Genomic DNA, 72,089 nt, shown 5'->3' on the forward strand with positions numbered 1-72,089 from the left:
ATGCATAACAGTTTCATTAGGGGTGACAACATCTAGTACAGTCAACAACATTCATAGGCATTATGGTATTGAGAACAGTCCTGGTAGGTATAGCATTCTTAGTAGTTTTCCAGGTAAAAATCTGAATTCTATGAGGAACTCTAAGTTTCCAAATTTGCTTCCAAAGATTACTACAAAGGAAGGACCTAAATCCTCTAGTTCCCAAGTAGGAAAATTTAGAGGTAAATTTGTTATTCTTTGAAAGATCTCAAGCCCTCCTGTCAGTAGTGCAAACTGTCTTAAGAGAATAATTATGATCTTCTCAACATAAGCATCATCAAAATGGGTATTGAGTCTATTAATATCCCAAGACCTAGAAGTAGGATTAATAAAATAAGAAACTTTAATGCTAGGGTCAGGAGGAACAAGAGGGTTAGGTGTGGCCAAGGTAGTTAATATCGTGTATCAGTATCGTATCGGTCGGGTCCTATATACCTATAGAAATGATAATATCTGTTTTATAGGCGATAAATCATTAGGATTTTTTTTTAATATTTATTATTTATCAAACAAAAAAATATATTGGTATAACCATAATAGAAAATAATAATTGTACTAAACATACTTCAACCTTACAAAATAAGAGGTGATTGATTAGAGCATTATACTATCAACAACGAAACCAAGCATTGAATGTCTGTTAGCCCATCGACATCACATTTACGGTAATTACATCCACCATAATCATATATGAAGCTAGCAAAATTAGTGGAGTTACTTTCTTGAACTAAAAGTTCAAGAAATCATAAGCAAAAGACAAAATACATTAGTGATATATCAGTGTACAAGTGAAACCTATATTATCAGTGTACAAGTGAAACCGATATATCGGTCCGTACAGGACGATACACGCGTTTTTATCGTTTCTCCTTCGTATCGCCGATATTTTCAGTATCGTAAAGGTTTTTTCCGATATCCTATAAAAACCTTTAGTATCGTCATGTACAACCGATATTGACTACCTCGGGTGTGGCAGAACCTAAGGTAGGAATCCATTTGTCACACCAAGGGTCTATAAATTTACCATCTCCAACAATCCAGGAAATAAAAGGTTTAATGATTTCTTTAATAGCATGTAAACATTTCCAGGCCCAAGAACAAATAGCAGGACACTTACCATTCAGAAAATCAGTCATAGGGAAGTACTTAGCTTTAAGAATCTGAGCTAGAAGGAAATCAGGATTTTTAATAATTTTCCAAGCATTTCTAGCAAGCATAACCAAGTTGTTCAACTCAGCCTTCCTAAACTCTAAACCTCCCTCAGACTTAGGGGAGCAGAGGATATCCCATCCTATCAGATGCAATTTTCTATCCTTTGGGTCTAGCGTTTCTCCCCACCAAAACTTACATAAATGTGAATCAATTTTCCTACAAAGATATTTAGGGATAAGGAAGACACCTATCTGATAAAGAGGGATAGCCAGGCCAACATGCTTAATGAAAGTGGATCTAGCAGGCTGAGATAAAAGTTTATGAAACCAAATAGAGATTCTAGCATCAACAGCCTGTAAAATACTCATATGAGTTTGAATCTTAGAGGATTGAAAAACAGTAGGAGTTCCCAAATACTTTTCGCCTGTCTCTAGTATTCAAAAGGCGAGGATACCCAAATATACCTCAAGCTAAAACTTTTCCTACATATAAGTCCTTTCTCCGAAAGTGATTGTCTATGGACTGAGTCGAGACAATACAACTAATCGGTTCACACTTCGTGTGATCGTCTATGGATACGAGATCGAGACAATACAACAACGAAGTATGTTACTTGATAAAAAGGTTCGGTCTTAACCAAACACAATATGATTCACTTATCAAGTAAATATGAATTAACGTTTGTGTAATTTACTTTAATTATAATAAAAAAATTATAATGCGGAAATATAAAGTAAATGACACGGCAAGATTTTGTTAACGAGGAAACCGCAAATGTAGAAAAACCCCGGGACCTTGTCCAGAATTGAATACTCTCAGGATTAAGTCGCTACACAAAATTACACCTAACTTCGTATAGTTGAGACCAAGCAACTAAACCTATAGTTCACCTAGTTTCGTCTGTATTCCCACGCCTCCGACCTATGAATAAGTCACGTACTTGGAACAATTCCTTTGGTTCGTATTCCAAACAGTAAAGGAACAACAAATCTGTTTGGTATCAACTCTCTTCAACCAAGTGATATGAGTCGGACAAAGGCTTTTCTGTTTATCTTAACATAAACTCTTTCGTCAGGTTCTTAGATCTATCTTATATTCAATTACCGAAGTAATCGTTTAAGATTAATCCAACAACACTATTAATCCAAAGAATTGTGTTGATGCCGATCTACTCAATTAATCAATCCAATTTATCACAAGGATAAGCCGATTATTAATTGGATCCTCTTTTACCGAAACAAGTATTGTGCACACCAAAGATTATGAACCCACAAATCAGAAATCTTCAATATCTTCTTCGTCTTCAAATATTCTTAGATCTTCAATAATAACCTGCACACAATCACTTGAATCTCTTGTGATCAATCACGAACAGAACGGAGTTTGTTAACAATGGATTATCACAAGATCGTCTTTAGAACTAAAAACAGTCTAAAGATCCCTGTTGAAACTCTGAACTAGTTTGAGTGAATCTTATATCAGAAGAGAAGATTCTCAAGCATAAACAAACTAGGTGCAATCAAAGTTCAACCACCGTTAGTCAATCAAATCAATGAAAACAAAAGATAAACCGCAATTATCTAGTTTCCCACCAACGGTACACGTTAGAGATTCTCAATCCCAAAGAAGACTTTAAACTGAGCGGCCATAAGAGATTTCGCCTAATTAGGTTACCCTCCTCTCCGAATAGGCGGCTACACCAGTAACAACACAACAAAGAGGAAGCTTGTTGTTACGAAGGATTAGTTTGCTAGAAAGGCAAACTTCAAGTATTTATAGACAAGGAAGTTTGAACACCAAGGAATTTCCAAAACCTAAAATATTCTCAAGATATTCATTCAAGCACAAATTCGGTTTTTCATAATTCCTGGAAATGTTCTGTCCAAAAATAATGATTGAAATCTCTCGGAACATCTCTAATTAGTAAATGCACATTACTAATTCTTATTTCCCTACAAAATGAAGTTAAATAACTTAATTAAAATATTCTTAACTTATTTATGTTTTGATTCTGGGATTCTCTTCCCTTAGCTATAAAGGAATAACTTTGAACAATTAAATAATGAACATTCATAGCATGTGTTCAAAGTATGTCGACATCCTTACTTTGTAAGTTCTCTTTCACACTTCCAACCTTGAAACCGATTTTCCACACTTCCAAACAAGTTTAGAATTGGTTCATCTGACTTTCAAGAACTATGCGATTGATCAAATAACATTCAATCACAATCATAGGTTTATCGGTTCTACCTTCAATGTGATTACTGTGCATAGTCACACTAGCTTTCCAAAATTCGGTTGACTAGGTACTAGGATCGGTTCCCCACATACATATGGTATCTAACTTATATGTGTTGCACATGTCCATAGGATCGGTTCCCCTTTGACTAAAAACGTGTTGCACATGTTCATAGGATTGGTTCCCCTTTCTGCTATAAACCTTGTTGCACCTCTTACAAGGATCGGTTCCCCTTTGTGATATACTGTACCTCTTACTAGGATCAGTTCCCCTTTCCCATATTTGGTCAGACATAAAATCACAAACCCGATCATACCATCTCAGGTGATTACTTAAGATCGGTTTCACTAATAAAATTCATACCAATACATAAGTCAGGCTTTTGTGAATAGTTCTACCAAGAACACAACAAGTCGTGAACGGTTATACTCAATCACACATATTGGTTGTTCATAAGATATGCAATGAATAACAAAATCAATAACGCCTGGCAATTTCCTTTTCGGTTCACAGACAAGTTTATGAACTTACTTCCTTAGAACATATGTATAATGTTGTTCCCTAGGATGAAATCCTCACCTGATACCCATACATAATCACAATAACATTCAAATGATTATGGCGATGTCTTATATACAAAGTTTAATGGTTAAGCAATAAACCTTGTATTGTATTCCTTAATACCATGTCTATCTAGAGTTCAAATATGCTTCGCAGTCTTGTTTTCAATATGCACGACTTGAAAGATATGTTAGGGAATGAAACAGTTCAAGTCAAATATCACTAACCTCAAGTGGCAGGATGATTGTTGTTGTTGTAGCTCCTTGCTTCTTCACATCTTTAAGACTTCACAATACTTGTAATGTCTCATATCCTAATACTTTCAAGCTAACCTATACGAAATTGACTCTAGTACATAATCAAGCGACTCTTAACATGAGTTTTGATTCACTAAATATGACAACCAAACTTGACATACCAACGCTTGGGGAGTTCAACCGAGCAATGCTCTAACAATCTCCCCCTTAGTCAATTTTAGTGACAAAACTCTTACATCATATGGATAAACAAATTACAAGAATTCATTACACATACACTTGATTCCCGATTCAACAGCACAGTAAACTGCTTACATTTAATCATTGAAAATGTCATTGTTGACATTATAATAACAAAGAAAAAGAGTATTATCTTTGTTAAACCGCACGTCTTTGTTATACCACTTCATATGACATCTTACTCCCCCTTAGTATGTGTTTTCACTCTTTCGTTTAGATAAAACGTTTAAGCACCAATGTTCTTTTCCTTAGCGATACCAATCAATATAAAATCAATGCCAGTATCACTTGTTTACTCCATATATTTCTCCCCCCTTTGTCACAAAATGACAAAGAAACGGAAAGGACAACACGAAAAGAATCTTACAAATCTCAAAATAGACTTACAACCTGTAGAGTTAGGCACGAGGGTTCCACACATCATGTTCTGATAACCAATATCAAAACCGAAACTACAAGTAGTCTTATTTTGATATGTTACCAAGGAAACAATTGTCCGAAACAATTTTCCCAATTTAGTTTAGAAAAACCAAAATCAACTAAGTACCTTAGTCCCTTTGCTAAACCGAATGTTCAAAAACAACCGCTTAATTCGATAAGACGAAAATAAAGATAACTCTATTTTTCTCATCAGGTTCTACTTATCCATAAACTTAGACCTTTCAATTTTAAACAAGACAAGTACTAGGTTAGTTAACTAGCATTTCTTGTTAAGGCATTCGATTAGACTTGAATAACCGAAACCTCACTTCGATAAGTCTAACTAAGATCAGGATTAACTTAGTTTCTCTTATCCGGAATCGAATTGGACTAAACAACTCATCCCGTACACCTTTTATTTTGTTAAGCCATAAATAATTCATACAAACAAAATAAATCAACTTGCATAATTATTCACCTCAACCGGAAGCAATTGAAATAACATAAGCATTAAAACACCGCAATTGCACCGAAATTTTGTAAGCCTAAACGATTGATACCACATAATAAAGCAAGATAACAATAGTTTTTCTTAACCAGAACCAATTGAATCACACACATCCACACACACATCATGAAATAAACATCAATTGAACCGAAATTTTGTTAAGCAAAAGCAATAAATATATATGATATAAACTCAGGCTTTTCTTAAACAGGAAAACAATTAACTAACAAGATCGTTACCTCACATTTCACATCCACTTCTCCAATATGATTGCATCTTCGTCCAGGGAGAATTGATATCGAAATATCATCATGTTGTCATCCTTATGCAAAAATAAAAGAATAACAACAACCAACCTTTACCAGAGAAAGGTAAAGCGAACATGCTTCAATTTGGAGATATTCAAGCCAATATCAAAACTCTATCTACCACCCTGAAATATTTTCTAGACAATCCTTTGAATCTGATGACCCTCTCCTTATCAGTACTAAAGCGAACCTAAAAAAATTCTATGAGTATGAAGAAGCGATGCTAAAAATTAAGGGCAAGGAAAAATTTATAGCATTAGGTGACAGGAATACTAAGTTTTTTCATCAGAAAGTTGTCATTAGAAATAGAAGAAATAACATTGATGGGATTTATTCCTTCAACAAGATCTGGATGAAGGGTAGAACCCAAATCAGCCGTTGCCTAAACTCTCATTTAAGTGAGTTGCTCACTACTTCTTCTCCGGTCATTGATTATGACATTGTTCACATGGTTCTCTCTGTGATCACCGTTGAGGATAACGTGAGACTCATGAACACCCCTGTAGTTGCTGAAATCAAATATGCTATGTTCGGTATCTCCCCCAAGGGACCCAACGCCAGTCCAGGTCCTGACGGCTTTCTGACATGTTTTTCCCCAAAACAATTGGAGTCTGGTAGGTGTTGATATCATCAAGACAGTTCAAGCTTTCTTTGCTAGTGGTCATATGCTCAAGCAATTGAATCAGACTTTCATCTCCCTGATTCCTAAAGCTCCCCACCCAACAAACCCGAGTGACTATAGACTTGTTATTCTCTGTAACATTTTTTACAAAGTCATATCCAAATTCATAGCCAACAAACTCAAACTTCACCTTGAAAACTTTATTTCCCCATACCAGAGTGCTTTTGTCAGGCAAAGACAAATTTCTGATAATTTCCTCATTGCCCATGAGATTATCCACGCCATGCGAAATAAGAAAGGAAAACAAGGATTCATGGGTTTAAAGATAGACATGGAAAAAGCTTTCGATAGAGTCAAATCTAATTTTTCAGTGTGTTAGTACTAGTTCCTCTAGAATCCTTATTAATGGTATTCCCAGTATTTTTTTCAAGCCTTCTAGAGGGCTTAGGCAAGGAGATCCTATCTCTCCTTACCTTTTCATTATCGTCATGGAATCTTTCTCGAGGTACATATCTCATGCCGAGAACAAGGTATGTTTACTTCTAAACATCTCTATCAGGTGTTGGACAAAAAGGCCCAACGGCCTATTGACAAAACAACCGTTAAGATTTGAAACCTGAAGGTGATCCCTAGAATACAACATTTTGCCTGGAAATTATATTCAAACATCATCCCCTTTAATGGTCATCTTTCTAGATACATATCTCAGATCGACCTCATTTGCACTTTGTGCAACAATGATATAGAAACAACTGATCATGTCTTTACCAGGTGCCCTTTAACTAGAGTTGTGTGGGCTAGTTGCAGTCTTAATCTAGAAAACATAACCAACTCTCATCAGAGTTGTATCAGTTGGTGTAAGTCTTGGTTTGATACCAATCAAAATGATACCCCTCTAGGAAGTTGGCCTGAACTCTGCGCGACTATCTCTTGGTTTGTTTGGAAATCCAGATGTGTCTGGATTTTCCAAGCAACAACTCCTAACCCTTTCACAACAGGAACCAAAATATTGAACCACTTGCAGATGACTACTAACAACAACCCCATCTAACCTCAGGCAGTCATTCCTTCTCATTTCCATAGACAACCTTTGTTAAACCCCAACTGGGCATCGTTTGCTTATACCGCTTACCATGACAACATCACTGATCTCATTGGAATTGGCTCCATCATCATACGACCATACAGGAAAAATTATTGGAAGACGAAGCAACTCTATCAGAGTTCATAGCAAGGAGGAAGGGGACTGGATAGCTACTATCCAGACTCTATAGTGGACCGCTCACCTCAACTACAAGGAGCTTAATTTACTAGGAAACAATGTTAAAGTCAAGAGAGCAATACAAGGGAACAAAAGAACTACGAACTGGAGGTCCAATCAGGATATGAACAAGCTTTTACTTTTATTTGCTACTTTTAGTAATATTATATTTTAGAATTTTAAATCCAAAAACCAAAAAAACTTGAATCTTTTGGCTAATAGAGGAAGACCTCTTAGTTATCCGATTGTTTGGGTCATGGAAGGTTGCTTCCATATCTAGTGTGTGTCTGTAGTTTTCTTCTCTTATCAAAAAAAATAAAAAATAAAAAAAATTTATATTGAAAAGAATTTTTTTTTTCTATTTTTGATGTATTTATGAAAAATATTTGTTATGATAAAATTACCCTTGCTAGAAAATAATTTCGGGCGCCCAAATACGTGGTACCTTATTTTCTACATAGATTATGTTTTCTAGCATTGCAAAAATGTTCGTTAATATTCACTACTGGGATATTCAGTAGTGTCGAAGTACTCAATTGAAAAACGGTGAGCTCTACATCTATATAAGAGATGTTTATTGATAGGCGAGCCGCGTGAACCAAATTCAGGATTTTAATACCATGGACTCCAAAAGGATAAGCACAACACATATTACACTTCACATAAGACACGCCGCGCTAGCCAATACAATATATAACAACATTGCTAATAGAGGATACCAATTTTCTTGGTGGTGTACCATTTGTAGGTAAGGATGTTCAATCTAATATGAATTATGATACACCCCCAATGAACTTCAAATTTATACCATTATAAACTTATGCTACTAAACTTATGTCCCTTTATGCTAATAAGTTTATACCAATAGACATTAGCCTTATATGTCAATGAACTTATGTCCCTTTCTGAATTGAGAGTTATTCAATTTTTTACCCGAAATTCATCTAAACAACATGATGGACACCCAGAACACATTTAATTTTTTACCTGAAATTTATCTAAACAACCTTATGGACAATCACACCACGTTATTAAAGGTACAAAAGTATCTTTCCAACTCATGAGCTTATCTTAATTTTGTGTGAACTGTGAAGGTGATGGTAGGCGGATAAAATAGGATCGAGGGATACATTTTAACATGAGTTTTTCTACGCGGATTAGTAAAAGTGGATATTTGTAAATACGTCACTCACAACATAAAGTTGGTAAGCCCCACCTATGCCCATATGAACTAGCAGAGGTCCATGTTTTGTGTGGGTCTGTTTTTATAATGTCCATTTTTATCGGTTTGTGTTTTTATAAAGACACCGAAATTGTGGGCCCCGCCTCATGAAAAAAACACGGGTCCCGTTTTACTATTTGTCTGTGTCGCTACGGTTTTTAAGGAGTTCAAAATAGGGGTCTACCAAGAATTTTTGTGTTTCTATTCCTTTTACACACCAGATGGACCCAATTCATTTAGTTCTCCTATAGTGGGTGTTACACCTTACTTTCAATTTTTCTGTTTTAGGGAAGAGGAATCTGGTGATTCATAAAGCTTAAACGAAGAGAGCAATTTTGGTTGCCTGTCAACATCCTGGACGAAGATAACAATGAGGTACTGGGTTCTAGAAGAGTGTGAGTATTGTCATACTATGTAGGCATAATAATAATCATGCATATAATGAATTCCACAGTGATAAGATTAAGGATCTAAAACACTGGTCATAAATTTTGTTCAAGCTTCAGTTGAGAGATCTAGCGACCATTAGAATACCATTGTTTAGAAACAAATTTAACCCATGGAGATCATCACATTTAGTATGGTGTTGGTTTCTCTTTTACTATGTTTTTTCATCGGTGGTTATGTTGTTGAGAGCGAGAAGGTTTATTATACAAATCACCAGGAAACCAAAATTGAATAACCTCACACGCATTTAAACAACCTCATCTGATAGACCATCTTCTTTGATTCATCGATCTACAAAGCTTGCATGAATTCCTCATACAAAAGAAACTAAGATCTCTGAGATTGAAATCAACTGAGGGAAAGAGAGGAAAAACATAGATAAAGAAATAGAAAATGAAAAGAAGAATGAATTTCTCTTCGACACGAATTTGGTGATAAAGCCAAATTAAAATTACTACCACACCCGATCAAAAGGATAAGGGCAACCAAGACGGTTTAAAAGCAAAAGATAACTTTACCCTTCATGCTAATCTGATACTATCTTGTTCGCCTGGTATCCGAATGACACGTTCGAGCAGTCTATTTCCCATAACTTTTCGAGATCTATCTAGTGATATTAGTTTCGTATCTAGATCGTTGTATATTAATTAATGTTCATCTCTAATTAATCGAGTCATTAGCGGCGAAATCGTCTCTTGACTGGTCAAATATCGTTGACGAGCTTGAGGGTCCTTACAGCCTTAGCCTAGGTAGGTTGCTTGAACTAGTAAATGGAGGAATATAGTCACCTAATTAATTTTAAAAGTAAATAAAATTAAGAGAAAATGAAAAGACAACTAAAAGAAATAAAGAAAATAACTACATATTAATAGGAATTATTATTAATTTTATTGCTAATATAGGTTTTCATAATAAAATGGGAGAACGAATTTAAAGGTTAGAAAACTAAAAGCTAGAGACCAAGAGAAGAAGATTGATCTAGGTTTTAAGAGAAGAAGTCTATGGAGAATCTAGAGGAGATTGTAGCTAATAAAAGATAGAATTTTAGATCCCTTTCTCTTGGGGTGATTTCTTTGTTTTTATTTTGGTATGACTTTGTGTCGTTAGATTTTAGTTTTTTTTGTATATAAATATATATCTCAAATCGATGATCAGCTTTCTTGTGTTAAGTTGTAATACCTTAGATATCCCAGGTTAAAATTTGGGGATAATTCACTACGTATTCACCGTTGAATGTATGTTTGAACTAGGATATTGATTTCTGAACAACTCCATTTTGTTTGTTCTTGACTTTGTTTTGGCAATCACAATGATATTACAATTATTTGAGGTCTTGACAAAAGTAGTCGGATTATATCTTATCCTTTTACTGTGCTTTGCAATTGCAATTTGATTATCTTGAAATTTTAGATACTTATGAATTTTATCTAATTATTTTGGTAACATAATGTAATATGACAAGTTTTTATTATGATACTATAAAATCAATATCTTAAGCAATTATTTTGAAATGCAAAGAATGCAAGGATTTTTAATTTGTTTTGATGTGCGGTTTGTTTCACAACATAAACAATTTGCGCATAAAACAGATGAAAATTGTGGTATTTGGTGTTAAAATTTAACTAATTATTTCAACTGTCTGCAAAAACGTGGCCAGTTCATGGCCTTTTGATATGATTTTGGTCTTCACATCGAGTTAGGAACCCTGACACTAGAAGAAGCGCCTCTGGGTGTTACGTTTTTCTAGGATCTTCTTTGATTTCTTGGAATTCTAAACAAAGACAACAGTTTCAAAATTTTAGCAGAAGCTGAATATAAAGCGGAAGTTGCTTCCCATCTACCGGTTTCATACACCATCTTAATACACCCATATGTGTCATGGATTGCTGCCGTAAATGGGAAATGGTGGATCTGGGAGATCTTTCGGGGGACCAATAGGGGGTGGGCACATAGGCGGGGTATTTTTTTTAGGGTATAAAACCGGTAGATGGAAAGCATTTTAGATATAAATCCTAGTCAATACTTCTGTTAAGCTGCGATAACTTTCATACTTACTCAAGAAGAACTTCATATGTGTACGCATATGTGCTGGGAGATTTCAAAACCAATTAAGACATACCATTAATAAGAACCAGATGACATTCTTTCTCCTCAAAAACATTTCATAAAAGATTAGGGGTTTGGAAGAGGAGATAGCTTTCTAAAGGACAAAGAGTGATTATGATCCAAAGTGTGCTAGCCAGTTTGACTGTGTATTACCTCTCTTTGTTTCAAATGCCAGTAAGTGTAGTCAAGGAGTTGGAAAAAATCATGAGAAACTTCTTATGGGGTTCCTCTTCATCAGTTAAAAAAGGAATTGGGTTTTTTAGTCCAATGTGAATCTCCCTAAAGCTAGAGGAGGAGTAGGGATACAAAAGGCTTAAATTGGTGAACAAAGCACTACATTTTAAGTGGATTTGGAGATATGGAAGTGAAAAGAATGCCTTGTGGAGAAGAATCATTTAATCAGAATTTTGGAGGAGTCATTGAAGCTTTGTTTCCAATTCACTCAAATAAGTCTGTCTGTTTTAGCTTGTGGGCTGGAATTTTGAACATAAGAGATTTTGTAAAAACAGGTTCAACTGTGGCGGTTGGGGATGGGAGAAGCATTTACTTTTGGGATGATGTCTGGTGGGAGAGCAGGCTCTAAAAAATCTTTTTCCCACTTTAAGCTTTCTAAGAAGAAAAATGCAGTTATCAAAAATTTAATCTCAACTGAAGGAGTTTGGAATCTGGATTTTGCAAGAAGTTTGACAGAGACTGAGATGCTGGAGGTAATTAATTTGTTGGAGGTGATTGGTGATCCAAGGGACATAGTTAATACTATCGCAGTTGCAGAAGACAACATGCACTGGATTTATAATCAAGGAAAAGGTTTCTCTGTGGCCAGTGCTTATGAGGCTCTAGAGACTGAAGGTTTTCTTGCCTTCCCAGACAAGCATTTGTGGAATCCCAAAGTCCCTTTGAAAGTGGAATTCCTGGTTTGGACTCTTTGTTATGATGGTGCTCCAACTATGAAATTTTTGTCTAATACAGGTTTGGTGCAAGGTGCAGCTTGTTTGCTCTGTAGAGGACATATTGAGACTAACTCTAATTTGTTTCTTCAATGTGACTTTACTTCTGCTGTGTGGATGTATTTTTTTGAAAAGCTTTGGAATTTCTTGGCTGCATTGTAGTGATGTTAGAAGAACTTTATGGGAATGGCGCAACAAAAAGAGCAAGAACAGAATTAAAAGATTGTGGAGTTACTTTCCATTTGCAATTTGGTGGAGCATTTGGAAGGAGTGCAACAACAGGTTTTACAATAACCAAGTGAAAAACACGGAGCAGATCATCAATGAAGTCAAGTGCTTGTTTTTCAATTGGACAATAAACACAGACATTTTTGAAAATTATGGTTTGTCTTCATTATTATGTAATTGGGAAGCTTTGATATAATATAATATCATGTAATTCTTTGTAACTTTGCTTCTTGGTCACTCCCTTGTGACTGAGTTGTTTGTCCTTAATATAATATGCCTTTTAGTCAAAAAAAAATTTCATTCAGTTCAGTTGTTTTTATTCCTTTTACACACCAGATGGACCGAATTCATTTAGTTCTCCTATAGTGGGTGTTACACCTTACTTTCATTTTTCCTGTTTTAGGGAAGATGAAGCTAGTGATTCATAAAGCTTAAACGAAGAGAGCAATTTTGGTTGCCTGTCAACATCCTAAACGGAGATAACAATGGGGTACTGGGTCCTAGAAGAGTGTGAGTATTGTCATACTATGTGGGCATAATAATAATATTGGACGTGTATATGTAAACTACAGTCCACCAACAGCTGCACCGTCAACACACACCTACGACTAACCAACAAGAACAAGTATTCCGGAGTCAAGCAACTGAATCTATATAAAGTCCGAGTCCTTAGTTTTACTTCCTGTTGTATTCAACCTATATTATCTGAGTCTTCCTGTATTATCTCTGAATTAGAATAACAACTTTGTACATCGAGTATTATAAATTGAATGAGAAAACAAAGAGTCTACACAGTTGTGTAAACTTAAAAATATATATAGATTCTTAATTTTAAGATGGAATCCTTGTAGATCCTAGGAACCCTAAATTTATCTCTTCCGCTTCATCTCTGATACACAATCATATTTTTTTATCTAGATTCTTCATCATCATCAATCCTTGTTTTATCATCATGCCTGGAACAGATCAGTCCACGCCTCCTTCCCCAACTCATCACTCTGAATCATCCAATAACTCTAGGATTCTTGAACCTTATGTCATACATCCCTCAGATAACCCTAGAATAATTCTCTTTTCCCCTTTACTGCAAGGAGAAAATTATGGCGTCTGGGTTAGAGGAATAACTAAGGCTTTGAATGCTAAGGGAAAACTAGGTTTTGTCGATGGATCTTTACCACCTCCGGAGGATGATCTCACACATCGCTGTTGGAAGCACTGTGACGACTTGGTGGGAAGTTGGATGCTGAATTTCGTCCACCCAGATATCCGTGCAAGTTGCTTATACGCAGCTTCTTCACATGCGATTTGGAAAGACTTGCAGGTAAGGTTCTGTATCTCAAACGCTCCAATACTATTTTGTTTGAAGTCCGCCATAGCATCAATTAAGCAAGAGTCAATGCCGGTGTCCCTTTACTATACCAAAATTAAAATTTTATGGGACCAATATGATTCACTTGTGGCTTCTACTGAGGCCTGCATATGTGGCGCTGGGAAACATATGACGGAACGTCTCGAGAGAGATCGAGCAATGAAATTCTTGCAGGGCTTACATGACAGGTTCTCCAATCTGCGAAGTCAGATTCTCACAATGGAACCTTTTCCAACGGCTTTACGCATCTTCAATCTTGTGCAACAAGAGGAGGAGCAGCAGCATATCACAGCCTCTCCACTGCCAGTCGTTGATTCAGCTGCCCTTAATACGTCTCGAAATCTTCCACCATCATCTCGTGCTCCAGCTAGTCACAACAAGCGTCCAAGGCCTCACTGTGACTATTGTAACATGCACGAACATGTTAGAGAAAAGTGCTACCGACTCCATGGTTTCCCAGCTCAAAACAACACTCTGCCAATTGTTGCTGCTGCTACAGCCATGCCGAGTGTTGCTGCTGCTGATCAGGCCATTCAACCAGCGATTCCAGGTCTCTCTGCTGATCAGTATGCACGCCTACTGACCCTAATCAATCCTCCCGAACCTGCACAGCTGGAACCGCGTGCAAATTTTGCAGGTACAATTCTTACTACCTCTTTTATTACTCCATGGTTTATTGATAGTGGCGCTACGCACCACATCTACAATTCTTTGCAATTTTTTACCTCGTATTCTCCTGTTCAGTCGTTGATTCAAATGCAACTACCAGATAGTTCTTTTTCTGTGGTTAAGCACATTGGCGAAGTCGTTTTCTCGCCCACTCTTAAACTGTCGAATGTGCATCACATTCCTAATTTCAAGTTTAATCTAATTTCAGTGAGTCAGTTAACTCGCCAATCAAATTGTATTGCTTATTTTTTTTGATAATATTTGTTTCTTTCAGGACCGTGTCATGAATCAAGTGATTGGTCAGGCCAATTTTCACTCCGGCTTGTATCACCTCCAAGTCCATCTGCAAATGCCAGAGACGCACAAAGCCTTATGTAATAAAGTGTCTTTAGATGTTTGGCATTGCCGACTAGGACATCCTAGTTTAGATCGCTTCAAATTATTATGTCGTACTTTCAATTACATTACTTCTAGTTGATCTACGTTTTGTGATGTTTGTCCTCTTGCAAAACAAAGTCGCTTATCATTCAATAAAAATAAAATTTCTTCTACACGTTGTTCTGAATTAATACATTGTGGTATCTGGGGTCCATTCTCGACTCCCTATACCACAGGTGCTCGATATTTTTTAACAATAGTTGATGACTTTTTTCGGTGCACCTAGATTTATTTTATTCATGCAAAAATGAAACTTTTAAGTTCCTCAAATTTTTTACTTCTTTCGTTGCAACACAGTATTCACACAATATTTTTTGTGTCCCCACAAATAATTCTGTTCCCTTTTTGACAATATTACAGCGAGTGCAATCAGACAATGGAACTAATTTTTCTTTTCTCGTGACATCCAAGCTTGGTTTGCTGACAACGACATCCACCATCAACGTAGTTGTGTCTCTACTCCTCAACAAAATGAAGTGGTAGAACGTAAGCATCGTCATTTACTCAACATAGCTAGAGCTTTACGTTTTCAAGCACATCTGCCCATTACTTATTGGGGCGAATGTATTTTAACTGCAGCTTACTTAATTAATAAGATGCCAACTCCGATTCTTTCCCATAAAACACCCCATGAAATTCTATTGGGAAGATCACCTAACTATCGTCATTTACGAGTATTTGGTTGTTTATGTTTTGCTCGCAATGCTAATATATCTTCCAAATTTGATCCCAGGGCAATTCCTGGAGTATTCCTTGGTTATCCATTTAATCACTAAGGCTATAATATTTTAAACCTTGAAACAAAAACTACTTTTATTTCAAGAGATGTTGTTTTCCATGAGCATTGTTTCCCATTTAAAGATGCTAATGTCACTAACAAGGATTTCTTGTTTTCCCCTCCATAGGAAGAGGAATATTATGATGACAATGCAGCTTTATCACCTGCTTTACATCCTCTCATCCGTGTGTCCAATTCTCATCCACACTGTTCCGTCCACTTCAATATCTGACAACACTTTGTCAACAGGTGACTCTTCACCTTCCACTTCAGGTGACTCTTCACCTTCCACTGCTAAGCAGTCATCCATAGCGCTCTCTCCTGCTGCTGTGTCTCTGCCAATGACGTCTGCAGGTGACTCTTCAGCTTCCAATGCCGATCAGTTATCACCAGCAATCCCACCTGGTGCCAACCTGCCACTGATACCGACAGTTTCACCTGAAATTTCTCAGTCTGCCAATGAACAAATTGTCAAGAGGTCTTCTCGGTAAAGCCATCCTCCACCTCACCTAAAGGATTATATTTGCACAGTGAGCCAAAGTAAGTCCAATTCTCCTTATCCTCTCACCAATTATATTTCTTTTGATAATTGTACTCCACAACATCGTGCATTTCTTTCTTCCGTTATAACTACTGATGAACCTCGCAATTTTACGGAAGCTATTAAAATACCTGAATGGCGTGACGCTATCGTAAAAGAACATTCCGCTTTACAAGCCAATGATACTTTCACTCCTACTAATATACCTCCTGGAAAAACAACCATTGGTTGTAAGTGGGTGTTTAAAATAAAATATCGACCGGATGGCACGATTGAGCGTCGTAAGGCACGTCTTGTTGCCAAAGGCTATACTCAACAGGAAGGAATTGATTATCATGATACATTTACCCCTGTTGCGAAGTTAGTATCTGTCCGTGTTCTCCTATCTGTTGATGCAATTAATAATTGGCCTTTACATCAATTAGATGTTAACAATGCCTTTTTACAATGCGATATCAATGAAGAAATCTACATGAAACTTCCTCCAGGCTTTCAGAAAAAGGGTGAAACTCATGTTTACAGGCTTAACAAATCCTTATATGGCCTCAAGCAAGCTTCTCTACAATGGTTTGCAAAATTCTCTTCTGCTTTACTTAATGAGGGATTTGTTCAATCTCATGCTGATTATTCTCTTTTTATTTATCACTCTGGTACTATATCTATTTATGTTTTAGTATATGTTGATGACATTGTTATTACAGGTAACAGTGAATTGGCAATTCAGGATCTAAAACATAAGCTTGAATCCAAGTTTTCTCTCAAAAATCTTGGCCGCTTACAGTATTTCTTGGTTATTGAAGTTTCTCGGTCTCTCAAAGGTATTTTTCTATGTCAACGTAAATATATTCTTGACATTGTCCGTGATTCTGGACTTCCAGGTGCTAAGGTTGCTCCTTCTCCAATGGAACCACATCTTAAGCTTCTCCCAACTTCAGGTGATTCTCTTCCTGATCCTAGCATTTATCGACGTTTAATTGGTCGACTTCTTTATCTTCAGGTAACACGACCTGACATTACCTACTCGGTCAATTATTTAAGTCAATTTATGCAACAACCATGTTCTGGTCACTTGGATGCTGCACACCGTGTAGTTCGTTATCTCAAAGGAATTGTTAGTCATGGCATTTTCCTTTCTGCAACTAGCTCTCTATCTCTTGCTGGTTATACTGATTCTGATTGGGCAGGTTGTCCCACTACTCGACGTTCTACTACAGGATATTTCACCATGCTAGGAAATAGTCATATCTCTTGGAAATCTAAGAAACAACCCACAATCTCTTTATCTTCTGCTGAAGCAGAATATCATGCTCTGGCCAAATTAACTTCTGAACTTCAGTGGTTACATTATTTATTCACTGATCTTCGTGTTGCTATTCCAAAGCCTATTCGAGTTTATTGCCATAACCAGGCTGCTATTCACATCTCAGAAAATCCTGTATTTCACGAAAGGACTAAACATATCGAAATCGATTGCTATTTCGTTCGTGAAAAGCTTTTATCTGGTCTCATCAAACCAACTCACATTCCTTCAACAGAACAACTAGCAGATCTCTTCACCAAACCACTGGGAGTAGATCATTTTCGACGTATTACAAGCAAGTTGGGCGTTCAACCTCATTCGTCAACCGCTCCAACTTGAGGGGGGGGGGGGGGGGGGGGGGGGGTATTGGACGTGTATATGTAAACTACAGTCCACCACCAACTGCACCGTCAACACACACCTACGGCTAACATACAAGAACAAGTATTCCGGAGTCAAGCAGTTGAATCTGTATAAAGTCCGAGTCCTTAGTTTTACTTCCTGTTATATTCAACCTATATTATCTGAGTCTTCCTGTATTATCTCTGAATTAGAATAACAACTCTGTACATCGGGTATTATAAATTGAATGAGAAAACAAAGAGTCTACACAGTTGTGTAAACTTACCGGTATATCTAGATTCTTAATTTTAAGAAATAATCATGCATGTAATGAATTCCACAGTGATAAGATTAAGGATCTAAAACACTGGTAAAATTTTGTTCAAGCTTCAGTTGAGAGATCTAGCGACCATTAGAATACCATTGTTTAGAAACAAATTTAATCCATGGAGATCATCACATTTAGTATGGTGTTGGTTTCTCTTTTATTATGTTTTTCATCGGTGGTTATGTTGTTGAGAGCGAGAAGGTTTATTATACAAATCATCAGGAAATGATGGGTGTACAACTCCTTTCAAAGATTTCTATGCATGAAATTGAACTAGAAGTTCATGCAGAAGCCTCAGTTAACACAACTCCTCGTCTTCTCGGATTAAATGTATGTAAATCTGAGACCTGATTAGTTCCTTGGAATATTTTGGTTTGGGAAGATTTTTTTTCTTTCTTTTTGAAGCATATTTAAGCCTTTTAATTAAGTTTGGCCAGCCTAGTCTGGTTTATTTTTCCACCCTAGTATATATTCTGTATCTTCTCCTCTCCCTCTTTAGAATCAAAACTTCTCCAGCTCATATTCTGTTCTCCAAGATATGATTTCATCGTTTGATGCTTGCTTGTTGGCATGTCGTTTTCTTGTCCGACTTAAATTGTTTGAGTGTTTTTTTGGTGGCTCCATTACTGTCCAACTAGTCTACCCATTTTCAAATATCTAAACATTTCTTACCATCTGATGAGCGAGATTAGATTTTTTCCGGATCGTTTCCGGGGGAAAATATTTTTAATTCGCAGCTAAGTGACCATCAAATTTTAGAGATATGACGTGTGACTTAACCACAACTAGCTACCGGTCTTTTACTGACTACCGTATCTTTCCCAAATAGTTCGGATGTCTACTTTTCCGGATGCCATATTTTTTCCATATTCTAGATGCATCATATTTCTTCCTTTAATCAATCCAAAATAAGACTCGTGCTTGCGGAATAAAATCACAAAAGCAAAACATCTCAGAAATCAAGACATCCGGGAGATCTAGGCTAGTACAATCTACTTCCTGATTTGTTATTTGTTTTGATTTAGAAATGACTGCTTTTGTTTTATGAAAACCTAATTTTGCTTCATGGTTCTTATTTATTTTATTTTTTTGATCAGTCAAGAGGAAATCATGGTGTTCTTATCAAAATCCACTCTTTTCCCAAAGCCATATTCGTTCACATACTTGAAAAGTTATCAAGGCCATATTCGTTCACATACTTGCAAAGTTACACACTAGAACCTCCACAAACCATATTGTTGTTACAATTGCTTATATTCCCGTGGTGGATCCATCATTTGTCACTTTAACTGCACTGAAAACTATATACAAAGAAAAGAAAAAAGAAAAAAAAATGTATCAACTACAATTAATTAATTAGACAATGTGGTTTTTTATGAGAATGTGGCAATGAAGATGATGCTAACAATTCGTCATTGATCGACTATTAAAGCAGTGTATATGGAAGAGTTAATATACCGAGGCTAGCTGAGAAAATTAGCAGCTGATAATGTAACATACTAACATGTTATATGTATTCTTTCCCTTGGTGGTGATTATGTGACTCACCTGTTGATCGTGATCCTGGTAATGATGGTCTTTCTGTGATAAAGGCTTTCGTCAGAAATAAAGGAGTACATGAATTCGTGTATTTGGAATTTTGGAAAAATACGGTAGTTTACTAGTTAAATCAGGTTGCTAATTGTGGTTAAGTCTAAGGTTTGCTGAGGTCATACCTCTTTCATCCGACAGTTGTTATAGTTGCGAGTTCTTTTTTGATCTCGCGCTGCGACTTCAAAATCTTTTCCGTTTCTGGGTCTAGTAAACGTGATGCGTTCATGAACTCCAAACTTGCTAGATAATTGACATGACAAAAAAGTTACCTGCTTAATTTCTCCGAATTCACAGGGACAAAGCAGTGAATGGATAACCGTGACATTTAAACACCCCCATCCCACTGCAGATGACTGGGTCGCAGTTTTCTCTCCTGCTACATTCAAGTAAGATTTCATCTGCTAGTTCTGCATTGTCCTACTTACATATTTTCTTGAGAATTGTCTAATGATGATTTTGATATGTGCAGTGCCTCAACTTACAAGCTTAATTACAAGCCTACTTACGATCCAAAGTACTTAAGTCCATTGTTGGTTACTGCCCCAATTAAGGTTCCTATTTTCCACCTTTATTACTTTACTTTATGAGCCTAATATATTGCTGGTCGAGCTGTTAAAGAAAAATTTGTGCCTGAAAGAGTGTTACTTAATCCATTTTATTCAGTACAAATTCGCGAATGAGTCGAATCCTGATTACATAAATACGGGATCTGGATCGTTGAAATTCCGTCTAATCAATCAAAGATATGACTTTGCATTTGGGTTATTTTCCGGGGGACTTGACAAGGTAAACTTTTGGGATTAATAGCTCAATCGAATTTATAATTTGGATGACATTTTAAATCGTATTATAGTTACTTACTCTGATTTTCTTTTACTGTTGTAGCCCAAGTTGATAGCTACTTCAAACAAAATCTCTTTTGCTAACCCAAAGGCACCTCTTTATCCTCGTCTTGCACTTAGAAAGGCTTGGGACGAAGTAAGTTTACGTTTTCTTTTTCAATTTTTTGTTCTCAAAATTATACGACTGTAATTTACATAGTAAAGTTGGTATTGTGTTTACATAGATGACTGTTACTTGGACAAGTGATTACGACATAAACGAGGCAATTCCTTTCGTTCAATGGTGCCTTGCGGGTGAATCGCAGGCTCGTTCACCAGCTGGGACATTAACGTTCACTCGAACCAGCATGTGTGGTATGACTTTAACATAGTGTTTCCAATTCGTATATCGTGTATAATTGTGAATTTCCTTTGCCTGACATGAAAACATCGTTTGGACCAGGTCCACCTGCAAGAACTGTTGGCTGGAGAGAACCTGGCTTCTTCCACACAAGTTTCTTAAAGAACTTGTGGCCAAATCAGAAGTAAGTTCATCATCCATTAAGAGCTCGTACAGTTTGTTGCTTAGGATCGATAAAGTTTCAGATATGTAATCCAAACAAATGCCCGTGTCACAGGTATACATACGAATTGGGGCATAAATTGACGGATGGTATATATGTTTGGAGTAAACTCTACTCATTCACTGCACCACCATATCCTGGACAGAATTCTTTACAGCGTGTTATTATCTTTGGAGACACTGGAAAACCAGAACGAGATGGTTCAAATGAGTATATGAATTTCCAGCCAGGAGCTCTTAATACAACAGATACACTTGCCAAGGATTTGGCAAACTATGATATAGTCTTTCACATAGGTGACTTGTCTTACGCAGACGGTTTCCTCTCTCAATGGGATCAATTCACGGAAATGGTTGAACCCATTGCGCCTCTGCTGTACCTTACATGGTTGCTAGGTATGTTAAAGGCCTCAATTCACAACTATATATGGTTTATTTTTCGATCGATGAGTCTTAATATGCTCCTTTTGTTTCTAAAAATTTCTATTTTAGTGGAAACCACGAGCCAGATTGGCCAAATTCAGGATCCTTTTATGCCACACAAGACTGGTGGAGAATGTGGTGTACCCGCCGAAACAATGTTTTACGAACCAGCCGAAAATCGTGCAAATTACTGGTATTCTTTTTTAATGTCTATCTCAATATGTTAACGTTGTAGGTTCTGCTAACTAAAAATGCTTATATGTATCTTAGGTACTCTGTCGACTATGGTATGTTCCGCTTTTGCATTGGTGACTCTGAACATGACTGGAGAGAGGGGACTGAGCAGTACAAATTCATCGAGAAATGTTTTGCAACAGCAGATAGGAAAAAACAACCATGGCTTATTTTCGCCACTCATCGAGTTCTTGGCTATTCATCCAATGACTGGTATGCTCAACAAGGTTCATTCGAAGAACCCATGGGAAGAAGTAGTCTACAGAAACTATGGCAGAAATACAGAGTTGATATTGCTTTCTATGGCCATGTTCACAGTTATGAGAGAACTTGCCCAATGTACGAGGTAGACCTTCAATTTTCTTAAGATGTTACCCTTCACACTCACAGTTACATCAACTCGATCAAAATAATACGTGAACTGATACTAACCTTGTCCAAAATGTGGTAATGCAGAATATTTGTGTGAACTCAGCTATGACGCACTTCTCAGGACCATGGAACGGAACCATTCGCGTAGTTGTTGGAGGAGGTGGAAGCCAGTTAGCAAAATTCACAAACCTAAAGATGAGTTGGAGTTTACACAAAGATTTCGATTTTGGGTTCGTGAAAATGACTGCATTCAACCACACAGCTCTCCTTTTTGAATACAAGAAGAGCAGCGATGGGAATGTCTACGACTCGTTCACAATCACAAGAGAATACAAGGACGTTCTTGCTTGCACAATTGACAGTTGTGCACCTGTTACTTTAGCTACCTAGTTGCATAGCATAGTGTTGGGAATTGGTCGAAAAATGTAGCCTAGTTGATGTTTTCAATTCTTACCAAAACCCAATATTCAATTGCATAGATGTTAATAATATCAAAACCGGGTTAGAGAGTGTGTGTACCTTTGCTTGCTTAATCCAATTACCAACTTAGAAACTTCACAAACTAATTTTTTCCTTGCAGCTTTGTCTTCAAACACCAAGGGCTGTTGCTTGGCTTGAAAGAAAAAAATAAAGCTCCTGTATCTTTGTTTCCGGATGCCCAAACTTTGCTATAAACACCAGCAATTGTTGATTAACTGGAAGGAAATATTAGTTCGTTTAGCTTCTTGATTAGTAATACCCTTTCCTGGATCAAGAAGAGGCTACGACTTCTTGAAGAGAAACTCTTGTAGCTTTTTCAAAGAAACAAAGACAAGCCAACTTTATCGCAATGAAAAGTTTGCGTGGGTTTTAGACAAGGATGGGATAATAAGGTGGACTTAGTTTCTCCTCCCTATTTACCTCCCTACAATCTAAAATCCTATTTACCTCCCTACAATCTAAACCCCACATTTGAGTTTAGATTCACATTCAGGTTCAGGTGGGGTTCACCATTTCCCAGATGTGGGGTTTAGATTGTAGGGAGGTGGAAAAGAGGGAGCTGAATAGCACTGCCGTTACTAATTTACTGCAATAGTTATATTACTACTCATCCACTATAGGCTCTGTACATGATACATACCCTTCTCCCTTCATGTTTGCGTAAAGATCATGTAACAAACAGTAAATCCACTCTGTTTCGGCATGAGATTTATCACGAACGACAAACACATTAACCATGTTTCCAACTTCAATCCAACTACAACCAGGTTGTTTTTTCAATCCACTATCCTTCATCTTTAACCTAACTTCTGCAGCGTCTTTCCAGTTCCCATTCGCTGCATATATATTTGACAACAACAGATGAGTTCCTGCATTATCATGTTCCAACTCTGAAAGCCGTTTTGCTACAAATTCCCCTATTTTTATGTTCCCATAATAACTACAACCAGCAAGAAGAGCATTCCAAACACATTTCGATGTCCTAGCTCCAAGTCCTTCGATGAACTCAAATGCCTCCTCCAACTTCCCTGATCTTCCACAGAGATCAACTAAACATGCATAATGATCTTCTTTCAAATCAATCGAACCATCTTTTACCAATTCGTCAAAGAATTTCATACCTTCATCAACTAAACCCGAATGACTACAAGCAGTTAGAATCCCAACGTAGGTAACATCGTTGGGTCGGAATCCTAGGTTGCGCATTTCATCCATCATCTGGATTGCTTCTTTACCACACCCATGGTGGGAATAAGCAGCAATCATACAGTTCCAAGAGACCAAGTCCTTTTGCTTTGATCTACAAAACATTTCTCTAGAAATACTTAATTCGCCACATTTTGAGTACATACTGATGAGTGCAGATTCCACAAATGCATTGTTTTGAAAATTTGATTTACTAATGACCTGATGAATCTGTCTACCCTCGCTAAGACCAGCTAAATTACTACAAGCACTTAAAACACTAAGAAAAGTACCTTGATTAGGCCAAATTCCATCAGCCTGCATTCTTGAGAAAATTCTGAGTGCTTCCTCACTCTGCTCAGATTGTACAAAACCCTCAATCATTGTTGTCCAAGTAACTACATTTCTTTCTTGCATCTCATTGAACAATTTCCTTGCTCGTTTTAGATCTCCATTCTGAATAAACCCGGTGATCATAGCATTCCAAGATGGGAGATCTCTCTCGGGCATCTTTTCAAAAATCTCAAGAGCTTCTTTTAACCTAAAATTCTGAGCATAACCAGTAACCATAGCATTCCAAGAAATCACATTCCTATTGGGCATTCTTTCGAAAAGTTCCGTTGCTTCATCGATTCTCCCACATTTTGACAAACCTGTAACCATTGCCGTCCAAGAAACCACATCTCTCTCTGGCATTATATCAAAAAGCTTCCTCGCTTCATCTACTCTTCGAGCGTGAGCTAAAGCCGTTATAATCGTGTTCCAAGAAACCACATTTCTTTCAGGCATTTGATTAAACAAATTTAGAGCAGAATCAACAAAACAGACAGCAGCATACCCAGATATCATAGTGTTCCAAGTAACAATATTTTTACAAGGCGTTTCAACAAACAGCCTTTCCGCTTCAGCAATTTGATGCGATCGAACGTACCCAGATAACAACGCAGTCCAAGTAAAAACGTCTTTTTTCGAACTCGGATCGTCGAAAAGAATTCTCGCCTCTTTAAGACATCCACATTTGATATACCCAGTAATCATAGTAGTCCAGGTAACAACGTCTAAATCAGGCATTTTATCAAACAACTTACGAGCTTCAACAATTTTTCCTTCTCTACTTAATTTCGTAATCAACCGATTTGAATGAGAAATATTTGAGTTTAGGGTCTGATCTCTTAGTGATGATCTGATCTTTGTAGGGCTGATTTGAGAATGGTAATGGCTCCATGAAGTACTGAGTTTTAGAGGTGACACAGAGGAAACAAATGTTCTAGTAGGAAATATTCGGTTTAGTTTAATAACAAAAATTGGGATTTGAAATCTAAACAACATTTATATTTTAAGAGTTAGTGATGATAGCCAAATTTAGACGCTCGTTATGAGAAGGGTGCTGCTAAATACACAACAATCACGTCAGCACGGGAAAAGTGATTCGACAGCTCAGCTGTGTAGGAAAAGGTTAAAACTCGAGACTGTCCCTCACAAATCAGAATTACAAACATAGCATTAACCAATAGAGTTGACCTACTTTGAAGAACCTCCTGACGGATAGAAACTGATGATCATGTCTTCACAGAGGAATTCACCAATTCCAAAGAGAGAATATCTAATCAGAAAAATGCATGCTACCAGAAGGGCTAATCGTAAAGAACATAGGAATTAATGGAATTGCGCATGGTAGAATGAGATAGACAGAAAGAAAGCCCAAAAGGGTTTGCCATTTTCTCAAGATTGATAAAAACATCAACAAACGAACAGATGGATACAAGTCATTATCCTCTTAAAAAGAATAGTACAAACACACTAAAATTATCCTCTTAAAAAGAATAGTACAAACACACTAAAACACGCTGCAAGAAACCAAAATAGGATACAAACACGAAAAGAATGCGCCAAGAGTCTTTGGTATCAGTTGCACATATAAAGGCCACTTGCGAACCTGTGATTAACCTCATAAAAGTCTGTCTTACCCTCGGTAGCTGGTCGCAGTGAAACCCCAGACAACGATCTAGTTCCCTGCACTGAAAATTTGACATACCCAACAACCTCAATTTCTTCAAGAGAATCTTGTTCATTTATATCAACAGGCATTTGAGCCCGTAACATACCAGGAGGACCCTTCAAAGGAATCTCCTGAATGTGCCAACTCAACTCCTTCTCGGATCTGTTCAAACCAGCTTTCGGGGACACATTCAACAATGTTGGGTCAACTGGTAGCTTCAAAACAAACGTAACATCATTCAAGGGTGCTGGCAAATCCGGATTTGACACATACTGAATCATCACAGAAAGTAGAGTTCCACTGTGACGTGTAACCATACGAACCCTTAAAGGTAATGGTGTCAATCGAGGCAGAAGACTATACTTCAGAACTGGAAGAGGTTCCTCAGAAGATTTCGTCCTTAAATGAAATAACCCGTTTCGAAGACTACTGACAAGAGAATTTTGCATAACAAACCTTTTGACTCCTGAAGTACCCTCAACTCGGAAGGAGAATTCAGTTTCTTTGTCGCCAACCATTTTTGATGGCAAAGTTTTCAAATAAACAGTACCCATTAAACTCACCCTAGCAAGGATAGACTCTCTGAATTCAACACTGATTTCTTCAGATATATACATCTCAGGTCCCTGCATTTCAGTTTTCTTCACCAAAAGGTTTTCAAGAGTTCCCCCTGTTCCACCTGGAGCAGTAGTTGCCACAACATCACCACCTGAGTTTAAAAATTCCAAACCTCCCAAACCCTCATTCTTTGGAAATTTCTTTGGTCCAACAAATTCAGATGCATCCAATCCTCCACCCCAAGCATCATCAAGCCCTTCAAAAGCTTGATTCAAACTCTCCTCTTCTTTACCAAACTCAACACCACCATAGTTCCCTTCAAATCCTTCAACACCAATATGTGTAGATTGTGTGGCCTCTGCTGGTGGTAGAGTAGTTACATCTAACCCAGAAAGTGCACTTAGATCAGTAGCCGAAGACGAATCCTTATTTTTCTTAAAGCCACCCACTAATTCCTCTGGCTTATTAATCGCATCACTAGCAGCAAAAGGATCTTTCTCTGTTTCAGAAGTTCCCTCAGGTTTCTTTTCTTGCAACAACTCTTCTTTATCTGCTTGCGAGGAAGTAGTTATCAAAGTCGATGCTACTTCATCGCCAGCAGCCAAAGTCTCCGAAGGCAATTCAAAAGTAGCATTTGAAAACAGTTCAACATTTGCTTGATGTTCTAACGAAAGAAACTCAACATTACTCCAATTATCAGCTCCTCTAATACGGTTCTCAGTATCAATACCAGAATGTACCATCTTAGCAATACTATCACCATGCATTGAAGATAACATAGCGACAAGCCTAATAGAACTAACACCTTTCAAAACAATATCTAGCGCCATATAAATTTCTGCATACTTTCTATTGAGTTTCTCAGGAGTAACATCAACACCACGACAAGCAGCAACAATAACACTAACAGCTTGATTAACAATACCAATACATTCAAATACATTATTAACACATTCATCTTGATCAACAGTGGTAATACCTAAAACATAAATCCCATTAACAAGACGATAAACAACACGATATTTACTTTCTACACCAACAATTACTTGTCCACTTGATGCAGCTAATGGATCATCACCTAATGATATATCCCCATCTTCTGTTAAGATCTGTTTACCTGTTGCGAAAGCCATACGTGTTTGTCTAAAGGCTGATAGAGCTACTAATGCTCTTGCTGGTGGAAACCATTCACGTGTTTGTAATAGGATATCAGATCCATTTGCTGGTTGTAGAGACAAAGCTAAACACGCCATTGATTAACTCTTCTTAATTTATTAAACTTCCTTTTACAAGATCATTGAATTAGCTTGTTTCAGATCTCTGTATCTAGGGTTTGTAAATGTTTGCTGAAATTTGTGATCTAAAGAGGGAAATGAATCAAAAGAAATGATAGAAAAAAATTACACTTACAGAGAAATTGGAAGTTAGATTTTCCAATTACTGGGGTTTGAATCTGAAATGTGGAGAGAATCAAGAGAGACTGGGGGAATATAGGTTTGGTATTTTTCTCGTCTTCGCTGTACAGGAAAAAAGAACAAGAAGGCGTTTATGGTGGTTGCCCCTTTTTCTTTGTTTCCATTTTTCTTTGGGACGGATGGGATATAGCCATCCAAAGCAGATAGATAAGGGATGTCCAGTGGTTAGCTAATTACTAAGTTGCCCTTAAATACATAAAAATGTACCGAGATAAGCTTTTTTTTGGGGAAATTATTGTTTGGTCCTTTTTAGGTCCAAGACTATTTGGTCCAGCGGGAAAATGCGTTTCCTATTTGGTCTGTAATTATTTAAAAATATAAAATTGACAAAAATACCTTTTTGTAATATTTTAGCATTAATTTTCATAACTTTTCTATTTTCATAATTATCTGAGTTCATGTTGTCTGATGAAGCCTGAACTTCCTACTTATTTTCTTGTAGGAGTTCATTCTGTTTAATGAGCTATCAAGTGTTTGGTAATGCCTTTTATAGATTCGAGTTCATTCTTAATTAAAAAATGAACACACAACAAAAAATTCATTATTATGAACAAAAAAAACAAAGTTCATTCTTTCGAATGAACACCTAATAATTCAACATCTAAAACAGAGTTCATTCTTTAACATGAACACATAACAAAAATTTATAAAAAAACAAAGTTCATTCTTTCGAATGAAACCTAATAATTCAAGATCTAAAACGGAGTTCATTCTTTAACATGAACACACAACGAAAATCAGAGTTCATTTTTTCGAATGAACACCTAATAAAAAGATCTAAAAATATAGTTCATTCTTTAAATCTTCATCATCTTCAACAATAACAACAGTAGCAGAGAAGAAAAACACAAAAAATCTCCATCGTTCATCATCATCTTCATCGTCAAAAACCTAGAAAAGACGGAAGAATAAGAATTATTTTCATCATCATCATCAGCGGCATCGTCGTCGTCTTCATCATCATCCTCGTCTTCATCATCTTTATAAGAAAAAAGAAGAAGAAGAAAAAAGAGAGAAAGTAGACCTGAAAAGAAAAGAGAGAGAAAAAAAATCTGAAAATGATTCCCTTCTCTCTTAATAATTGAGTATATATATATATGGTCCCAAAAGGGTACTTCTGTCACTACAAAAAGACAATTACATCATCCATGACGTCGTCCTGCGTGGATATTGTCCACCCTATGATCAAACTATAATTTCTAGGACCAAACAGTAATGTATATTTTTAAAAAGGACCAACAGACAGTTGACTAGGTTTATATGGTAGTTTTTACCTTCGTTTTTTGGTTAAGCTAAAGGTAATATTAAAAGAAAACGAAATGTACAGAGAATTTATAGAAGATGGAGAGCAATGAAAGAAGTCGAAGTAGCCCCAAAAACTTAGAGCAATTCTTATGGTGGAAGAATTCCATATTCCATGTCACCTCAGCATTTGGAGTCGTTCATGGAAGCTCAAGTCTTATGGTGGAATCATAGTAACGCTAAAAAGAATAGTGTTTAACGCTAAAAAGAATAGCGTTTAACTTGGTCAATGGTATTTGACTATAATTGAAAAGGCGAGAGTACCCAAATAAACCTCAAGCTAAAACTTTTCCTACCTATAAGTCCTTTCTCCGAAAGTGATTGTCTATGGACTGAGTCGAGACAATACAACTAATCGGTTCACACTTCGTGTGATCGTCTATGGATACGAGATCGAGACAATACAACAACGAAGTATGTTTACTTGATAAAAAGGTTCGGACTAAACCAAACACAATAGGATTGCTTATCAAGTAAATAGGAACTAACGTTTGTGTAATTTACTTTAATTATAATAAAACAATTATAAAGCGGAAAATAAAAGTAAATGACACAACAAGATTTTGTTAACGAGGAAACCGCAAATGCAGAAAACCCCGGTACCTTGTCCAGAATTGAATACTCTCAGGATTAAGCCGCTACACAAAATTAAACCAACTTCTTATAATTGAGACCAAGCAACTAAACCTATAACTCACCTAGTTCCGTCTGTATTCCCACGCCTCCAACTTATGAATAAGTCACGTACTTGGAACAATTCTTTTGGTTCGTATTCCAAACAGTAAAGGAACAACAAATCTGTTTGGTATCAACTCTCTTCAACCAAGTGATGTGAGTTCGACAAAGGCTCTTCTGTTTATCTTAACTAGTATACACGCACGTGCGATGCGCCTGCCGTTCCATTTATAAACCCGCAACGTGCGATGCGAGTGTCATTTCGTTTATAAACCCGTAACGTATTTCATTTCTTGATTTTCTTTTATATAAGATGAACAATACACACTAATATAAGATTGTCTTTTACGACACTATTTTAGTACGTGGACTCATGAAGATATTGTAATTTTGGCCGACAAATTTCAGTTCAACTGCATATAAACTATACTATACTACCATTATACTTGCATATCTGAAGCAAGTAGGAATAAAGATATCTTTTCAGATAAATCAAGAAAAATAGTTGGATTGAAGTTTTAATCAACCCCCATAATTGTACATGACGATAGATAACTGCTTGCATATTTTAAACCCACCGGTAATTCTTTGTGCTTCTTTCTTATCACTGTTTTTAGCTCTATGTCTAAAGGTCCTATGATTAAGTTCGCACAGGGGCTTTCGGCTCTGCATTTCTCTTGCTAGATGTGCTTCTTGTTGTTTCTCTTGCTAGATGTGCTTCTTTTTGTGTTACTATCATTGAATTATGCATTGTTGTGGCCAAAGTTCGATGTATCAGTAGTTGAAAATTTATTTGATGGACATCATAACCATGACATTTCCTTGGTAAGGAGACTACATACGGTTTGTTCCATGTCGCCTAAATCTACAATGAAATAAACAACCAACACCATTTAAATGTTCACCTTAAATGACATTTTGTTACTTCGAAATTGAGGTCCTCCGTCCGAAAATTTCGAAGAAAATTGCTTGTCAGAGAGTGTGTGCATGTGTGAAAAACAAATCATATCCAAATGTGGCGTGGGAGCCAACGTTGTCACGTGTTTACTTTTCCGATATTTGGAAAATGTCAACTTTTCAACTGTTTGTAGGACATTTTTGTCATTTTCTACTTATACAAAAACCTTTGTTCTCATCTCTGTTTTCGTTCTCCTTCGTCTGTAGCCATATCATTGCGGCACCGGCACCGGTACCACCCTCTCTGTGTACAAACTACTTCTCCTTCTATCATATGTTTTCTATCATATCTCACATCTCCTTCTATCATATGTTGTCCATAGAAATCGATGTTAATTTACGTTGTGTGGGGATTATTTTTTCGGTTGATTTTTTTAATTTGATCTTTGTTAATGGATTTGATATGGTTTGTACAGTTTGTTAGAATTTGATTTTCTTGCGAATCACGGCTGAATTCTAGGTGAAGTTCCTGATTCGTAAAAGAAAATCAATTATCCAGACTAACTTTGAAGTCTTTTCTAAATAACCATGTTTCATTGATTGTATGAGAAAGGATGAAAAATCTGATCGTTAACGAAAATAAGTAATCTGAAAAATAAAGTCGACGAAATGATGGTCAGCGAGATTCGAACCCTGTTCCACTGAGTCGCCTTAACTTAATATGTTATTGTACCTTGTCTTTTTAATTTAAGACTTCCAAAATTGAAGGTTATATTTGTAATAGAGAAAAAGCTTCACCAAAAATAAGGCTTTACCAAACAATTGGGTCTTTTCTTTATATTAATAAGATAAACACCTTCATCGGGTTCTTAGAGCTATCTTATTCTCAACTGTAGCGCCCCCAAAGCTAGCAGCTAACTAATCCAAGAGATTAACTAAATAAATAGGCACTAAGAATCTATTCATTTACTTAAACATTCAGTTAATAAATCTGCTACAAAACTTAACCCAAAAACTAGCCATGCTCAGAAATATATAAATAAGAACTCCTCTGAAATGATACATATACAATAGTCCATTTGGTTTGCAAATAGAATATACAACATAATATACATAGCAGAAGACTCAACGCCATAAAGCTTCCGCTGCACAACTCTGACCTGTCTCTGAAACTGAAAGTGGGAATGGGTGAGCACATCATCCCTAAAAGGGGTGCCCCGTAGGAATAACAACTAGCTTTCAAGTAATCATTAGTATGATTTGAACACAATGCATGTTTTATTGAAAGTTAATAAAACTCAGAAAGACAGTAAAACATATTATAGAAACTTTTCCAAAGCAATTCGAAAGAATAGTAAACATCCATAAAGAACGGTAAACATCCATGTATGAGATGTGTGTTGCCGCATATAAGGAAGAACAATGTTGCGGTGTATCGCCATAGCCGTTTAATATTGCGGTGTATCTCCCTAGCCATAGAATACTAGTATATAAAGGAAGAATAATATTGCGGTGTATCGCCCTAGCCGTTTAATATTGCGGTGTATCGACCTAGCCATAAAATACTGATATTGTTTCGGCACACATCTCATACCACAAAGCACACAAAGATATGCATGAATTTCATAACATAAAGATTTGTAAAACCTTGAATCCAAGAGAGTTCGTTATCGATTCCCACCTATTTTGATGACAAGCCTCACCTACCTCGAGATCCATGATCCACTGGTTCATCCTTGATCGATCGTTGTTAATAAAGATCAACTGTTAATCATACAAGCACTCTAAGAGTTTAGCCAAAAGGCTCACACAAGGCTCATAACATAATCTCAAACAATTCTCTAATTATAGGCTAAGTGAACTATCTAATGGTTATAAGCCCAAGTCCAAGAATCCAAGGCCTGGTCTAACTGATCAACTAACTGTCTCTAACGGTCATTTAAGTCAGCTAACGGTAAACCTCAGTCAAAGGTCGAAGTCCTGGTCAAAAGGGTCAACTGAGTCAAATCGGGTCAAGGGTCTAACTCAGGAAAAATCGGTGAGTCGACTCAGTCCACAAGACTGATTCAGGTTAATCTGATTTACAAATAACTCAATCAGATAGCCTAAGTCAGAATCACTAGATCAAGTCAGTTAAGCTGAAATGTCCAGATCAAACTATAACACAACTTCTTCATTCTTTCTACAATTCTAACAGATTAAACACAAACACCACTGCATTCATTAACAACAAACTTCAAAAACAACTTACAAATCAACTAAAGCCTACCCAATGTAGTCAATATCGGCCGTATCGGCCGATATATCGGGGATATTTCGGATATCGACCCAGAACGATACGATAAGAAGGATATCGGGGATACGATATTCGCCCGATAATATCGGCCGTATCGGTCGAATATCGGCCGTTTCGGTCAAATATCGGTCGTATCGGTCGATACGAAATTTTCCTACATTTCCTGATATGAGACGGTATTGGTCGTTTTCTATAAAGTTTAAGGGTAATTTTGGCGAAGAAAGTCTTCCGGGTGGTAGTAGAGGTGCTATAGCTCTCGAAGCAAGTCTACTAAAGTTACTCTTTTGTTTTTTTGATAAAATTGATGTTATCTATTATATCTTATCCGAAAATGTGTGGAGAAATGTTGAATATAAAATTATAGTCTCTAAATCTAGAACCGATATTTCAACGATAATATCCCCGATATAAAATCGTACCAGTGTATCGGTCCCGGCCGAGATGAACCGATATCCGATATTAACTACATTGAGCCTACCTGCAATAACAGCAGTTCCAAGATCTCACAACAAACACTAACTTCAACTCCATAACCATCAATGTCTGATTCATAAATTACAACCACTTAACTTAAGCAACAACCCTGCAATCTCAATTCAACATTCACCAGTTTAACATCCTCTTAATCTCTACACCCCCAACAGCCACATTAAAAGCTCAACGCAACATCAGTCGAACAAACTCAACTGCATCACATACCACCTGCCTCAATAACAATTCAGTACCAATACTATAACCTGAAATATCCATCTGCAATTTCCACTATACATACAAAACCACCATTCATAATACCACCTGAAATTAACCTAGCATCCTTCTAAAACTAAATTCATTCAAGACAACTTCCCCTCCATATAATATCTTCAATCCACAACACCACCACAATCAGTTGAGCATCGCTCAAATGTACATCCACCCAAACACTCAAACCATTCACCAACACAAAACCACCGCCACCAATCTACAACACTGACTCAATGCAGTTTTATTCTTTTTCTTCCTTTCTAGCTTTAACTGCACAGTTCAACAACACCGACAACTCTCTGTTTCTCAAATTCAATATCATCAAAACACAGAACAACAACAAAAGCATCTTTACTTAACTCAGCACAACCCTATTCTCTGTCCAACAATCTTAATTTGCATTCCCAAATTAATCCACAAAAACCCTAATTATGACTCTTGATTCCACAATTAAACCAAAATTGAAACTCCATATAATCCATTTAACTTCAATATAACAAACCCATGAAGCACTTTATCAATTCGAACTCACTAAACGTAATCAACAGAAAATAAATCCAAGAACTTTAATTTACCTCTTTCTCCAATTTTCTGAATTTACCTCATTTCGTATTGGCGTGTTTTAGCCAATTAATACGGTGCTTTTGTTGCAAGGAGTTGCTAAGGGATTTTCTTTGATTAACAATTTGGCTAAGTAGCTCTGCGTGTTAGTACTGTGTAATCTAGTATCACATTTTTTTTTATCATGTTTACATTAGACTGTTTGGTGTTATTACTATCCTTGCTTTGTTAAGTTCTAGTATTAGTCTAAGTACTAATGTAGCTAACATGTCACACCATAGAATGGAAAAATCCAGCCAACCTGCTGAAAACAACAAGAAGAAAAAGAATGTTAGGAAGAATAAGAGTACGGAACCGGATACGGAAGTGACTACGAATTACAAACAATGGACAACTCGAGAGACTGAGAAATTATTGGAACTGTTGGTAGAATCTACACTTGAGAAGAAGAAAGACACTAGTGGATGTCTTACTTTAAGGATTGCATTGGATCTATTGACGGTACACATATCCCAGCAATGGTAGAGAAAAGAAATGCAGCCATTTATCGGAATCGACATGGAATTACATCTCAAAATGTGTTAGCGGTTTGCAACTTCGACTTGGAGTTCATATACATGCTCAGTGGATGGGAAGGGTCTGCTCATGATTCGAAAATACTTAACGACGCAATGACAAAAAGAAATGGACTGAAAATACCGCAAGGTAATTTTACTTTTATCTAATGTGAAGTTTTGAGTTTTTTGGTTAAGTTATATTCGGGTTCTACTTGACGAAGTTTTCTTTTTGTGTTTTATTCAGGTAAATATTACTTGGGGGATGTTGGGTTTGCAAACCGACGATATTGTATAACACCATTTTGTGGCCAACGTTATCATTTGAAAGAATTTTCTGGTACGGGTAATCATGCGAAAAAGGTTGAAGAATTATTTAACATGCGTCATGCTTCTTTGAGGAATGTAGTTGAAAGATTGTTCGGTGTTGTGAAGTCTCGTTTCTTGATCTTTAAGTCTCAACCTCCATTTCCGTATCAGGTGCAAGCGGAGATAATGACAGCTTGTGCAGGCCTACACAACTTCTTACGAAAAGAATGCCGTTCAAATGAGTTTCCGGTCGAGGAAGAGAAAGAGGAAGATAGCCATCCATCAACGCTTGTAAATGACGATGAAATTTTGACACAACAAACTCAAGAACAACAACGTCAAGAAGCTAATGCATGGAGAAAGAGTATAGCGGATGATATGTGGGAAAATGTTCGTGAACAAAGGGAGTTAGAATTGTATGGAGACCGTTAAATTTAAGGGAAAAAGAATTATCTCGTTGCACAAAATAACATACTATTGATACAGAGATATGATCATTTTCATTTATTTTTTTCTTTTGATTAAAGATCAATGTTATTTGAAAATAAGGGTTTATTGTTTCTTAAAAGAGAATGAGTTAGGAGTGAACTCTCTCAAACTCCCCCAAACTCCCTCTAATAAACTCTCTCAAACTCCCTACACTCCCCCAAACTCCCTGAACTCAAAAACACAAAACTCTCTCAAACTCCCTACACTCTCTCAAACTCTCTCAAAATCCCTGAAATTTAAAATACACTCAACTCCCCCGAAATCACTCGAGGACTAACCCCCTGTCAAACTCTCAAAGGAAGAGAAACAGAGAAGAAAACGAGAAAGAATAGGAAAGAAAAGAACGGAGAAGAAAAAAGAAGAATGAAGATAAGAATGAATTATTCTTCTCGAGTGGGAGGTAAGGCTGACCAAAAATGTTAAAGGCACCCGAGAAACTGATAAGGGAAGCCATGAGACTAAATGGTAAAAAGACAATTTTGCCCTTCATAGAAATCTGATGATATCTTCTCGTCTGGTATCCGAATGACACGTCCGAGTAGCCTATTCCGCGTAACTTTTCGAGATCTATCGAGTGGTACTAATCTCGTATCTAGATCGTTGTTAGATTAATTTCTATTAATTAACGTTCGTGTTAAACTAATCGAGCTATTAGCGGATAAATCGTCTCTTGACTAGTCTAATAGCGTTGACGAGCTTGAGGGTCCTTATATTCTCCCCACCTTGTATCATTTTCGTCCTCGAAAATCGAACCGCCCTTCTAGTCTTCAAAACTCCCCACCTTAAAGAGTAATCCTATCTCTTGTCTAAGAGCAAACAACATAAAACAAAGCACAAACTTAAATGGCTTTCTACAACTAAAATTTGTGGCTCTAGGTTCAAAATACTAATTTCCATTTCAATAAGTTACTGGTTCTAATTACGAGAGAAAATACTCTATAATAAAGTTTCTAAGAAAAATTTGGGATCTATCGGTCTACTAATAGAAGCAAGTTCTCCTTTTACGAATGGTAATCCATACATGTAGTTTCCCTGTCTAGGCTGATCAGACTTGACAATGCTTTCCTACGGCCAAAAGACAACACAAACATATCGGAATTACAAACCTCACTATTCCCCAGTCCTGAATTAACTAAGTATTCATTTATTAAGTTTAATTAGTCTTTAACTTCTATTTTAACTGGTGTAATTATGATAAATTTAGTTCGTAAAATATATAAATAGTTCACATCATATTAAACAATTTAGTCAACAAAATTTATTTTATTTTTTCTTTATTTATTATTATTTTATTTATTTATTTTATCAATATAAGTAATTCAAATTCGATTTCACGTCAATTTATGATATCTAATTTATTAACCTTATTGTAATACCATGTATAAATTTTCCAAATATTATCTATTATAAATTTACTACCATCTTAATTACTCAAATACTGTTATCAACTGTGTTATTATTATCATTATTCTTAAGTTGATAGTCCAGTTGGTACACTAAGAGTGTGATTTTGTGCACCCCTCTAAAACCGGGGTGCACATTCCGGCCACAGTTATTGGTCCAAATCACTATTCCGGAAACCACCTCTTTTCCAGTTTCTTAATTTACCTTTTTTTTTTGAGTAAATCTCCTCCGTTAATACGTTTTTTTCTCTCTTACCTCTTCTCATCTCCTCCACCCACAACTGATGCTGATGTCCCAAAACGAAGAAGAAATAAGGTTTTATTGTTGATCAAAAACAAGATTTGTGTTTCGGTCATTGAATTAAACAAACAAGAAATGGGTTTCAACATAAATCCTTTATTTTGGACTTGTCAAAGAAATCATAAATATGATGGATCAACAACTTCAATATGTAAATTCTTAATTTTGAATCCAATCATCACAAATCATTATATGTATATACATCTTCTAAGACAATCTTCATTGGGCACATGGTAAAGCCGGTGAAGATATAGTTCATGTTCTTATCAGAAGAACATGGTTGTCTTTTTGTTGGGATTTATGATGGTTTTAAATTTATGATCCCGATGCACCCGAATTTTTAATGTGTAATCATTATAAGGACGTTTTTGATGAACTTGAAGATTTGTTTTGAATGTTGAATCAATGATTAGCAAAACTTGGAAGTTTGTTTTGAACTTGAAGATTTGTTTTAATGGGTATACTGAAACTAAGACGATAGCTATCTATATGCCTAAATCCCTGGCCTTAAACCTAAAATAGAGATTCCTAACGTAAACCAGATTACAATTAATCCCGAGTACCCTACAATATGATAGAGATCTGATTTGTTGTACTATAGAGTTTTGTTATGATTTGGTTTTTGATTCTGATTCTTCATCATCTTCAAATTCCATTCCTTTTACAAATTAATCGTTGATAATGGATTGATAAAACGGTGATCTTTAGGGAGAAAAAAATCGATCAAGATTTGAGTAATATTTCTTCTGATTTACTACGCTGCTGATACTAACCAGAGATCATCCTATTTTATAGAGAAGATGGGAAGGTTGCAATGGTTTTCATTTACTCTTTACCGTAATTCCCAAAAAACAAAAATAAGAAAAATATAAAAGTAAAGTAAAACTGAGAGTGGTTTTGTTGATTTTGTCAACCAATAAGATAAGCCGGAATGTGCATCCCGATTTTAGAGGGGTGCACAAAGTCGCATTCGCCTTAATCTTCTAAATATAACTCTACGTTCACGTAAAGATTGATATAATAAATTTTATTTATTCATATCAAATCTGTATACTATATATTTTAAATATTGGCGTTATGATTTAATATGATTTAAATTTAAGGCTGCATAAAATTATAACATATCTTAATAGTCTTTTGATTTTGCTACTAGTGTGAAGTATCCTATTAATATACGAATTTATTTTCTTTTAGTTAAAATATTACACTAATCATCTGAATATTATTATTACTATTTCATGTATATTTGTTTCATTTTAGAGATTTACTGGATCATTTATTAGATTAAAGATAATTTGTAATTAGTTTAATTTATAAAACTTAATCGTAGATAAGCGTAAATAAATTTCTATAGATGTTTAATCATAATTATTATTTCTATCGTTCTATATCTTTAGTGAGATTTTAGTTAAGTTTAAGTTCAATATAATACTAATTGAAAAATGCTAACATTACTTTATTAAAATTATTATTACTATCATTTTATTTTATTTTATTTTTTTTAATGAAAAGGGGTCACGAAGGCTTTTATTAAGAAAGAAAACTAATAGTAATTTACAAAGATTTGGCCGGGAGACGTGCAACAAGTTGCGCCCCGATACCTTTTTGAATAATGATACCCAACCTATGAAAAAGAAAACTGCCTAAGTTACTGTTAACATCATGACTAGCCATAGAGTTTTTCAATCTTTTCAATAGGATAATAATGTCCTCACTGAGTTCCCCCAAAGTGGTAAATGCTAAAACGCCAAAACTGTATCCATGGGATGAACATAGTTCGACGTACTTGTTGCATTTACGGGTAATAGCAGCCGAGATAGCATGTCCAGGAGTGAAGGCTCGATTTCCACCTTTGGAGAATGGTGAAACACCGGTGACATTAAAACAAATGTCTTGACCATTCTCCCAATTGTACACCATGATATCCGCCGGTTTAAGAGGGGTACTCATATTCGAAATGAGACCCAATGACGCTTCTTTTCTGGATGCAACTCCAGCTTTATAACACAACTCGACAAAAAGGTCTCTCACCATATCATGACGGTACTTTAACCCCACCTCGATTGCACAATGAATAGCATGGTCGCCGAAACGGTCCATAGCTCTTTTACAACATGAACAAGTGCCATCTGCGTCGAAGAGAGGTATACCTAAACGGTATTAAAGGACGAACCTGAATTGCCGCGAACCTATGGTATGATTAAGGCCTCGGACAGGGATATCCTTAAGATAATATTGTGCATGGGGTTTCCTGTTGCACTGCCATAAGATGGAGTCGCGCTCAGACATTACATAGGTGGACGAAATTTCCTTCATGATAGCATCATAGTAACGGATCGCCAAAAGGTGCATAGGCTGTGGGGCGACGTCACTGAGGTTGAAAGATCAAGGAGAAAGTCCGCATACACTTATGTAATGATCAAGTGCAGACTGAAAGTGAGGGCTGAGGTCAACGGTACCCTGTAGAATGGTGTTTTGAAGGTGTGATGTTTGTAGACAGGATGCTAAGTACCCGTAGTGAACTGTGTCCTCCATAGTATATATTCCTAATTCATCGTCTTTGATTGGAAGAATAGCAATGCATTGTTGTAGTTTTCCAAAGCCTTCGCCATCACTTGTGATCAAATAATGCAGGTATTGAAGAAGGTGTTCATCAAACTGAGTTTGTGCAGGCAGCATGACTTGTGGACGGGTAATTCTCATCGTGAAGTACAGTTTCGAAACACCAGCGCAGTTTTGAAGAAGTAAAAGCTCCGCTTCTGGATCTTTGAGTTTCTTAACACATTCCATTAGGTGGATGGTTTTTGAGACATGAGCTGAAATAGAGTCACTGCAAAATTTATCCACGAGACTTACCGGGCCTCCATGTAGACGGACACCTTCAGATGGTCTTCCAATTTCAGGTGGAAAAACAATGACACTTCTTGGGTCAGACTGTGGCCAGAAGACTTCAGTTTTTCGGAGGTTTAAACACAGCCCTCTTGCTGGTCCTTCTTCACGTATAATCTGTAAGGCTTTGGAGACTTCAGTGATGTCTCCAGCCAATGTTCCGTCATCTAAAGACCATACATGGAGATCCAGTTTACATTGTAGTGCAATTTTCTCCACAAATGGGTGTAAAGCCAAGGAAAAAAGGAGGGACCAAGGGGGTCTCCCTGTTGAACCCCTTGTGCTGATGACAATGTAAATTCATTGTAGTATAACTTGGACGGGAGTGCATAGCAAAACTCCACCCACTTCGAAATACTAGGACACTTGGATCTCACTTCATTGATCATAACAGTCATGTTTACTATGTTGAATGCGTTGGTGAAATCAATAAGTAACATATTCATAGTATCACAGGCACCTTTCAATTCCAGTAGACGATTTGCCGAGTGTAGAATACCTTCACTTCCACAAGGAATTCCCACTCCGAATTGATGGTTGCCAAGGTAGGCTGTCATATCATTTAGCACGGCGGAAGCAGCCATTTTGGAACATAGACGGCACCAAATGGTACCCACTGCGATAGGACGAAGGACGCCATCAGGTTTGAGTAAAGTGGTTAAAGGTGCACTAACGATGTATTCGCCTAAAGAAGGTGGGCACTGTCCGGCAAGCCACAAGTTGGTAACACCTGTAACAGACGCAAGAAGGTCATCTTCCACTGCAGCAGCGACATCGCTCGTAGCATCCAACAAATGCTGAGAACGAAGACCATCTCGCCCACAAGATGTGCCCTTCGGAAAAACTCTTTAGCGCTTTCAATACTGCCCGAACATCTACAGACACAGCAACAGCGGCTGGATTGTCAGGTGGGATGATGGGAGGCCGTGCAGGAGGGTATTTCTGCTGTAGTTCACGGAGGGTGTTTGTGTTGGATAGGGCAACTCCATTGGAAGACAGAATGCGTATGGCTGCAGTATAGTGGCCGAAGCTGAGTTTCTTTTGACAAGCCTCCACATTGGTTTTATGTTGTTTCTTCTTTGGAGACTGTTTGCGTTTTTGCTGACTTTGTTGAATCTGCAGGGCAAGCTCTAATATACGTTGGAAAATGTTGGCACATCCGTTAGGTTGGCTCCATTCCACCAAAGCTTGATTGATCACAACAATTTGCAGCTTCTTCCGTGTGGCTGATCTTGCTTCGCTGGCGTTGTTGGGCATGTAGAGATTAAGTGTGCAAATTGGTAACAGCAGGAGTTGAAGCCAAGGGTATAACACATCTGGTTGATCAAGCAATCTACATGGAGGGGGGATGCTGGCAGTTGTTGTAATCTGCTTCTGATAAACTATATCAAGTAGTTCCAGGGAGAGCCCAAATTGTTTCATCAGAAATTGCGATATTGTTAGACACTGAAGGTGCAGGGTCTGCCATTGGTTTGTTGATTCCATGTATTAAGAAATCAACATGTCTGCCATTGAAAGGACCTGTTAAGATGGTACCATTATGAGGACGACAGGGTCTCTTCCACGATTGCACTTTCATGCAATCTCCACATAGCCACATTTGCAGAAGGGTAAGAAGTCTTTCCCATGCCAGATAGACTCCAGCGTGAGAACGAATCCTCTCTTTACATGTCAGTAAGCGCTCCTGAGAAGGCCAATGTTGATCCTTAATGTGTCGAAGGATTGATGTCTTAGCATACCCTCTTCCATTGCAACCATCCTGATATTTATCAAAACCCTTGAAAGGGCAATGACCCATCGTACTGTCTGAGGATTCTTCATAGGGGATATATTGATCGGTGTCATCAGTGTCCGAGGGCTGATCTTGTGAAGACGATGAACGTCTGGTTCTCGACATTGCAGCATCAAAATAACTGCAATAACCGTCTAAAATATTTAGAAGTGGTGGTCGTTTCAGCACAACAAAGGTATCAAACGATAGTGCAAACGATGGGGAATCAAAGGAGTATTGTTGATTGAAAAGATCTGTGCGTAAAAGTTGGATGGTGACGGTATAATAATCGAAAAGATAACTCAGGTTTTCAACCGCCTGGGTTTTCGCCGAGAGTTTCACTCCTGATAATAATCGCCTGGATTTTATAATATTATTATTATTAACATTGATGGTTAAACTATTATTCTAACTACTCTTCCATTTATTATTAAGTTCCAAGAATATTATTAACATTTACGTGATTACAAATTGTTGATTCTATGTATGAGTCAAAGTATTCAATAAATTTTTATGTGACTTTCAGGATTTATCAATTGTGTTAATCTCACTTTATTTATTTAGTATTGGATTATGTATGTGTTCATACTTCTTAGATTAATTATTCTCAAATCCTTATTAGCTAAAGTTATTGGTGTACCCTACAATTTTTACTTCATATATTACAAAATAACATACATGCACAAAACAAAGAACAAATAAATCAACATGTTATACAAATCAATCAATCAATTCAATTCAAAAAAATATCTTAGTTATTGATGGTTTTTAGTGAATTAAGATTTATCTCACAAACTCAACCTGGTTCTAAACTAATCTATTCCACTAACTGGCACTGGCTATTCCTATCTTTTCCCATGTAAGATCTAATAATGAGCTCTGATACCAACATTGTAGCGCCCCCAAAGCTAGCAGCTAACTAATCCAAGAGATTAACTAAATAAATGTTGGAGAAAATGAGTTTTAATTAAAAAGATTTTATGGTCTTGGTATGGTTTGATCTAATGACCTAAGGGTCTAAGGATACTCACTCATTTTTGGGTGAATGAAGTGGAACCTTTAGTCCCACATTGTGGAAAACTAAAGAGGAGCTCCACTATATAATCATACACTTATGTATGAATTGTAAAACGTGGGTGGAGCAGGTGGGCAAAAAAACCTATTTTGACCCATGCGATATACGCGTATACCATGCACCAAGTCCCTTTCTTATTCGGATTTACTTTTTGGAGAATTTTTTCTTTAGGAATTTAATTCCAAAATTATTTTTTAAGAGTTTTATTTGTGGGAAATTCCTTTTACGAGTTTTACTTGTTTTTGAAGAAAACAAAAAAAACCTAACTTGATTTGCAAGTATCTCATCCTATAAATATGACTCGAAATTCTGTTTTTAAAAAAACACACAAGCAGCGACTATCTCTAGGTCTACTTTTCTTCTTCTTCTTATATTTTGTGCGGCGTTTTGCTTCCATCCCTGTTGCTGAGTTCAAGAGTGGGTAACTTGCGTTGTGCTAACTCAAGTTATATCTGGCAGTCTTATCCTGGACACATCTTCGCACGTTGGGGTTTAGCATTACTTCAGAGTATACCCGCGAACTAATGTGTTAAGGACAGCTTGTTGAACCTGTGATTCTGCCCTCATCAATTTGTTCGTGGTAGAGTTGTTTGATACTGTTCTTTATATTATTGTTTGATACATCTGACGTTTCTTCAATTGTTGCAAGATTCCAACAATAAAGAGGCACTAAGAATCTACTCATTTACTTAAACATTCAATTAATAAATCTCATACAAAACCTAACCCAAAAACTAGCCCCGCTCAGAAATATATAAATAAGAACTCCTCTCAAATGATACATATACAATAGTCATTTGGTTTGCAAATAGAATATACAACATAATATACATAGCAGAAGACTCAACGCCACAAAGCTTCCGCTGCGCAACTCTGATATGTCTCTGAAACTGAAAGTGGGAATGGGTGAGCACATCATCCCTAAAAGGGGTGCCCCGTAGGAATAACAACTAGCTTTCAAGTAATCATTAGTATGATTTGAAGACAATGCAGGTTTTATTGAAAGTTAATAAAACTCAGAAAGACATTAAAACATATTATAGAAACTTTTCCAAAGCAATTCGAAAGAATAGTAGACATTCATAAAGAACGGTAAACATCCATGTATGAGATGTGTGTTGCCGCACATAAGGAAGAATAATATTGCGGTGTAGCGCCCTAGCCGTTTAATATTGCGGTGTATCGCCCTATCCATAGAATACTGGTATATAAAGGAAGAATAATATTACGGTGTATCGCCCTAGCCGTTTAATATTGCGGTGTATCGACCTAGCCATAGAATACCGATATTGTTTCGGCACACATCTCATACCATACAAAGCACACAAAGATATGCATGAATTTCACAACATAAGGATTTGTAAAACCATAATGAATCCAAGAGAGTTCGTTATCGATTCCCACCTCTTTTGATGACAAGCCTCGCCTACCTCGAGATACATGATCCACTGGTTTATCCTTGATCGATCGTTGTTAATAAAGTTCAATTGTTAATCATACAAGCACTCTAAGAGTTTAGCCAAAAGGCTCACACAAGGCTCATAACATAATCTCAGACAATTCTCTAGTTATAGGCTAAGTGAACTATCTAATGGTTCTACGCCCAAGTCCAATAATCCGAGGCCTGGTCTAACTGGTCAACTAACGGTAAACGTCAGTCAAAGGTCAAAGTCCTGGTCAAAAGGGTCAACTGAGTCAAATTGGGTCAAGGGTCTAACTCAGGTCAAGTCAGGGAAAATCGGTGAGTCGACTCAGTCCACAAGACTGATTCTGGTTAATCTGATTTACAAATAACTCAATCAGATAGACCAAGTCAGAATCACTAGATCAAGTCAGTTAAGCTGAAATGTCCAGATCAAACTATAACACAGCTTCTTCATTCTTTCTACAATTCTAACAGATTAAACACAAACACCACTGCATTCATTTAAAAACAAACTTCAAAAACAACTTACAAATCAACTAAAGCCTACCTGCAATAACAACAGTTCCAAGCTCTCACAACAAACACTAACTTCAGCTCCATAACCATCAATGTCTGATTCATAAATTACAACCACTTAACTTAAGCAACAACCCTGCAATATCAATTCAACATTCACCAGTTTAACATCCTCTTAATCTCTACACCCCCAACAGCCACATTAAAAGCTCAACGCAACATCAGTCGAACAAACTCAACTGCATCACATACCACCTGCCTCAATCACAATTCAGTACCAATACTACAACCTGAAATATCCATCTGCAATTTCCACTATACAGACAAAACCACCATTCATAATACCACCTGAAATTAACCTAGCATCCTTCTAAAACTAAATTCATTCAAGACAACTTCCCCTCCATATAATATCTTCAATCCACAACACCACCACAATCAGTTGAGCATCGGTCAAATGTACATCCACCCAAACACTCAAACCATTCACCAACAAAAAACCACTGCCACCAATCTACAACACTGACTCAATGCAGTTTTATTCTTTTTCTTACTTTCTAGCTTCAACTGCACAGTTCAACAACACCGGCAACTCTCTGTTTCTCAAATTCAATATCATCAAAACACAGAACAACAACAAAAGCATCTTTGCTTAACTCAGCACAACCCCATTCTCTGTCCAACAATCTTAATTTGCATTCCCAAATTAATCCACAAAAACCCTAATTATGACTCTTGATTCCACAATTAAACCAAAACTGAAACTCCATATAATCCATTTAACTTCAATATAACAACCCCATGAAGCACTTTACCAATTCGAACTCACTAAACGTAATCAACAGAAAATAAATCCAAGAACTCTAATTTACCTCTTTCTCCAATTTTCTGAATTTAGCAAACTACCGAATCAACACCAACACCAACATCTGCTCTTGATTCAATTCTCAAACGACTTTACAGCTTCAACTGATCTTCAAACCCTAATTCTTAATTTGGGGAGGAATAGAACACAACCCTAATTCTCAGATCGTCTCCAAAACAACTTCAAACTTCAATTAAACTTCATCCCTTCTATTCTTTATCCCTCAACAACCTAATTAACCAATTTATTCCATACGAATCCAATTAAACAGTTTTACAAACCCTAACTGGATTTCCTCTGTTAATTCTTCGATCCCAAATTGTTCTCTTTCTTAATTCACAACAGCATCGCCACCATCCTGATTGATACATCTTCATCAACTGACTGTGCTCAACAAATCCCTACGCAAGACTCTCAATCTCTCATGGAAGAGAAACAAAGAAGAGAACGAGAAAGAATAGGAAAGAGAAGAACGGAGAAGAATGAAGATAAGAATGAATTATTCTTCTAGAGTGGGAGGTAAGGCTGACCAAAATGTTAAAGGCACCCGAGAAAATGATAAGGGCAGCCAGGCGACTAAATGGTAAAAAGACTATTTTGCCCTTCATACAAATCTGATGATATCTTCTCGTCTGGTATCCGAATGACACGTCTGAGTAGCCTATTCCGTGTAAATTTTCGAGATCTATCGAGTGGTACTAATCTCGTATCTAGATGGTTGTTAGATTAATTTATATTAATTAACGTTCGTGTTAAATTAATCGAGTTATTAGCGGCTAAATCGTCTCTTGACTAGTCTAATAGTGTTGACGAGCTTGAGGGTCCTTACATCAACTACCGAAGTAATTTTTAAGATTTTTCAATCAATACTTTTAATCACAAAGAAGTGTAGTGATGCCGATCTACACAACTAATCAATCCAATCTACCACAAGGATAAACCGATTATAGTTGGATCCTCTTATACCGAAACAAGTATTGTGCACACCAAAGATTATGAACCCCAAATTAGAAATTTTCAATATCATCTTTGTCTTCAAATCTTCTTAGATCTCAATAAACACCTGCACACAACAACTTGAATCTCCTGTGATCAATCATGCAAAGAACGGAGTCTGTTAACAATGGATTATCACAAGATCGTCTTTAGAACTAACAACAGTCTAAAGATCCCTGTCAAAACTTCGATCTAGTTTGAGTGAATATCATAAGAGAAGATTCTCAAGCATAAACAAATTAGGTGCAATCAAAGTTCAACCACTGTTAGTCAATAAAATCAATCGAAAACACAAGATAAACCACAATTATCTAGTTTCCCACCAATAGTACTAATAGAGATTCTCAATCCCAAAGAAGACTTTAAACTCAGCGGCCGTAAGAGATTTCTCCTAATTAGGTTACTCTCCTCTCAGAATAGGCGGCTTCACCAGTAACAACACAACCGAGGAAGTTTGCTGTCACGAAAAATTAGTTTGCTAGAAATGCAAACTTCAAGTATTTATAGACAAGGAAGTTTGGACACCAAGGGATTTCCAAAACCGAAAATATTCTCAAGAATGCAATATATTCCAAATTCGGTTTCCATAATTCCTGGAAATGCTTTGTCCAAAATATTGACCGAAAATCTCTTTGGAAAATCTTTAACTAGTAAATGCACATTACTAATTCTCATTTTCCTAAAATAAAATTAACAACCTTAAACAAAAGATTCTTAACTTATTTATCTTTCGATCCTGGGATTTTCTTGCTTTAGCTATTAAGGAATAAGTTTGAACAATAAAAGATAAACATTACTGTACGTGTTCAAAGTGTGTCGACATCCTTACTTTGTAAGTCCCCTTTCATACTTACAACCATGAAACCGATTTGCCACACTTCCAAACAAGTTTAGAATTGGTTCATCTGACTTTTTCAAGAACTATGTGATTGATCAACACTCAATCACAAATCATGGATTTATCGGTTCTACCTCCATGTGAGTAATGTGCATAGTCACACTAGCTTTCTAAAATTCGGTTGACTAGGTACTAGGATCGGTTCCCCACATATATATGGTATCTAACTTATATGTGTTACACATGTACATAGGATCGGTTCCCCTTTGTCTAAAAACGTGTTGCACATGTTAATAGGATCAGTTCCCCTTTATGCTAAAAACTTGTTGCACCTCATACAAGGATCGATTCCTCTTTGTGATGTGTTGCACCTCTTACTAGGATCGGTTCCCCTTTACCCAGATTCGGTCATACACAAATCACAAACTCGATCATACCATCTCAGGTGATTACTTAAGATCGGTTTCACTAATAAAAGTCATACCAATACATAAGTCAGCCTTTGTGAATAATTTTACCAAGAACACAAACAAGTCGTGAGCGGTTATACTAAATCACACATACTGGTTGTTCACAAGATATGCAATGAATAACAATACTAATAACGCCTGGCGATTTCCTTTTCGATTCATAAACAGGTTGATGAACTTAGTTCCTTAAAACACATGTAAAACATTGTTTCCTAGGATGAAATCCTCACCTCATACCCATACATAATCACAATAGCATTTAAACGATTATGTCGATGTCTTATCTACAAAGTTTAATGGTTAAGCAATAAACCTCGTATTGTATTCCTTAATACCATGTCTATATAGAGTGTTCATGCTTCACAGTTTTGTTTTCAATATGCACGACTTGAAAGATACGTTAGGGAATGAAACAGTTCAAGTCAAATATCACTAACCTCAAGTGGAAGGATGATGTTGTCGTTGTAGCTTCTTACTTCTTCACTTTTTCAAGTCTTCGTAATACTTGTAATGTCTCATATCCTAATACTTTCAAGCTAACCTATACGAAGTTGACTCTAGTACATAATCAAGCGACTCTTAAAATGAGTTTTGATTCACTAAAATATGACAACCAAACTTGACATACCAACGCTTGGTGGGTTCAACCGAGCAATTCTCTAACAATCTCCCCCTTTGTCAATTTTAGTGACAAAACTCTTACAATCATATGGATAAAAAAATTACAAGAATTCATTACACATACGCTTGATTCCCGAATTCAACAGCACAATAACCTGCATACATCTAATCCTTAAATTCCGTTGTTGACATTATAATAACAAAGCTAATACTCCCCCTAAAGGTAAGATAGGTAGATTTTATCAATCCGCACGTCTTTTTTATTCCCTTGGTAATGATATGTTACTCCCCCTTAGTCTATGCTTTCACTCTTTCGTTAGATAAACGTTTAAGCACCAATGTCCTTTTTCTTTAGTGATACCAATCAATATAAAATCAATGCCAGTATCACTTGTTTACTCCATATATTTCTCCACCTTTTTTTCACAAAATGACAAAGAAACGAAAAAATAAAGAACAAACCGAAAAGAATCTTTCAAATCTCAAAATAGACTTGCAAACTTATAGAGTTAAGCACGAGGGTTCCACACACCATTTCTGATAACCAATATCAAAACCGAAACTACAAAGTAATTTGTTTTGATATGTTATCAAGGAAATAATTTCCCAAAGCAATTTTCCCTAATAGTTAGCAAACCAAAAATAAAATAAGCACCTTAGTTCCTTTACTAAAACGATTGTACAAATACAACCGCTTCGTTCGATAAGACCAAAATAAAGATAACTCTATTTTTCTCATCAGGCTCTAATTATCCATATAGCTTAGACCTTTCACTTTTAAACAAGACAAGTACTAGATTAGTTAACTAGTATTTTTTCTAAGGCATTCGATTAGAATTGAATAACCGAAACCTCCACTTTGATATGTCTAACTAAGATAAACTCAGTTTCTCTTATCCGGAATCGAATTGGACTAAACAATCCATCCCGTAAACTTTTTCTTTCGTTAAGCCATAAACAATTCATACAAACCAAATAAATCAACTTGCATAATTATTCACCTCAACCGGAAGCAATTGAAACAACATAGACATTATAGCACCGCAATTGCACCGAAATTTTGTAAGCCTAAACAATTGATACCACACAATAAAGCAAGATAACAACAGTTTTTCTTAACCGGAACCAATTGAATTACACACACATCCATACACACACCATGGAATAAAACATCAATTGTACCGGAATTTTGTTAAGCAAAAGCAATAAACATATGAAATAAAACTCAGGTTTTTCTTAAACAGGAAAACAATTAACTAACAAGATTGTTACCTCAAATTTCGCATCCACTTCTCCAATAAGTTTGCATCTTCTTCCAGGGAGAATTGATATCGAAATATCATTATGTTGTCATCCTTATGCAAAACAAAAGAATAACAACAACCAACCTTTACCAGAGAAAGTTTGAAAACCGATTTTTAACTATTGCAAGCAAAAGTTCAAAACCACCGAAACACATATGCTTTTATGCTAAACCAAAACCGATTCAACATATTGTGACTTTTTCACATATTGTTTCTATCAGAACCCCTCGTGATCCTTTGATAAAGCCTACCAACATGGGCTAGAACTTAATCCTGTTAAATCAAAAAGTCATCCAAACCATAAGGGTTCACAACATTATGAGATCGAATATCAAGGTAATAAAACCGAAATCAAACATCCCATAAACACCCATAGTAATAATAAAGCATTCAAACACAGGCTATGTAAATCAAAACCATCACAAGAAAAATTATAAATCAAATAATTTTATTCATAATAGTTTTATTCATAATAAACCTAATACAATCATTGAAAGAAATCAAAAATTTATGTTTATTTTCCTTTGCAATCAAAAATTCAACCTTTTAGATCATCCTTCAAGGTTAAAGCCGGATCAGAAGATTTTACCGGATTCCAATCATCTTCTATAATCACTTGTCTTGATTCAAGACTAACAACATTGTCATTGACTTCCTTAACTTTCTTTCGCAAATCCTTTTCCATGTTCCTTACTTCACATTGAAAAAGTGGGGGTCTAACAACCACACCCAATATTTCGCTTACCAATCTGTATGGAAAAACTCTAATATACTTTCTAGAGAATCAACTAGACAGTCAGACTCAATCTAGATAAAGTATATCAAAGAGTTTATATCTCAATATCTCGATTTGATTTTTACTCAAGCAAATAGAAATCTGCGAGTCTTTATCAAAGAGAGATAACTTGGATGGTACCAAAGACCAATATCCAAGTGTCAATCAACAACCAAAAGGTCGGATATTCTAATTGATTGAACAACACACAACCTGTATTATTTCAATTATATAAACAAATATAATGTGGAATAGAAATAACACAGACACCAGAATTTTGTTAACAAGGAAACCGCAAATGCATAAAAACCCCAGGACCTAGTCCAGATTGAACACACACTGTATTAAGCCACTACAGACACTAGCCTACTCCAAACTAACTTCGGTCTGGATTGTAGTTGAACCCCAATCAATCTCACACTGATCCAAGGTACAATTATGCTCATAAGCCTCTGATCCCAGCAGGATACTGCGCACTTGATTCCCTTAGCTGATCTCACCCACAACTAAGAGTTTCTACGACCCAAAGTCGAAGACTTTAATAAACAAATCTGTATCACACAGAAAAGTCTACGATAACAGATAAGTCCGTCTCACACGAATATACCTACGAGTTTTGTTCCGTCTTTTGACAAATCAAGGTGAACATGAACCAATCAATAATACCAGACTTATATTCCCAAAGAAAAACTTAGTATTATCAATCACCTCACAATAATCTTAATCGACGCAGTGAAAAAGATATTGTGGAATCACAAACGATGAGACGAAGTTTGTTTGTGATTACTTTTTATCTTGCCTATCGGAGATATAAAATCTCAAGCCAATTATTTCAATTGTACTCGTAAGATAGAATATACAAGATCAGATCACACAACTACGATAAAAGTAGTATCGGTCTGGCTTCATAATCCCAATTAAGTCTTTAAGTCGTTAACCTTGTTTAGAAGAAGAAACCAAAGGTTGAAGGACAATCGACTCTAGCTTAGCACAACTAGTATCACACAGGATGTGTGGGGATTAGGTTTCTCAGTTGCTAGAGTTCTCCCTTATATACACTTTCAAATCAGGGTTTGCAATCAATGTTAGCTTAGTATCAAAGCATTCAATATTCACCGTTAGATGAAAACCTGATTAGATTCAAGCTAATATTTCTCAACTGTTAGATTGAAAACTTAGCTTGTCACACACACAAATGAAATGTCCAATTTTGCGTTTATGAACCGTACCCAAACATTAATATTTGTTGGTTCAACAAGTCAACCAAATGGTTAGCCATATGATTACTCTCATATCAACCTTATTCTTCTTCACCATAACTAGTTCAAATGACTTAAATGAACTAGTTAGAGAGTTGTTCAATTGCAAGGAAATTTTATGTAACTACACAAGACACAATTGAAGCAAAATCGGTTTGATTCACTCGAATCGGTTCATGAACTTTATAGCCACGGTTTGCAAAAGCATTCCTTAGTTTATTTAAACATTAGTTAAAGAACAACCGACTTTAGATATAACTTTCTCAAGTTCGCGGACTGGGTTCGCGGACTTAAGCTCATGCAAGGAGTACATGAACTCCAGCAGAAAATCTCGGGCCGAGAAGTTCCGCAAGTTCGCGGACTTGGATCACGCCACTTCCATTTCTCTTGATCAACAAAGTTCGCAAACTTTGGTTGAAGGAATAAGGACTTATACATATATGTGTTTCCACAACAATGCTTATATCCTACCAATGGTTATGTAATCTAAACTCTCATTTCAATCATTGAAACATTCTCAGAGAATGTTATATAGCCGTTATTCACATACCATTTTTCGTCAGAGAAATTTTCAAAGTGATTGAAACATAACATGACTTTCGTCACTTGGTAAAGATGAATTCGGCTAAAGCGAAATCTTACCAACACACATTTCGAGAAATAGATAGGCGAGATAACTCGGCTCGAAATAACAAATGTGTATAATGAAAGTCTATATATCAAAACGACTTTTGTCTCAAGAGTAGGATATCAAGTAAATAGACTTTTGAGTGACAGATAAGTTCAAGTCTCCACATACCTTTTAGTCGATGAAGATCCATCAGTTCCTTGAGTAGTCCTTCGTCTTGTATGATAATTGTCATGGAGTCTTGAGCTCAACTACACTTTCTATCCTAATCCAAGACCTTAGATCTAATAGGCTAGTAATCAAGACTTATAGTTTTGATCACTAATATTGACAAACATGCTTGAGATAGCAACGCACGCGAGTTCGACCGAGCAATGCTCTAACAAACATAAGATTAGATCTAATTTTAGTGAAAGATTCTTGAGAAAATTATCATTGAGAGAAGAGATTTATTCATTAGTAACATCTTGTTGAAGTTCTAGAGATGAATCAGAATCGCCATCAGAAGACTCAAGACGAAGTTTCTTGTTGGGAAACAATATAGTCTAGACTTTTTCGGTTTTGCGAGAGATGCAACTCGAGGTAGACATACTGTCAAATCTCTATGAAATGAAGTAAGAGGTCTTCCCTCTTATAAGTTCTAAAACTTTTTCTCAAAAATATTTGAGAATATTATTTCAATTAAATCCTTAACCGAAAAATCAATTTTTAGAAATATTTTTATCCAAAGATATATACATCTATATCCTTACTATACACTTTTAAGGGTAACAAGTAAGGATCCATGATAACCAGTTAGGTGGTCACCTTTTGGTTGTTGAATTTCTTCCGTTGAAGATTTTCAACATTCTTACATGGTTGAGGAGACATTATGTTTGAACTTTTATGTTCAACTTTTAATCTTGATGTAAGATCATGATGTTCGAAGAACTTATTCTCCCGTTTTGAAGAGATATTTGATCTGTACTTAGATCTTGATTTTTCGGTTTTATACAGTCTCTCTGTCTGTTTAGTATCTGAACATTGCCTTTGAAAATGCCTTTTTTGCTTGCGCAAGAAGCAAACACCAGAGTTGTTGCATTTTCTGGATCTAGATTTTACAGATTTATTTAGCCTTACCTCCTTGTCTCTTGATACATTCGTATAAGGTGATGATTTATCAAATCAATTGAGTCTATCTCTCATATTCTGATTTTCTGCTTTTAACTTCCTTATCTCATCTTGACAACGTTTAATATCGAGAATGAGTTTAGATACTTGTACCTTTTCAGAGCATTGAGTAACCTTGATTTTCTTTAGTCGCTTGTTAAATTTTTCTTTATCATTCAGAAAACTCAGTTTGAGTTGATCAAGCGATGATTTCATTTCAATGATGTCAGATTCAAGAAGGTGAGTTATTTTATCTTTTCATGGAAATAATTTTTTTAAAATTGAAGGAGTAAACTCTTTTTCAGTATCTAGAGTCGGAAGGACTTCAGAGTCATGGACTTCTGCAATAGTTTCAATGTGATCTATCTCATCAACTTGATCATTCTCATTAGGACAATAATCTGGCAGTGTAAGCATTTCTTTTCCACTGTGTGTCCTTAGTTGGACAGTCTGGAGAGATATGACTGAACCCTTTACACTTGTAGTATTGAGGAATAATATCATCATCATCCCAGGTGTCTTCACGTTTATGTGAAGGAGCAACTTTTCCTTTTGACACAGGTGATTCTCTTTTTTGATGTCTCAACAGTTTCTTGAATCGTTGAGTAATAAGATACAAATGATGATTTAGTTCAGCTTCATCTTCAGCAGTTAGATCTTCCTGATCTTCGGAATCTTCCAAATATTGAGTCGAAACCCTTTTTACGGCTTTATAGGCCAGATTGTTTTTTTGTTTAGACAAATTTTCTTGATCAAATATCTTCAGTTTTCCAACTAGGGAACTTATAGATAGAGACGAAAGATCATTAGCTTCAATGATTGCATGCTTTTTAGAATTGTATCTGTTAGAGCATAGCTCGGTCAACCTCGCATGTGTTTCTATATCAAGCATGTTTGTCAATATTAGTGATTAAAACTATGAATCTTGATTTCTAGTCTATTATAGCTAAGTCTCGGACAAGGATAGAAAAGTGTAGTTGAGCTCAAGGACTTCATGGAGATTTATCATACAACGACGAAGATCTACTCAAGGAATCGTGGAACTTCATCAACAAAAAGGTATGTGGAGACTTGAACTTATCTATCACTCAAAAGTCTATCTATTCTATCTCCTACTTCTTATGAGACAAAAAGTCGTATGCTATATAGACTGGATCATACACATTTGACATTTAGAGCTGAGTATTCACTACTTATCTTTTTCTCGAAATCGTGTGTTGGTAAAGCGTTTCGCTTTGATAAGGTTTATCTTCACCTAGTGATGAAAGTCATGAAAAGTTTCAATTACTTTGAGAATTGCTCTGACGTGAAACGGTCTGTGAATAACGGCTATATAACATCCTCTGAGAATGTCTCAATGATTGGAATGAGAGTTTAGATTACATAACCATGTATTCCTTAATCCGAAGTTTTCGAACTTTGTTGATTGAGAGAAACCGGAGGAATTGGCTTTGCCAAGTACGCGAACTCAGTTTGCGAACTCAGTCCGCGAACTGACGGAAGTTCTCTTGCCGAGAATTTCTGCTGGGATTTTCCAAAAACTCATTTGCGCGTTTAGTCCGCGAACTGGCGGAAGTCTCTTTGCCGAAGTGTTGAACCAACATACACGTACACGTTTGGGCACGGTTTTCATAAACCCAGTAAACGTCTACCCAAGTGTGTGTGACAAGCTAAGTTTTCGATCTAACGGTTGAGAAATATTAGCTTGAATCTAAATCAGGTTTTTATTTAACGGTGAATATGGATTGCTTTGTAACTAAGGCAAAACCCTGATTTGAAGGCTATATAAAGGAGACATATAGCATTGTGCAAAACTAATCCCCACACGTCTGTGTGATACTAGTGCGCTCGCTAGAGTCGATTCTCCTTTAACCTTTGGTTTTCTTCTCTAAACCAGGTTAACGACTTAAAGACTTCATTGGGATTGTGAAGCCAGACCGATACTACTTTTATCGTAGTTGTATGATATGATCTTGCATCTTCAATCGTACGAGTACAATTATTTATTGGCTTGAAATCGTGAGAGTTCTCCGATAGGCAAGATAAAGAAGTCACAAACATCTTCGTCTCACTGTTTGTGATTCCTCGACAAACTGCTTGTGTAGTCAAGAAGGATTGTTGAGAGGTGATTGATTAATCTAGGATGTTCTTCGGGAATATAAGACCGTATTATCAATTGGTTCATGTTCACCTTGATTTTATATCTTAAGACGGGACAAAAACCTAGGGTTTTTCTGTGGGAGACAGATTTATCCTTTGATAGACTTTTCTGTGTGAGACAGATTTGTTTATTATCAAGTCTGCGATTTTGGGTTGCAGCAACTCTTAGTTGTGGGTGAGATCATCTAAGGGAATCAAGTGCGCAGTATCCTGCTGGGATCAGAGGCGTAGGAGTACAACTGTACCTTGAATTAGTGGGAGACTGATTGGGGTTCAACTACAGTCCAGTCCGAATTTAGCTTGTAGTAAGATAATATTTGTAGCGGATTAATACAGTGTGTATTCAATCTGGACTAGGTCCCGGGGTTTTTCTGCATTTGCAGTTTCCTCATTAACAAAACTTCTGGTGTCTGTGTTATTTCTTTTCCGCATTATATTTTATATAATTGAAATAATACAGGTTGTGCGTTCGTGATCATCAATTGGAAATCCAACCTTTGGTTGTTGATTGATATTGATTGATCCTTTGATATTGGTCTTCGGTACCGTCCAAGTTATCTCTATTTGATAAAGACTCGCAGATTTCCGTTTGCTTGAGTAAATATCAAATCAAGAGATTGAGATATAAACTCTTTGATATATATTTTTATTGATTGAGTCTAACTGTCTAGTTGATTCTCATAAAAAGTATATTGGAGTTTGTCCATACAGATTGCTAAGCAAAATATTGGGTGGTGTTGTTAGACCCCCGGTTTTTCAATTGGTATCAGAGCAGGAAAACACGTTTAAGACCTTATAAGTCTGTGCTTGTGGCAATCTGAGTCTGTGGATAGAATCTCATACGCATACCAAAAATGCCTCCTAAAGCTGTCAACTTTGTCAAGTGTCTTGGAAATACCTCAAAGGGTCACTCCTTAGATGATTCTTCCGAATCCCGAGGTAAGAAGATTGTTCCATCCTGTGTTGGTCATTCTTCCTTCAATGAGACATTGGACATAATGGCAAAGGCTGAAAAGGAGCTCACCAGAATTTCAAAAAATTCTACAGAGTTTGTTGATCTCAAGGATCATGTATAGCTCATTGATGAATTTGAAAAGTTTATTGATCGTGAACAGGTACTCTATAACATTATAGGGTCATTCTCTAAGGAAATTGAGAAACTTCTTCAAGAAAACAATATACAGCGTGAAAAGATTTGTGATCTTGAAAATCTGGTTAAGGAAGGCTCAATTAGAAAAAAATGTTTGATCAAGACTCATTCATCTGATCTTGACAGACTTCGTGTTGAGAAAAAGAAACTTGAAGCATCACTTGTCATAGCCCATGGACATTGCAATTCCTTGGAAAAGGAAAACTCTGTTTTAAAGAAAAATTCTTCTGCACAAACTAATTCTCATGAGTTACTGTACAAAATGAAATTTTCTCTAGATGAAGATTGTGTCAAGAAAAATTTTCATAACTTACAATCTTCTCCGGTGGCTATGAAGTTTAAACAAGTACCAGTTATTGCTTCTCCTCCACGAATCTGTACCTTATGTGGAAAAGGAAATCACTATGTTATCCATTGTTTTGCCAGAAAGAAACGTGTTTCTGAACTTCACAAATTGCTTCTTTCTACCGTCAATGAAATAAATAGTCGGACGACTGCTACATTGAAGGTCCCTTTCACAGGAAACCATGCATCTTATAAAAATGATCTCTCTCCTAGAAATCATTACAGGACATTTGTAAACTCTCGGGATACCAATGAAAGCATGTCCTGTGCTTATAAGAACAAATCTAGTAAATCTAAGTCTAGTGTGTGGAGACCAATTTCGGAAAATCCCCTAGAACCTATTTCTAGAGGTCCTAGACTTTGTTATCAGAAAGGTTTCTCACCAGTGATTCCTAGAAGGACTGCAAGACACACCCTTTTCCCTGGATGCTGCAGTGAAAGGACAAGAAATGCTGAGATAAGATATCCTGGAGGAAATTACAGCTACTCTCTCAGAACCTATGGTGAGACTATGTCTCCCTCTGCTACCTAACAACAAAATGTTCTATTCTTGTGTCTAACTTGAGAGATACAAGGATAAGGATTTGAGAGATGCTCAAGTATTGTGCTATTTTTCTCTAGATTGTATATCTTTTGATGTAATTCTCTTCTCTAGTTTTCTTTTCTTTTGTCACTATGACCTTTTGGGATGGAGAATCTTTGAAAGCTGCACAGTGTGTAATATTTCCTTTTAGGGCAATTTTTCTTTTGGTCGGCCCACAGACGTCCGCATCTCCTCAAGGAACTCTAGGGTTTTTAGCAAGGCTTTCACAAACATATATAACTCTTATACGTGTTTCATTTTTCTTCAGAAAGGAGCTATATGGAAATTGTTCCCAAAGAAGAAGTTAACCCTATGGTTGAGGATGATCTCAAAGGATGTGATTCTGGTCAAGAGTTTATACTGAAGAAGATGCTTGAAAGAAAAAAGTATAACTCTTGGATTGGAGAATCTGTCAAGGATCTGATTCGTGTTCAGAATGAAGTTAAGAACGAACTGGATAACCTTCAATTGTAGATAAACCAGCTTATTGATGGACATGCGAAAATCCTTAGTACTCAGAATATCTTGATCAAAAATCAAAAGAAAGTTATCCTTGATTGTGCAAAGGCTCGTCATTATGCTCGCACTATTGATCGGAAAGTTAATGTTCTGACTTATGAACAAGGTGTGTCTACAATCAACATGATCAAGGATATCAGTGACTCATACTTTGATGGACCATTTCAGAGGTTTGAAATTATCAAGGAAAACTGAGGATATTTCCAGATACCTAGTATGTCTTCTTTTGAGTTGGAAGAATAACTAGAGCTTGAATAGCGAAGATTGTGACTACACATAGATATTTTTGTTTTCATCGTCTTATGTTATTTTTTAGGTTTATTGGTTTTTAAATTCTAAAAATATTTGGAGGATGATATTATTGCAGTATTAATCTGTTTTGAAGTATTGCAATATTTTTATGGGATATGTATTGTTTGCGTCCGTGAACTTGAAGGTCCCATATTGTGTCAAAAGTAAAGTCGTTCATAAATTGATATTCGTATTGATGAAAGGACGAATAGACTTTTGACAATTACAAAAGTTATGCCTATGCAGTCAATTATTTGATGGAAAATAGGATGAAATCTTTTGTTTGACAAGGATAAAGTCTATTATGTCGTTATGCAAATAGTGATGGAAAATAGAATATATCCTTGTATGTTATCCACGGTATTGATCTCATTGATCTATTTTGTTATGTTTTACCGTGAAGGCTCCATTGTGTATCTTATGTTGAGCACCTTACAACTATGTCGATTAACATTGGCCTTGTTGGTTATTCCATGAGATGCTATAAATTGAGCATTCTTGAATTAAATTAATCATTTTGATTGATTATTTAGTTATTTGCTCCGAAATTCTTTTGTCGAGCAAAATCTTTTGACAATTAAATTGATTGCTTCGGTGATTAGTTTGGTTGTGTATTCCAATTAGATTAATTACAGGTTCTCTTGTAATTAATCTAGTTGAGTTTTTCATATATTCCACAAGTTCTTGTGTTGAATATATGAACGGCTATACTAATCATGTTCTATTGGTTGTTGTAGTCGTATATTCCGTAAGGTTTTCCTTATGTTGAGTATTTGAACGATTAAGGTAGTCATCTCCGTGTGGTTATCTTAGTTGTAGCTCCGTGAGTTTTCTTATGTTGAGCACAATCAATTAAATTAATCACTTTTGTGGTTTGATTTAGTTGCGTATTCCAATTAAATTAATCATGGGTTTAATTGTGATTAATTTGATTCAGTTTTGGATATAGAAAATCATTCCATGGTTTTTGGCGTCCAATTAAAAAATCCTTCTTTTCTTTCGAAATTAAGGTCGCTCTTGTTGTTCTTTCGGGAATGACATCAAATGGGGGAGAGTTATTTTGAACTTGTGCTTAATGGTAATATCTTGCGGGGTGTGCGGCTGTGGAATTTTAAAGGGGTTATCTTGTATCTTAAAACTCCTTGATGAATGAATCTAGCTTCGGCTTTATGATTACATCTAAATTAAGTTGGTATGTATTTTTTTTCTTTTAGTCTATGAAATGTCTCTTGTGGAAATTTCATTATGATCCCGTTCTTTTACCTTTGCCAATTTTATTGACAAAAAGGGGGAGAAATAATGTAGTTCACACTACAATTACATATGGTTTTCGGATCATTGTGTAAGGGGGAGTGGTTTCCATGATCGAGATGGAGTATTGACTAAGGGGAGTGATACATATCACCATAGTATTGTTGTTAAAGTCGTGATGCAATTAGACTTTGATATTACATAATGATACTATGACACTGTATGATAATGATCGAGAATCTCGATTTCTCTCATTGTTATAGCTACGGATCTTCAACAACGGTGGTGCTAAACTAACAACCTTTGGGATCATTGAAGTACTTGGAAGGACGAAGATTTCAAGGAACGTTGAAGATTAGACTATGGAATAGGAGCCACTAAAGTTTATCTTTTTTGTATTCCATATGTATTAATAGTTTTGTCACTAAAATTGAAAAAGGGGGAGATTGTTAGAGCATAGCTCGGTCAACCTCGCATGCGTTGCTATATCAAGCATGTTTGTCAATGTTAGTGATCAAAACTATGAGTCTTGATTTCTAGTCTATTATAGATAAGTCTCGGACTAGGATAGAAAAGTGTAGTTGATCTCAAGGACTTCATGGCGATTCATCATACAACGACGAAGATCTACTCAAGAAACCGTGGAACTTCATCAACAAAAAGGTATGTGGAGACTTGAACTTATCTATCACTCAAAAGTCTATCTATTCGATCTCCTACTTCTTACGAGACAAAAAGTCGTATGCTATAAGACTGGATCATACACATTTGACATTTAGAGCTGAGTATTCACTACTTATATTTTTCTCGAAATAGTGTGTTGGTAAAGCGTTTCGCTTTGATCAAGTTTATCTTCACCTAGTGATAAAAGTCATGAAAAGCTTCGATTACTTTGAGAATTGCTCTGACGTGAAACGGTATGTGAATAACGGCTATATAATGTCCTCTGAGAATGTCTCAATGATTGGAATGAGAGTTTAGATTACATAACCATGTATTCCTTAATCCGAAGTTTTCGAACTTTGTTGATTGAGAGAAACCAGAGGAATTGGCTTTGCCAAGTCCGCGAACTGGCGGAAGTTCTCTTGCCGAGAAACTGCTGGGATTTTCTAAAAACTCATTTACGTGTTTAGTCCGCGAACTCAGTTCGCGAACCTAGTCCGCGAACTGGCGGAAGTCTCTTTGCCGAGATTTTCTGCTGAGTTTAGAAAACTCTGTCGGTTGCCTTAAGTCCGCGAACTTGTTTGTGAGCTTAAGTGGTTATGATCTAAAGATGTGGTCTGAACATGAAACTTATATTATTAAGGAATATTTTATGCAAACCGTGGCTATAAAGTTCATGAGCCGATTCATCGAATCGAATCATCTTTGTTTCAATTGTGTCTTGTGTAGTTACATAAGATCTCATAGCAATTGAACAACTCTCTAACTAGTTCATTTGAGTCAATTGAACTAGTTATGGTGATGAAGAACTAGGTTAATATGAATTGCTCATATGGTTAACCTCTTAGGTTACTATGTTGAACCAACATACACGTACACGTTTGGGCACGGTTTTCACAAACCCAGTAAACGTCTACCCAAGTGTGTGTGACAAGCTAATTTTTCGATCTAACAGTTGAGAAATATTAGCTTGAATTTAAGTCAGGTTTTCATCTAACGGTGAATATTGATTGCTTTGTAACTAAGGCAAAACCCTGATTTGAAGACTATATATAGGAGACATCTAGCATTGGGAAAAACTAATCCCCACACGTTTGTGTGATACTAGTGCGCTCGCTAGAGTCGATTCTCCTCTAAACTTTGGAACCAGGTTAACGACTTAAAGACTTCATTGGGATTGTGAAGCCAGACCGATACTACTTTTATCGTAGTTGTGTGATCTGATCTTGCATCTTCTATCGTACGAGTACAATCTATTGATTGGCTTGAGATCGTGAGAGTTCTCCGATAGGCAAGATAAAGAAGTCACAAACATCTTCATCCCACTATTTGTGATTCCTCGACAAACCGCTTGTGTAGTCAAGAAGGATTGTTAAGAGGTGATTGATTAATCTAGGATGTTCTTCGGGAATATAAGACCGAATTATCAATTGGTTCCTGTTCACCTTGATTTTATATCTTAAGACGGAACAAAAACCTAGGGTTTTTCTGTCGGAGACAGATTTATCCTTTGATAGACTTTTTTGTGTGAGATAGATTTGTTTATTATGAAGTCTGCGATTTTGGGTTGCAGCAACTCTTAGTTGTGGGTGAGATCAGCTAAGGGAATCAAGTGCGCAGTATCCTGCTGGGACCAGAGGAGTAGGAGTACAACTGTACCTTGAATTAGTGGGAGACTGATTGGGTTCAACTATAGTCCAGTCCGAAGTTAGTTTGTAGTAGTCTAGTGTCTGTAGCTGCTTAATACAGTGTGTATTCAATCTGGACTAGGTCCCGAGGTTTTTCTGCATTTGCGGTTTCCTCGTTAGCAAAACTTCTGGTGTCTGTGTTATTTCTTTTCCGCATTATATTTTATATAATTGAAATAATACAGGTTGTGCGTTAAGATCATCAATTGGAATCCAACCTTTGGTTGTTGATTGATATTGATTGATCCTTGGATTTTGGTCTTTGGTACCGTCCAAGTTATCTCTCTTTGATAAAAACTCGTAGATTTCCGTTTGCTTGAGTAAAGATCAAATCAAGATATTGAGATATAAACTCTTTGATATATCTTTTTATTGATTGAGTCTAACTGTCTAGTTGATTCTCATAAAAAGTATATTGGAGTTTGTCCATACAGATTGCTAAGCGAAATATTGGGTGGTGTTGTTAGACCCCCGCTTTTTCAGTATCTAGATGGCAACGATCTGAGAATTTTGCATACTATATCCTTTTCAGAAATAGTCTTTCCAAGATAGAAAGAAGCATTGATTTTCTCAGAGAGTCTAATATGAAACTCTTCAAAAGTATCGTTGTCATCCATTCGAAGATTTTCCTAATCGAACATAAGAGTTTGAAGTCTAGCTTATTTCTATGATGTGTTTCCTTCGAATACGATCTGAAGATTATCCCAAGCTTCTTTCGAAGTTTGACAAGTTGATACATGATGTTGTAAATCTCGACTGACAACATGTATAATAACATTCAAACCATCTGAATTTTGCATAGCAAAATCCTTTTCTTCGTTTGAAAACTCCACTAAGCGTTTAAACTCAGTTTCCGAATTGTCTACCATTGGGTAGTTATAACCATCGACGACTAATAGCCATGTATTAAAGTCTCGTGATTTTAGAAATGATCTCATAGCAGATTTCCACCATAGATAGTTTGTTCCGTCAAATATTGGCGGTACGTTAATTGAAGTCGATTCATAAGAACTCGAGTTCATTCTTATAGGTTGGATAGCACCAAACACAGATTGTTAGATATTTCGTGTTTGCCTCCTCTGATACCAATTGAAAAGGCGAGGGTACCCAAATATACCTCAAGCTAAAACTTTTCCTACCTATAAGTCCTTTCTCCGAAAGTGATAGTCTATGGACTGAGTCGAGATAATACAACTAATCGTTTCACACTTCGTGTGATCGTCTATGGATATGAGATCGAGACAATACAACAACGAAGTATGTTTACTTGATAAAAAGGTTCGGACTTAACCAAACACAATAGGATTGCTTATCAGGTAAATAGGAATTAACGTTTGTGTAATTTACTTTAATTATAATAAAACAATTATAATGCGGAAAATAAAAGTAAATGACACAACAAGACTTTGTTAACGAGGAAACCGCAAATGCAGAAAAACCCCGGTACCTTGTCCAGAATTGAATACTCTCAGGATTAAGCCGCTATACAAAATTAAACCAACTTCGTATAGTTGAGACCAAACAACTAAACCTATAGTTCACCTAGTTCCGTCAGTATTCCCACGCCTCCAACTTATGAATAAGTCACGTACTTGGAACAATTCTTTTGGTTCGCATTCCAAACAGTAAAGGAACAACAAATCTGTTTGGTATCAACTCTCTTCAACAAAGTGATGTGAGTTCGACAAAGGCTCTTCTTTTTATCTTAATAAACTCCTTCGTCAGGTTCTTAGATTTATCTTATTCTCAACTACCGAAGTAATTGTTAAGATTTTTCAATCAATACTTTTAATCACAAAGAATTGTATTGATGCCGATCTACACAACTAATCATCTTTGTATTCAAATCTTCTTAGATCTTCAATAAACATCTGCACACAACAACTTGAATCTCTTGTGATCAATCGCGCACAGAACGAAGTCTGTTAACAATGGATTATCACAAGATCGTCTTTAGAACTAACAACAATCTAAAGATCCCTGTCGAAACTTCAATCTAGTTTGAGTGAATCTTATATCATAACATAAGATTCTCAAGCATAAACAAACTTGGTGCAATCAAAGTTCAACCACCGTTAGTCAATCAAATCAATCGAAAATATAAGATAAACCTCAATTATCTAGTTTCCCACCAACGGTACCAATAGATCTTCTCAATCCCAAAGAAGACTTTAAACTGAGCGGCCGTAAGAGATTTCTCCTAATTACGTTACTCTCCTCTCCGAATAGGCAACTTCACCAGTAACAACACAACCGAGGAAGTTTGTTGTCACGAAGGATTAGTTTGCTATAAATGCAAACTTCAAGTATTTATAAACAAGGAAGTTTGGAAACCAAGGAATTTCCAAAACCGAAAATATTCTCAAGATCTGCAATATATTCCAAATTCGGTTTCCATAATTCCTGGAAATGCTTTGTCCAAAATATTGACCGAGGAAAATCTTTAACTAGTAAATGCACATTACTAAGTCTCATTTTCCAGCAATAAAAATAACAACCTTAAAAGATTCTTAACTTATTTATCTTTCGATCCTGGGATTTTCTTCCTTTAGCTATTAAGGAATAACTTTGAACAATAAAAGATAAACATTACTGTACATGTTCAAAGTGTGTCGAAATCCTTACTTTGTAAGTCCTGTTTCATAATTACAACCTTGAAACCGATTTTCCACACTTCCAAACAAGTTTAGAATTGGTTTATCTGACTTTCAAGAACTATATGATTGATCAACACTCAATCATAAATCATGGGTTTATCGGTTCTACCAAAAAACGTTTCGGTTCTACCTCCATGTGAGTACTATGCATAGTCGCACTAACTTTCCAAAATTCGGTTGACTAGGTACTAGGATCGGTTCCCCACATATATATGGTATCTAACTTATATGTGTTGCACATGTACATAGGATCGGTTACCCTTTGCCTAAAAACGTGTTGCACATGTTCATAGGATCGGTTCTCCTTTCTGCTAAAAACTTGTTGCACCTCATACAAGGATCGATTCCCCTTTGTGATGTGTTGCACCTCTTACTAGGATTGGTTCCCCTTTACCCAGATTTGGTCATACACAAATCACAAACTCGATCATACCATCTCAGGTGATTACTTAAGATCGGTTTCACTAATAAAAGTCATACCAATTCATAAGTCAGGCTTTTGTGAATAGTTTTACCAAGAACACAAACAAGTCGTGAGCGGTTATACTAAATCACACATATTGGTGGTTCACAAGATATGCAATGAATAACAATACCAATAACGCCTGGAGATTTCCTTTTCGATTCATAAACAATTTTATGAACTTACTTCCTTAAAACACATGTAAAACATTGTTACCTAAGATGAAATACTCACCTCATAACCATACATAATCACAATAGCATTTAAACGATTATGTCGATGTCTTATCTACAAAGTTTAATAGTTAAGCAATAAACCTCGTATTGTATTCCTTAATACTATGTCTATCTAGAGTGTTCATGCTTTGCAGTTTTGTTTTCAATATGCACGACTTGAAAGATACGTTAGGGAATGAAACAGTTCAAGTCAAATATCATTAACCTCAAGTGGAAGGATGATGTTGTCGTTGTAGCTTCTTACTTCTTCACTTCTTCAAGTCTTCTTAATACTTGTAATGTCTCATATCCTAATACTTTCAAGATAACCTATACGAAGTTGACTCTAGTACATAATGAAGCGACTCTTAAAATGAGTTTTGATTCACTAAAATATGACAACCAAACTTGACATACCAACGCTTTGTGGGTTCAACCGAGCAATGCTCTAACAATAATATTTACATGGTGGAAATTAAGAGTGGCTTTTCTGCATTTGACTTATGCTAAAAGGCGAAAAAAGCTATTATGAATATCGTTTTTTTTAAAGCTACTCAGAATATCGTTTTTCGTCTTTTAGCATGCTATTTAGAATAACGTTTTCTTTGGATTCTACACACCATTCCACAAAATCATGGAACATGGCTTGGAAAAAGTGTGGATAGTACCAACTTGGAATCCCTTAGACTTGACATTCCACACTTTTTCCAAGCTTGGAATATGTTAGATTCTACCATAAGACTTGCTCTTACTCTCTACTTGAAACGAAAAAAGATATTACAAGGGTGAAATGGATTCACGTCATCCATAATATTCCACGAGAATCTTGAAGTCCACCAAGTCGAAGGCCTGGGTGATACCCTAGTAATTATCTAATCAAGGTTACCAAATATTTGTGGTTAATGGTTCTGTTATAATGTCATCTAAAAATGTTTCTGGTTCAGATGATTGTGTACTATGGTCACTGCTCTCTTTAGGCCTATAAAATGCAGGTCTTAAACGTCACTGTACAAAGGGACAACAACAGTGGAGTCTGTATGGACTTTAGTTTCAAAATACAACATGTACTACATCGTTAAAATGGAAGGTAATTAAATTCTGTGAATGCATTACTTGTGTCTAGGACCTTTAACTTTCTTTGGTTTCACATTTGGTACTCTGGTAGCCTTCACGCCCAGAAATGTCTTACCACAATTCTGCAAGAACAATATTACCACCCATTGTCGCCGAAAATTTTGGTATGGGTAGCCTTGATATTATTGATATGGGTATCCTCGCTCTTATTGATATTGAGGAAACATTTGAGGGAACATCCACACTATCAAAGTGTCACCTCTATTTTAAAAAATAAAAGAAAAACATAATATATTGTAAGCATATTGTTAGATCACTGCTCGGTCGAACTCGCAAGGGTTGCTATCTCAAGATTGTTGTCAAGTTTAGTTGCAAAAACTATAAGTCTTGATGTCTAGTCTACTTATAGCTAAGTCTCGGATTAGGATAGAAAGTGTAGTTGAGCATTAGACTTCACGACGTTCATCGATTAAAGACGAAGAACTACTAAGGGGAGCCTGTGGAACTTCATCAACAAAAGGTATGTAGATGAACTCATCTATCACTCAAAAGTCTATCTACTTTATCTCCTATTTGAGAGAAAAGTCGTATATTTATATAGATTTCAATTATTCCCATTTGATATTTTGAGCTGAGTTTAACTCGCTTACATATTTCTCGAAATATGTGTTCGTAAGCTTTCGCTTTAACCAAGTTCATCTTGTATTCTTGACGAAAGTCAAAAGATGATCATGTGAAAATCGCCTTGTAACAACTTACATGATTTGTGTGAGACAGTCATTTGATGTAGACTCGAAATATTTCGTATTGATCATTCGATCACTTGAAAATTGCTTTTAAGCTAACAGTTTGTGTGAGACAACTATTGTCGTCTTCCGAGAATGTTTCAGTGGTTGAAATGAGAGTTTAGAACAATTGGATATAAGCATAGTATGCGTACTTGCATATGTGTGATCCAAGTTCGGGAACCATGGTGATGAGGTGTCAAACTCACAAAAAATATATTCCTTACTCTTCTTACACTAACAAGTATCACATGGATAAGCAGGTTCGTTCCTAAGGGAGAGTTGAGTCGAAGTTGTCTATTAAATTTTTTAAAGTATGAATGATGCAAAAACTACAAAACAAATGTGAATGTGAACAATGAGGATGAGAATGATTAGGATTTCTTTCTCCACCAGTGAACATGAATCTTCTTCAAAATACGTTTCCTAACAATCCTAGACAAGTTATAAGTTCAACAAGTCTAATAAACTCCCTAAGTTACTTCGTAGAATAAGTTCTCTGCTCGTGTCTAGTCAATCAAGCCACTTTGAATAAGCTTTCTAGTGTAACTTAACCAACTAGTATGTTCTATGATTCGAATTGATCCTAACCACATGCTCGTAAGTTCAACATGTTAACTTAGGGTTGTCAAATACACATCAAAATCCACAACATCCCATTGCAACGTTGATGTTTCGCTACTTATGATTAAATCACCACAATAATTACGGATTACGGTTCAATAATCTAGCATTATAATTGCAAACAAGTTATCTAATTGGCCACTCAAACAACTTGAAAATAACTCATGGTCATAAACGCGGTAATGGACAATCAATAAAAAATATAGAGAAGAAAGATTAACTTGAAAGTTGATTAAAAACCCATATCACGTAGTTTCAAAATAACCCTAACCAAAAAAGAGTTTAGCTACTGGAGTTCATGACAAAATAATCAGAAAACTAGAATTCTAAACCAACAATGCAAACCAAAACAAAACAAAAAGTGGAAGATACTGAATGGAATGATGGTAGATGGATGTGAACTGGTGAGTGGTCTGTATGTTGAATTGATGTTACCGTCGATGGTCTTGAACTCAGGCCTGCACAGTGCTCTGGTGGTGGCTGTGTTGCTGCTCTGGCTTGTAAACTGATCTTAATGATGCTGTGGATGAAGGTGCTGGTGATGGATGGTGACGATATATGCAAACTGGTGGGTGTATGCATATGAGATGGGGAAGTGCAGGTGATATGTTGGTGATGATATGTTGTGGATGGAACAGGTGGAATGGGATGTATGAAGGTGGATGAGAGGTTCTGGAGAGGAGCAGAGAGCTCCTCTCTGTTGGAGATGCAAAACAGGCGTGAAGGGGGTATATGGGGTCTCCTCGCAGTTCAGCCTTTGTTCTTCTTATATAGCTTACTCAAACCCTGGAATTTCAAAATACATGACAACCCATGTTTCCTGATTTACCTCAAACTCTAAGTTAGCTCATATCCCAACCGTTCATCATACGGCGACAACCTTACTTGGGACTGAATTCTCGACAGTAAAACTTTTTCCATATTCGAGACTCACACAAATTCTGTAACACAAGTTCCTCTTGCCTTTCTTGAAATCGTGAATTTCTTATAACCCATCATGTATGACCCTCAGACCCATGTGATGTAGTTTTTACAGTGGTAAATAGAAGGTTCGTTGCTCGGACTTGGGAAGTTGTTGATTTTAGACTTAATTAAAGAAAATACTAAAACTAGCAAAAATATTTAAAAAAAAGTAACAAGAGTAAGAGTTACTGGGACTCAGGATTTCACTGTTTCTCATATTCATGTGGTTCAGAAATTAATCCTAGGATATTTATGGCTCAAATAATAAAATTTATTGACTCTTAATATTTGCCAAGATAGATTTTTGAAAGCAATGACTGTAAATCTAAAGCATGGGACATCAAATCATCTAAGCTAAGTATGACCCATCAATTGAAATAACAATCATTCAATAAAAATCATAAAACAATTAATAAACGGTGCAAAAAGTAAATAAAGAATTAATTCAAGTTACCACATAGATGAAATCCAACTTCCTCCTTTGTCCCAGTGATGGGGTTTAGCTCATCATGGTAGAAACACGATCAAAAGAATTTTTCATTGCTCAAAAAGTGTTTTTATTAAAGAAATATGAGAAGAAGAATAAAAGCAGCTCAACTGCAATGTTCATAGTTGTTGCAGATTGAGTGTTACAGAGATAATAAGACTGCTGGATAACGACTGTTTCTGTTGCTGTTGATATGCGACAGTGCTATGCGACTGACTTTGACAGGCCTTTGTTCTTCGTCTTTTTCTTCCCTGCACCAACAAGGAAATTTCTCTGCACTTCTTCTTCTCGGCTCTGTAGCCTCTGCTAACTGCTCCCAACTCTCGATTATCCTTCTATGAGTCTCGGGAACTCCTTTTATACAAATATGGTTGATTAGATCTCACGAAATCTCCAAAACATGATCTTTCTTTCCTCGGAAATATTTATCTCCAAAAAACAGAATACAATTTTTCTTCTCGCCCTCTCAGCCGTCTGATTAATTCCAGAATCTTCTCAATTGATAAATATGCTTCCTGGGAGATTTTATCTGCACGTAACTTCCATATTAACTCAACACAAGACCAAAAACTCTTACCTTGTTACCGTACATAACTCATTCTTCCATGTTCCAAGAAAGTTCGTGTAAATCCCTTCTTTTTTGATTCCAAATCCCTTAGATTTCCTGTATTGTCCTAACAGGCTTATTCCTAGCCATTCCGATGCTTAAATTCGGCTAAAACTTCTCCAGGTAAAAAACAGAAACCCGAGTAAAAGTCTCCACCTTTGTTTCATCAAAACTCGGTGTATCTCCCTATATTTCCGAAACCACAAGCCTTAGTTATCCTGTTTAAACGCCACAGGCCCATACTAGTTGAAATCCATGAGAAAGTCCACGTAAAACTCGTCCAAATTCTTCACGCCAGAGTATGCAGGCAAGTAAATAATTTCCCACCAAATTTTCTTTTGAACTAGATGAAGATTCCCCCTAACCGTCTATGGGGTGCGAATAGCAGTTACCTTGGGGTTGCCCCTTATCAACTGGGTGCCCCTTATCCATTTGAAGGGTGTAAATAACACATGTCCTGGGTGTATCCAACATACTTCTGGGGTCCCTTTAGTAATTCATCCGGAGGGTGCAAACATCACTTTTCGAGCTAATTTCTTCCCAAGAGTTATTTCTCCAAAAACATTTACAAAGACATAAATAACCAAATAAGTACAAAATCGAGCACTAACAATACATGTAATTGAGGTCAAAATAGACACATAAATGCGTCTATCAAATACCCCCAAACTTATTATTTGCTAGTCTCGATCAAATCAAATATACAAAATAAAATCCTAACTTATTGTCGCAGGCATCGTCGATTGCCTTTAAACCCCTAGGTGGCCCTAGTGGCCGAGTTATAGTCTTGGGAGGGCTTACAAGAGATATACCCACAAAACCTTTACACTCCAGACCCTAGCTATCTACACAGAATCTTGGAAGGCGCTAAAGAATCTCCTTGGTTGGCATACTTATTGACTACATGAGGAAGTATCCTGATGCGAAATTCCAATTGCTGTACACGAGTTTGCACTCAAGCATACTAAAATTCATATATAAGTCAGAGAGCTCTACTCAGATAGTTGCACTATGGACACCAATATCCGGAGTCAACAAATCACATGGATAGATTAATAGATGGATATAGAGAAAAACATAGATGGTTTTGATGTTGACTAGGTGAACGGTGTTTCTCATATCTGTCTGAAGGCCACTGCCAAAATGAACCTATCCTAATGGACTGAGATACTGGTCTGACTAATATCAACTGGCATATACAAGGGAACCAGTGCTCGACAATCCTAATTCTAGATAAACTCGTTTGGCATATACAAGGGAACCAACGGTCAATTTATTCACTGAACATTAACAATTAACTTTTTTTTTTAAAACAACATGATTAGATCTTGCGGATCCAAGCATATGCTTCTTTTCAGCAGATTACAGGGTAATTCCCTTGGATCCTGCTTTCCATGCTTGTTTAG

The 72,089-nt window shown here is 36.4% G+C and overlaps 3 protein-coding genes and 1 pseudogene across 3 annotated transcripts; 2 read left to right on the forward strand and 2 right to left on the reverse strand.

Annotated features, from left to right (window-relative positions):
- Positions 1 to 13,509: 13,509 nt before the first annotated feature.
- LOC113295709 lies at positions 13,510 to 14,973 on the forward strand. The gene is made up of 2 exons (XM_026544036.1): positions 13,510 to 14,563; positions 14,870 to 14,973. Exons 1-2 carry the CDS (start codon positions 13,510 to 13,512, stop codon positions 14,971 to 14,973), a joined length of 1,158 nt encoding a protein of 385 aa, XP_026399821.1.
- Positions 14,974 to 18,043: 3,070 nt separating this feature from the next.
- LOC113299239 lies at positions 18,044 to 22,768 on the forward strand (annotated as a pseudogene).
- Positions 22,769 to 23,000: 232 nt separating this feature from the next.
- Positions 23,001 to 25,575, reverse strand: LOC113299238 (pentatricopeptide repeat-containing protein At2g35030, mitochondrial-like). The gene is made up of 2 exons (XM_026548227.1): positions 23,469 to 25,575; positions 23,001 to 23,043 (listed from the first exon to the last, which is right to left on the reverse strand). Exons 1-2 carry the CDS (start codon positions 25,340 to 25,342, stop codon positions 23,040 to 23,042), a joined length of 1,878 nt encoding a protein of 625 aa, XP_026404012.1. The 5' UTR covers positions 25,343 to 25,575; the 3' UTR covers positions 23,001 to 23,039.
- Positions 25,576 to 25,700: 125 nt separating this feature from the next.
- LOC113299240 lies at positions 25,701 to 28,132 on the reverse strand. Its single transcript, XM_026548228.1, has one exon. It carries the CDS (start codon positions 27,821 to 27,823, stop codon positions 25,919 to 25,921), a length of 1,905 nt encoding a protein of 634 aa, XP_026404013.1. The 5' UTR covers positions 27,824 to 28,132; the 3' UTR covers positions 25,701 to 25,918.
- Between the last annotated feature and the right edge of the window lie 43,957 nt (positions 28,133 to 72,089).

This window comes from Papaver somniferum, chromosome 7 (genome assembly GCF_003573695.1).
Source record: "Papaver somniferum cultivar HN1 chromosome 7, ASM357369v1, whole genome shotgun sequence".
Lineage (NCBI taxonomy): Eukaryota > Viridiplantae > Streptophyta > Magnoliopsida > Ranunculales > Papaveraceae > Papaver > Papaver somniferum.

Excerpts from the sequence above, each read along its gene's own strand:
- LOC113295709 (XM_026544036.1), top strand. The coding sequence starts at position 13,510 with ATGCCTGGAACAGATCAGTCCACGCCTCCTTCCCCAACTCATCACTCT. Across the intron at positions 14,564-14,869 it reads ACCGCGTGCAAATTTTGCAG|GACCGTGTCATGAATCAAGT; the intron begins GTACAATTCTTA and ends TGTTTCTTTCAG.
- LOC113299238 (XM_026548227.1), bottom strand. The coding sequence starts at position 25,342 with ATGTTGTTTAGATTTCAAATCCCAATTTTTGTTATTAAACTAAACCGA.
- LOC113299240 (XM_026548228.1), bottom strand. The coding sequence starts at position 27,823 with ATGGCGTGTTTAGCTTTGTCTCTACAACCAGCAAATGGATCTGATATC.